The 72,089-nt window shown below is 43.1% G+C and overlaps 1 protein-coding gene across 1 annotated transcript; it reads right to left on the bottom strand.

Annotated features, from left to right (window-relative positions):
• Nucleotides 1-4,785: 4,785 nt before the first annotated feature.
• Nucleotides 4,786-38,766, bottom strand: BARX2 (BARX homeobox 2). The gene is made up of 4 exons (XM_014891113.2): nt 38,050-38,766; nt 9,256-9,553; nt 6,846-6,930; nt 4,786-6,076 (listed from the first exon to the last, which is right to left on the bottom strand). Exons 1-4 carry the CDS (start codon nt 38,255-38,257, stop codon nt 5,822-5,824), a joined length of 846 nt encoding a protein of 281 aa, XP_014746599.1. The 5' UTR covers nt 38,258-38,766; the 3' UTR covers nt 4,786-5,821.
• Nucleotides 38,767-72,089: the final 33,323 nt, after the last annotated feature.

Raw genomic sequence — 72,089 nt, forward strand, 5'->3', positions numbered from 1 at the left:
GTACCATCACTTCCTCTGCTTTGTTAGTGCTCAGCAGCCTCCACCACCTCCTTCCCCAGGAAATTTTGCCTCCTGAAATTTTACCTTGATAAATTTGTTCCTTGGTAATCTCGAGAGGAGAAGTCCCCACTCCCACCTGCAGCAGGCTGTCCATGAGTACTGAGTAACACTTTCTATTACTCTCAATGGTTTGACAAAACAAGAGTTCCAGTGTTCCCAGCAGTGCAGGGACCTGTCAGAGCAGCCTGGAAGGGTTCCCTGTCCATGGGTATCTGCCCACACTTCTCCCTCTGGGAGGGGACCATTTTATCCACGGATCCCAGCAGATCCAGAGGCTTCCTTTCGAGCAGTGACTTTAATTCCACTGCACTGGGACACTACATTCAAGGAGGTTTACAATACAGGAAGGGACTGGAATTAGTGGGGAAAGCCTAGAAACCCAAGGTGTCTGGTTTAAACAAAAACAACGACCAGACAATCTACTTCTGCCAGGGGAAAATATATTTAGATTTTAGGGTTCAAATCCCTGCATTGAAAATCACCCCCATGGACTTTAACTCCATGACTTCAAGATCTAAAGCTTGTATCCAGTTGTGAATTCCTAGACAGGACGCAAGGGACAAGTTGGGGAGGAGTTTTACCAACTTTTAGATAATAATTTAAACCAAATATCACTAAGGTAAGAGATTTAACTTGCAGCTACAATATAATAATGAAAGCTACTGTGCTCCAGAGACTGATCCCACAAACCACCTATTCTTCAGTTTACAATAAAACCTGATAAATCCTACCTGGCAGTACCAGACCTTGGGAAGAAAGAGGAGTGAGGTTCTCACAGGATATTCATGCCCAACATCTAGGATTCTACAGGATCTAGACTTCCTCAAACCTCTGCATTTGTTGAGATTTGGGCCTAAATCCTGTATCATAGCTTAAGTCTAATCCAAGATCTGTTCTTTATCCAGCTGTATTTTAATTTATAGTGCATAAAAGGAAACATGAAAAACCTGTCATTCACCATCCTTGCACATATAGCTAAGTCACAGAAAAATATCTATTTACAGACCTAGTCCTTCCTCTGCCCAAAAAAGGAGAGGTTGACTTTTTATCATGATTATTTTTCTTCCTAGTTTTATTTTTCATGTAGGTTGATACAGTTAAGCTCTTCCCCTTTGCTTTTTCTTTCAACTACTTCTTATTTTCTCTTTTTTTCAGTCCGTTCTTGTATACTGTCCTTTTCCATTTTGCTGCTGAGGAAAGATGTTTGAGGGAGAGAAAACTGAAAACCCTCTCAAACACCAAATTTCTTTGTACTGGCCTGAAGTCAAATGAGTAAAGATTTTTTTTCTTTCCTTATTCATCCTTGCTGAGACCTGGGGGAACCATCCTGCAGGATGAGCTCAGTGCTTTGCAAAATTATCTCAGGAGTGGGTACAATAAAAGGTGGGTCCCAGCCAGATCTCCGGATATGAGCACTTCCCATCCCTGTAGGGGAGTTGGGATTTTGACATCGGGGCTGGTTCCTTTCTGTCAGGACTGGAAGCCAAATATCCCTGAACATCACCAGGGCTCAATCCCAAAGGCTCTTGTCTCTGCTCAGATTTCTGGGATGAGCAACCAGCAGTCCTGGGGCAGCAGATCCTGAGAGCCAAGAGGTTTTTGAAGGAATGAAAACATCTCCAGGGCTGGCCCAAAGGCTCCCAGGCAGCCCTTGGCTGTCCCTGGGGGTGAGGATGGGATTGTGCAGATTCTCTCAGGGAACAGCTCTCTGTGTTTCTCCTCAGGTGCCTAAAATCAGGCTTGTGCTGTTTTTCCTGGGTTTGGGAGCACAAGGAAAACACAACTTTCTGCCCACAGCCCCTGTTAAAGGCTAAATCCCAGCCCAGACTTCAAACTCAACTCAGCTCAGCCCAAAGCCAGTGCAAGAGTCCCTCAATTATTGGCATTTCATTGACCAGACCAAACATAAACCCAAAGTAGAAAAAAAACTTAAAACAAGAGGAAAAGGAATAGTTGCCTCTCAGCAGCAGCAGGGATCCCTACGTTGAGTTCTACTAGAATTTGAAATTTTACTCCAGTTGCAGATGTGAATGGATTTCCCCATTTCTTCCATGCTATTTTCCCTCCATCCAAACACATTCTGAATGTGCTTTCCATGATCACTCAAGGGATCATCAGTGAAAGTCATTCATTGTGAGCAGCAGAGAGCGTTTCCAGAGCTAATTCTGCACTTAAATAATCACGTTGAAAAATAAGATGTTAAGATTGCTCCTCAGCCAAAAGAGGAACAAAAACATCTTTGGTGTCTTGTGGACTCATGAAAAACTAGCCCAGACAGCAAGAGAATTGCATTTTTACCCAGACTGACTCATAAATGATTAGAATGGGATTAACAAGGGAAAAAAATAATTTAAAAAATCACTGGAACTGTTCCCACTGTAAAGTGAGGCTGAGTCAGAAACAATTATTTTCATCTGGGAAGTGGGAAATGCCATGTTGTAAAACTTACTTTACCCTTTATTGGAAAACAGCCAACTTTGCTTTTCTTGGAACTTAGAAACCTATCACTAAAATTTTTGTAAATTTTGTATTCTCGTATTTATCAGTTTCATTGGACAGCAAAGAAACACCACACACTGCTTCCCATCTCAGGGCAAGAAAGTGATATTTTTTCCTGTTTCTACATTTATTTTCCCACCCTGTTGTGTAAATCTATCAGAATTCCTCAGATTAGACAAATCCACTGGGCACCAACCGCAAAGAAAACCCAGCAAACGGATCTGCATTATCCATTTTATGAAAAACCCTTTGGTTGAAGAAAATACTGATGTTTCCATATGCTGTGTTTACAGCACATCTCTGATTGTTTTTTTTTTAGTTAAAAATTTCCCAGGATGGTTTGGGTTGGACCTTATCCAGTCCCATCCCCTGCCATGAGCAGGGACATCTTCCACCACTCCAGGTTCCTCCAAGTCCAATGTGGCCTGGGAACACACTCATTACAAAATATTTCACTTTGACTCAGGCAAGTTGAAATATCTTTGATGCCTTCCCTGATAGTCAGCTTTTGTTTCTAGAATAATCTGTACACAAAATTTGATTTAATCAGCTGTTCAGGCTTACAGATCAACTGAGTAGGAAATCTTGCAGAGTTTTTTTGCAACTTGATGGTGAAACTAATTTTTAGACAAATTATTCCCACTCAGTTGCTCTCTCCACTCTCCCTGAGTACTGTGGCATTTCAGACTTGTGGAAACATTTTCTGTGGGGATAGGAGTGCTGCTGCCACTCTCCAAGAACAAAAGAGGCTGATTACAGATTTCATAGACCATCTAATCTAATTCCTGTATAAACAGGCCATAGGCCTTTTTAAATTAAATGTTATTTCTAGTCCAATAGATACGGTTGAACTACAGCACAAATCTGGAAAGAAGAGGGAAAAAAAGACATCCACAGATAAAGAATGTGCAACAACTCAGACATTGTATCATAGCTCCAGACAAGCAGCAAAATCCTGCCTCACCACCTTTGCCTCTCACTTGGGTTGTCACAAGCATGTCAAGGCTCTGTGGAAAGAAAAATGGTCAAAGACAACTAAATTTTGATGCATTTAATGGCAGAGGAAGCACTTTGCAATTCACAGCCTGTGTTTCCAACAGAACAGGCAAGAGGGAAATGTTTCATCCCATTTCCAGTTCACTATGACAAAGAAAAAAGGGAGCTGAAAGGTAACAAATACCAGTTATTTTCTAATATTGCCTAGTTCTGGTAAATTTGATTTAGGTTTAGGTGCAAACCTGTAGGTGCACTTAAACCAGTGGCTGCCTTTTCCAAGCTGATTTTTGTGTACTGGACACACAGGGAGTGGAGCATGTCCCACCCTGGCTTGGCTAAAGATGGAGTTTCACCACATGAAACTGTAATCTCTGTCTCACACACTGTAAATACACACAGTGAGTAGCACAGAGAGGATTACCTGGAAGGTATTTCTCTATTAAGCTTTTTCAAAAATCAGTCCCCAGGCAGGATTATAGAGATTAATTTCTTCAAGGAGTTACCCACATTTTACAACATTAGCACTGTTCTAAGACAGGATGTCCCACAAACATCACTGTTGCTTATACGACTTATTTATTTTTACCTTTCTGAAAGCCACTTTCAAGTTTTAAAGCATATCTTCAGTCACTGACTGGATGGAGAACAAACAACAGGGTTTGATGCATGACAACCATGGAAAAGTCTTGCCAAGCTGGGACACTCAACCATGAAAATAAACTGCACAAATCCTTTACCACATACCTATTTTATGTTACCTGATGCAACACAGAGCTAATGCGGAGCTGGGATCAGACACTTCCAAACACCACTGAGCAAGAAACTGGGAGGAAAAGAATCCCTTTCTCCCCACTCAACACTGCTTGGATAAGCTGAGATCTGTGTGTGAACCCTTGCCATCCCAAAAAAAGGGATATTCAGAAGTCACTTTTACAGGGCCACAAAGAGCTACTAAATGTGTGTCCAAAACTGGAGGAGGTGACAAAAAAATAGTGCCCTTCTTCTGACACATTCACCCAGTTGACAAGGTGGCGTTTACAACACCCTCACCTTCCTTAGCAAGCGCTACAAATAGTTTACACAGAGCTTGTTGTGCAGTGATGTTAAGGAAAATCTAATGATTTCCATTTCCCTCCAGATTTTGTTGGAATAGAAAAGCTTATTCCAGAAAAGCCCCTGCCTGATATTCTGAAATGAGAATCTCTGGAAAAGAAACAACAGCAACAACTGTTTGATTTATATATTTTATTTTTAATTAAAAAATAAAGGTTATCTTAATACATCTCTTGCAGCCTTTGGGCAAAATGCACCCATAACAAGACTCTATGAAACATGATGCACATATTTTCTTGGCACAAATCTTAAACAAATGCCAACTTCCTGGAGCAACTTTGGAAATCCATCATTTTCCCCAAACCCTGAAAACATTTAACAGTTCATTTAAAAAATCCTGACAAAAATTAGAAGTGGGCCCAAAGTAAAAGTCCCAGATCCAAGTACCCAAAAGCTTTTGGAGCAGACCTATATCCAAATGCTCATCTCATTCCAAGTTTTATCCCACATCACTGCAAATTCACAGACACAGCACCCAAACCACCCAAGGAGAGGCAATTGGAGCTGACCCAGGTATGGATCTCCCTTTGGAAGCTTTATCTAAACTGGGCCAAAGCAAACCTGGGGGTCTGAACCGTTTCCTAAAATTGTTTAAGTCGGGCCCATCCCTAACAGAATTAAGTGCTGGTTACAGGAGGAAACGGTGCTGTCAGAGCTCCCATTCCTCAGCTATCCCTGATCTGAGCCCAGGCCAAGCTTTGAGTCCACTGGCACCACACAAGGCAATGATAAAGCCAAGGGAACACACAAGGGAACACCTCCAACACAGCCACACACCTGCCCCCAGTGCCTGGGAGAGCCCTAGGCTTCTCAAGGAGCTGTCTTGGGGTTGTAGGAGTGGTTTTCCCTGGAAACATGTCCCAGGCTCTCTGCAGGAGGGCTCAGGCACCTGCCAGAGGAACAGTCTGGCACCACTCCCATGGGATGTCTTTGTTCCACCTGGCCCATGATGGCTGATTCCCAAAGGCACAAAGTGACCAATCTTTAGACTTATTCACAAGGTCTACATACATATATATATATTTATATATATATGTACACACACACCATTACATACATATTTAAATATATATATACATATATATATTTGGTTTTGGTTTTTCTCTTTTCTTTTTTTTTTTTTTCTCTTCTTTTCTGCTCCTTTCTCTCCCTTTTAACTTAATGGTGTAGTCTCCTCTGAGGAAGGCTCTGGTATATGTTCTGGACACTTCTCTGTCTCCAACTGGACTTCTTCTGGCTTCTCCTCTGTTAGTTTTGGCTCCTCAGAGGCTTGAGATCCCTCCTGTGCCTGACTCTGAGCCTGGCTGTTCATTTTCTCCTCTGCTTCAATCTCCTCTGAGGTGGGAATGGAGTTTTTCTTTGGACGGCCTTTGGGCTTCGTTGGAGCTTCCTGTCCACCCTTCAACACCTGGAGCAAACAGATGAACAGTCAGGGTTCTGAACTCTGCTGGGCTCAGACATCCTGTTCCTATGTCTCAATCCCTCTCTCTTCACACCATTCCTGCAGCAACAAGACACTCCAACCACGGATCTGTATCCAAGCTAATGCCAAATTTGTTAGAAGTGACAGCAGCTTCTGCAGGTGCCACACACATCCAAAGGAACAGCCTAGAACTGCATCTACTCTCCCAAATCAGAAAACATGGACACCTCCACTAGAAAATGTCACAGCATCTTGTTCCCACCAACATTTATTAGGTGGCCGTCCTTTATAAAAAAAGCATTTTAACTGGAAAAGGACCGTGAAGATGAGAATAAGTGAAAGGTGAAAGGAAGACATGAGAAGCAAAAATGAACGATAGCAGCTCTCAAAACTGCTGTTTCCATAGAGCAGCACAGTCTTTTTTGTCTATGCACAAAACCAATCCCAGAAGCACTGAGATCACACAAATGCCAAAAATGCAGAAGGAGATATTTTGCTTCTTCCCTCAGTTCTATTTTCATTTCTTTCACCCCTTTGCTTTGTTCTCCTCCTACTGCTTTTGGTCCCCTCTAGCCCACCACATATGCTGCAGTATGAACACTTTAAAAAAAGAGACCATCTCTGTGAAAAATTATCAGGAATAGAACAAATTTGGTATAAACAGACACAAGTCACTCCACTATGTTCAGCTTCCAAATCTGTTATTTGCAATCAGTTTTTAAGAGCCATGGAGAAATTACAAGGACCCACTCACCATTTTCTTCCACTTCATCCTACGGTTCTGGTACCACGTCTTCACCTGGAGCTGAGTCAGGCCCAAGGACTGGGCTAAGTCAAGCCTGGGAGACAAACCAGACAACAAAATGAGTTTACAGAAGTCAAGAGGAGCTCAGGTGCCAGGTCTAGGCAGTCCAACACTGTTAGAGCATTCTCTGATCAGTTTTCTCGAAAGCAGTCACACAAAAGTGGTAAAACCCATGAATTTAGAATGCAGACAGATGCTCCATGGAAGATGCAGGTGTTTGCAAGCTCTCATTTCTAGAAGGGGCAGGGTTTGTCTGCCCTCTTCAAAGCATGAACCTGCTGCACTCCAACTGCTGATGCTCCATGTTTTTCCATCGGGAGCTCCTGGTACATCACATCTGTGCAAAACAGGTCACTGGTGTCTGAAGCAAACACACAGGAACAGACACCCAACATCAGCTACTCTTTGTATTATATTCCTCTTTCACTGCCCTCAGAATGGGGATCATGGTACTTGCCCATTTCTCCTGGAGTAGTAGTGCATCTAAATCTATTAATTTCATATACGTTCTGCTATTTAGGCAATTTAGGCTTCTAAGTGAATTTATTTTTTTGTATGTTTAGCTGCAGGGTATATGTGGCAGAAAGCCCATAATCCTGATTCATCCTCCACAAATCTCCAACCCATAGAAGCTCATGTGAACCCATTCATTGTTTCTATATGAAAGCCCAGGATATGAAGCAAATGTGGCTCAGAGCAGCTCCTGATCCTTGCCCACAGGTGATAGCACCATGCACCTGGCAGTTCTGTAATGGAGTTGCATGAGGGATGGAGTTGGAAATCCTCAGCCATGCCAGGAAAGTGCCCCTCGGAGTCATCCAAGTCCTGCAGGTGGGACAGCTCCAACTCAGAGCCACATTCCACAGTATTCTGCATTCTGTGACTTTTTGGTATCTCCTTGCCTTTGGATGGGGAAACACATTTGTCAAAGCCAAAGTTTTCATAATAAAACCTTTGTTACAGCTGGGCTCCTTGGGCAACCAGATTTACATTTGTAAACACCCACATACTCCACACCAGCTCTTTGTGCTCCACCTCAAACTCAAGGATTCATGCTCTGGATTCACTCTGGACCTGCAGGCTTGTTCTGCCACTACATCTTATCTGAAGCCATTGATCTAAGACACCATTACATTAAGAGTAGAACATGTCAGAGTCATTTCCCTGATGTACTGCCCTCCTTCACTGTGGATAAACCAGGGGTTTCAGGTGCTATGCCAGGGCTACAACCTCCTATCCAGGCCAAAAGCTGCAGAAGTGAACACAGGCCACAATCCACTGCTTTGCCACGTTTCCAGCCATGAGCTGACAGAAAGAAGCTCAGCTTAGCCAACCCTTTGTGCCTTAGTGCACATGTCTGGTAACACCTGGATTACCTGCAACCAGCTTCCATCTCTTACCACATACCTCAGTGCAACCAGCACTGCCTGGAAACCCAAGGAAACAAACACAGGGGAAGTGGTACATGGGCAGGAATTGCTCATCAGCCTCAACGAAGCCAAGGAACAGCCATATGAGATTATTAATTACCAGCCTTGAGTGCTTCAGCTAAGTGTCAACCTTCTGGTGATGTGAAGCTGTTCCTGCAGGCACAAAACTCCATGAGACAGGTTGGCTATGGCCAGGAATTCTGGTCTTGCAGAAATTTGGTGACAGGCAGTAGGAGCAGAAAATGCCATCTTCAGAATCAATTTAAATATTGGGACACTGCTCTCTGTAGAGTGCAGGGACTGATACCTTTCAAACCTTCTCCAGGTTTGCAAACTTCCTAGGAATTGGATGGATTATTTCCCCACAATTTAAATTTGCAGAGTAGGATTCAAAGCCCTTAAAGAAAGCTAAAATCTCTCTTAGTTTGCTTTGCCCATGTAGTATCAAGTAGCACCAAGAACTTGCCTGTGCCTTTGCTAGGCAGCTTTTAACCCCAGGTTCTGTTTTCCAAGCTTATGGACAGGTCACCACCTTCCCACTGAATTACTGCCCAAGGTGCTGGATGAAAGCCACCTCAGGAGCAGCTGAAGATGCCATGAACACACAGCCATGAACTAGCAGATCCCAGGGGAAGACAGGCTCCATCTTTTTTCAAGTGTGCAGCAGGAGCAGGAAAGGCAGAGATCCGTTTTCTCCGAGGAGATCTCTGAGCCTGGAGACATTTCCACTGATATGATCTATTCATGTCACCTTTGATCCCAGGAAAAGTAGCCTTGACTTTGGATCAAGTTACTGGCACATGGCAGAGGCAACTCGGTGGATGCAGAGGCAGGACCCCCCGGGCAGGGAATGTTCGGTGTGGAACAGCTGAGCAGGGCTGGAGCATCCCTTTTGCACATCCCATTCCCGGTGTGAGAAACCCACCTACCTATCGGGGGTGGAGAGGTACTTCTGCTTCTGGAATTTCTTCTCCAGGCCCATGAGCTGGATCTCAGTGAAGATGGTCCTGCTCCGGCGCGGTTTCTTGGAGCGTGGTGGGGGCTGCTCTGCCTCGGATTCGCTGCTGCCCTGAGGCTCGCAGGGGGACCCCTCGGTGCCCGCAGCCCCCGGGCAGGGCTGGGCTGGCAGCAGCCGGGAGCTGCCCGCGGCTGGGAGAGGATGCGGGAGCACGGGCGGCTGCCGGGCGATGACGGACAGCAGGGGATACGCCCGCAGAGAGGGGGAGCCTGGCACGGAGGAAGCACAGGGGGATGAAGGTCAGTTCAGAGCTGATGTCTTTGAGTAATGGCAGTGCTGGGGAGAAGAGAGAAACAGGAACAGCCTTCCTAGCTCTGCCATTAACTTGTTAAAGGAACACAAGCAAGAATATTCCCCTCTTTGGACCTGTTCCTTCTCCCAGATTGCACAGCTATTCTTGGGCTGGGGAACCCTAGTTCTAACCCTAACCCTAACCCAAGACAGGGAAAGGAAGGACTGCCTTTCAACTCCTTTTTTAGGAGCTATCATAACCATTGAAATAATCTGTCTAATTACCGTGAGACATTAAACTCCAAGCAGAAAATGAAATATATCCCCATTCTGTTCCCAACTTTGTTTCCCTGGGAAAACTAGGACAGGGCTCACTTGAGACAGTCACCTCCCCTCCCCTTGCAGGTAACAGACAGCAGAGGCCAGTTCACAATTCGCTCCATCCCCTAATAGGCAACTGCATCAGAACCACTCTCATCCTCCATTGTCCACACTGATCCTGCCGACCATGCAGGAAGATCAGGATGAATAGATCCCAAGAGTTCTTCACTGACTGAACTGTGCAACTTACACCAACCAGTTGATAGCAGCCCTAGAAAAAAAACAGTTCTGCTCCAATCTTTTCAGGTCAGGGCTGTTCTGGGATGACAAATCCAAACATTCCCAAACACTAGAGGAAGTTCTGATCCATGTCAGGCCTTCTGATTTACAGCTATAGCAAATTCCTGATCAGCCTTAGCCCCAGGAAATCAAATGTTCCTTTAAAGTTTGGGCAGGGAAATTGAGCTACATATTGGAAATATAATCTCACAGTAAGATATACAACCTGCAAGAGTTTTGGGTAAGTCACTTTCTTGCTCTGTACCTCATTTTACCTCATTTGCAAGATGGAAAAAATCTTCCTTACCTACTGGTGGTAAAACATGGATTAAAGTTTAATGTACACAAAGTATTCGGAGATCTTTAGATAAATGGGACTGTGGAAAGGAACATATTACACCAGCAGGCCTGATTGTGAAACCCTTCACATGAATCACCACTAATGAAAATAATGATCTCTAGACCTCAATGAGTGATGTTGGGGTAAGTAACTCCACACAGTGAAAGAAAGGAGTTTCCAGCCTGGCCTGCTGATGACCTGTATTCCCCAGCCCTCTCCCAAGGTATAGGGTTGTGATCACAGGAACCAGGTCCTAGGTGAGTTGGGTACATCAGAGAACATCACATGTTGTTGATCATTGCTTCTCTCCTCAAGCACAGCAAGTTGTGCAAAACCTAGCCACTTACAAAGCAAGCTTGGGAAGCTATTGTCAAAACCCTAAATCCCAGCAGACTGGGATATGAGGATAGCTGTGACTACAGACCGGGGTTCAGGCAGACTGGGGTTTCAGTCTTATTTTGTCCTCCATACCTCTGCAACACTAAAATCAAAATATTTCCATTAAAAGTAATGCTTTCCACTTAAACCACCAAGGAAGCACTGGAGAGATGAGATCAGAATCGCCAAACCAACCTTTAGCTTGTGTCAGGCTTTATCTACCTTTTATTTCTGGGGATTTTTTCCAGCTGAAGACTGTACTGATTGACAGCATCACTGAGTAACCTGGTGGAAATTCTGCCTTGATTTACAATTTCAGTGGCTGTTCAAAGATCACAAATTAGGACAGAGTGTGCTGTCCCTTCCTTTACACCTCTGTCCTTTGCTTTACACACAAAATCTGTGCTGGAATTTATGCCCTCTCTGACACCACCCAGCTACACAGAAGGTAAAACAGATGCTGCTCCCATAGCCTATGTCCTCCTTGTCAACTCACCACTATTCATTTCTGACAATGTGGGATAACAAAAACTTGATGACCTGTTGGATCCCAGAAACCTGGGGTTTTTGAGCTTTCTGTGCTGTCAGGCACTGACCCCTGGAGAACACTGCTTTTGAGCTGAGGCCTTGAAGAAGGCTTCCAAATTTGAGTGATGGAGTTAAAATCACATTTGAGTAGTTAAATAGAAGTGTGTGATTTCACATGGTGAAGGGTTTTAAATTTGAGGTTTTATAGTATAATAATAGGTATGGGACAAGATGGAGGATTTTGGGTGGTGGCTCTTTGTTCATCTTCCTTCTGCTTCATGATTTCAGGCAGTAGTTTCTGGTTGGACAGTCAGTGCTGCACTGTGGGTCACAGGAGTTTGGTTATTGGGTTAAAAGTATAAATAATATAGGTGTTAATTCTCTATTGGACTGTGTAGCTTTAAGAGACCTTATAGCAGCTGCATCTGGCTCCATTTTCTCACTTCTGGCAGGTAGCTGCAAGTGCTGCTGAATGCTCTGTACTTTCTGATAAGATTTAGTAAACAACCAAGCCTGAATATGAGAAAATCTGTTTCCTTCGTGTATTTTTTAATCCTGGCTCTGAGTGAATGCAGAAGAGAATGAGACAAACCACTCATTAAGTGGTGCAAAAATCCCACCACTATTATACTGACCTGTAGAACAGATGATTTCTTCCCTTTCAGCCAAATTTTCCCAAAAATCATCCCCTCTTGCCTCCTCAAAGGGTCTCTCTATTTCTAGAGTCCTATGCAGGAACACTGAGGCCACCTCCACCATAAGAGAGGTGTTCCTGGGTGTGCCGTGAGATTCCTGAGGACATCATGTGTTGATGTCTTCATTTACAGCAGTCCCGGGACTCAGCCCCAGCACACAACTGCTCTTGGTCACTCAGGCTCCAAGAGGCTTCTCAGATCCCAGTTCTACCCTGTTCTGCATAGGGAGACTTAAGCTTAAGCTTACTCCAGAAAGGAGTGGGTCCAGTCTTATTACATCCTCTTATTCACTACTATGGGATTCTGGTTCATCCCTGCCCATCACAGAGCTCCTTTACAGGTCTATCCTCCAAACCTTATCCCATAGCCCATTCCCTCCATTCCTTATCCCACAGCTCACTCATGGGTAGCTTTTGGCACTGGATCACTGATTAATCAATACTTTTGTACCTCCACATATTTCCAGCAGGGCTCTCCGTAAAGCACAAAATTACTCATGAATAATAAATCACCAGAGCTCAGAAACCCCTGCAAGGCTCCAAGCGACTGATACCTCTGGATGAAAGGATTTTTACAAGGAACTCTCTTCAAGGGAGGTCGGCAAAGTTATTTGATATCAGAGCAACCAGGGATATTTGCTTTCCTGTATGGCATGGCAGCAGCATATGGAAGTGCTTGAAGGTAGGGGAGAAGCATCCCCAGAGCTTAAGATCTGTCTTCATCAAACAGAGAAAAGTCTCTTCAGGTTATTTTCTAATAGTTGGGTAAGACTAGGATTAAAGGAACTGCTTTTCAAGATCAGCAGCAAGGCCTTGGCTATTTTTGCAGGGTACAGCAGTGGTTACTAGAGAAGCACATAACACCGGAGTTGTTTGAGTCTGGCTTTTCAAGTGCTAAGCACCTGAATGAGGGGATACATTTTCCAAAATGCTCAGCAGCCAGCAGCTGTGCGCTGGTCAAACAGTTAAAAAAGCTCAGCACATGCTTATTTTTGGTGCCCACGTCAGGACACAAATTTATTTATGTCCCTTTTGAAAGTGCGGTGCTGCTTCTGCGCAAGTCTTGGTTCACAACTGCCAAGCTGATTCGAGTTCCAGGTGCTGAGCAGATCTGTGAGGCTGTTGACACTAAGTGTTGTGTATTTGTTTACCATTTGTGCTTCTCAGAGTAACCTTTGCTTATGGTTGGACTCAAACAGTTGCTTTCTGAAACCATCAAAAAATAACGACAACATAATAATCAGCCCAGCTTATACAAGACTGCTCAGCTTTGTGCCCTCAGCCTGGTGAGGGCACAGGATGGTTGTGGCATGGAGTAAGGAATAAGGATGGCATCTAGAAAAGACATGGGGGTCAAGGCTGCAGATATTTTTTGGGGGAAAGCTACAGGTCAGAAAGGGGGCAATGCTTTAGCAGGCACGTAGAGCAAACCAGAAATAACTGACCTCTACATTGCCCGAGCCAGCTCTCAGTTCCCAGAGAAAAAAGTCCAAGTTCAGTGTCCTGCTCTGGATCTAGTTATCCCAAAGTTCAAAGCAGCTGAAGCTGAGCCAGTCCATAGTCTCTATGTGCACTGTTAACATGACTCCCCTTAAAGCATCTGTGCAGTTCTCACCCTGATAAAGCCTTGCCTTCCAAACACCACGAAATCTGAGGCGAGATCTAAACTTCACATCTCCCAGAGTTCAAAGGTACTTCTAGACTGACATGGTATTGTAAGAATGGAATAATTTCCTAATCTTCGACAAATTAAATGCTGGCAAGCAGCTCTTGTCTGCTCAGCACTGTTGTGACATGCTCTGTCTCCTGAAGTGGGATGAATGGCAGTGAAGAGCCCTTTCTTTCCATGCCTGCCTTTCACAATGGTTCCACTGAACACGTTCTCACCTGCACTGTTGTGTGAGCACTTCTCACCCACTGCTCTTTTGTACACGAAAACCCCAAAGCTGCCCATATAAACAAGAAAATAAGGAATTTGCTACCCTAGAAACACACCTAAAACATTTTACTATTTCCATCTAAAATTCTCAAGAGGCCCCACACTCCAGTGGTGAAACTGCCAGTGGTTTAGGACTCAGGAGGTCTCTGCTGTTCACAGGGACAATGGTCTCTTACCATGTGTTTCCTACAGAAAAGTCCCAGTTTTATCTACTAGAATAATCTTAATCACTCCAAAGCCTAGGGTATTCTCAGGCTCACTCTGCTGCTGAATACTTCTCAAGTACTTGGGAAGAATAAATATAATCCATACTTCATACCATGCACAACTGAAGAAGAGCTGCCTAAACAACAGATATTTTCCTGGGGTTTTTTGTTTTGTTTTTTTCTTTAAGGATTTGATTAATCTCAGTTTCAAGCAACAAGAAAGCTCTTATTTCTGTCCACCCCACAAAGCAAACATCTGGCCACTCTTGCCAAAACTAATCAAGGGCTAAAAATAAAATAGACATTGGATCTGCAGAGCATTTTCTATTATCTGAAAACATTTTGCTTTGCTATTTAAATCTGCATTGGCAGCCACTGTACAGTGAATAACAGATCTGCAGTAAGCACTACCCACATCACCCTGGCATGAATTGGCTTACTCAAGCCACACAGGTCTAGGAGAACCCTGGATTCCTGTTTGCTAATTATATGTCAGATATCTCTGCAAAAAGTTGTATCATGGTTTGATGTATTCAAAGATTTTTTCTGTCATTTGTTTTTCTTTTCAGCAGCAACAAGGAGATGTTACATCAAGAAGACCAACCTGAAGCCATCTCCACTCATCTTCTGGGATGTTTCTAATAAACTTCTTTTAAACTTCTTCTGACCACCAGCTAAGACACAGTGGATACACCACCACTGCACCAGATCACCTTGCAGAAGTTATAATTAAAAATGAATACTTGAAACAAATATTTTCCCCTTCTTTACTCCCTCTCCCCATCCTCCCTGGCTTAATTTCAACCCCAGCAGACACAGAATAGAAGGAAGAGAAAAGGGAAAGCACTAATTAGTTGCACAGTTTGACTGCCGGCAATGGAAGAACAGTTTTCCTCCCAGGCAAACTCAGTTTCCAAATGTTGTTTTGGAAAGCAAGAAAGAAAAAGGAAGGAAAGATTTATGGATCAGCTCCTCTTGGCAGGTGAGCCCTGCTCGGAGGCAGAATGAATCTCACTCAGAATGAGCGAAAGGTAAATAATAAGAGAAAATGAATTTACAACTCAGGAAGGTCTATAAATCTCTCATCTCCTGAGTGTCAAAACAAAGGGAACCAAGAAGGAGTAGAGTTCATTTGGGAAAGAGCTGGATTGTGCTGAAGGAGCAGGCAGTCTCCTGACAGGAATAAGCAAATCCTGAGTGAAGCAAGGAAAACAAAAGAAGCACGGAAATGTTGAGAATTAGCTGAACCACACACAGTTTCTTTAGTGAGGAGGGCATTACATCAATTTTTTCCAAGATCCCAAAAAAGCAGAGATTTTCCAACCATACCAATTCCACAGATCTCAGCTAGACTTTACCACAGCATCCAGAGCTGAGCAGGAACCTGGTCCAACCCAGGAACTCAATGTGGCCCAGGAGCCAAGTGCTTAAAGACACCAGCCAGGTACCCAGTGTATGCTGAAGGACGCACGACATCCCCTCAGGCAGGGTGGGACTTTGCCTTGTGGTTGCCAGACCTGCCAAAAGCTGAGCAGAGACAAAACCTTGCCCTTGTACAAGGGTTCTGTTCCTCTGCTGAGCTTCCTCACGCAGCACATGGACCTGCAGCAACTGCAGGAGCCCCACTGAGGGCAGGAAAGCAATTCTTGCACTCAGGTTAGATCTTAACTATTTTTGGTGACATCAGATTTGAACCTTTTCTGCTCCATCTGTACTAGGCTTAGGCACTGAGAAGTTCCCCAGACATGGGAGACACTTTCTTATTAACTATTAGAAGGCATCAGGTTCTTCCCAAGGCCAGCACTACGCTCCACCAAGCACCCTGATACAGACATAAAGGCAAGAGGAAAGGGAAGAACAGCAACAGGCTGTGCATATACCAGAAAAATTCACATCCTCTCAGGAGCAAGTGCTTAGAGAGGGAATTTCCAGGTCTCTCAGACTTCCTTGATCCAGCCCTTTCCACTGAGCACTTGAATCTTAAGTTTAAAAAATTACCTCGTTGATGTTTCTGCTGTGCAGCACGGTGGGAACAGATCCCTCTGCTATCTCCAGAATGGGAAGCAGCAGAGCCATGCCAGGGGATGGCTGCACCTGAGCCAGTTATGGCCTGGGCAGAGGTGGGCTAATGAGGTTGTGATCACTGTGCTGACAGCCTGGCACTTCCCAGCTGTGAGTCCATGAACTTGCACGGAGCAGCCCTTGGAACACACTGGCACAGATGGAAGACCAGGCACAGCAACAAAGCCTCCCTCAGCTGTCCTTGAGCAAGGCAATTGAGCTAAGAGGTGGTACCTAAGAATGGAATTAGATGTTTTTAGCACCCCTCTCAAACAAAGCTTGGCCAGAAAGGTAGAGACAGGTAATTTGTCAGAAACCCTTTGTATCAACCAGATCAGGCATTGATTCTCTTCTCATCCTTTTCAGTCTTTCTGTGGGACAACCCTCAGAGACTCTTTTACATTTCCTATGCCGCTTATAGTATTGGAAGAGCTGGAAAACCTGCAGTTAATCCTCTGAGTCCTTGCAAGTGCCATAGCTCAACTCTATAGGCAGACTTTTCTGTGGCTATTACATATTAAATATGAATCCTGGAACCAGAAGTGTTTGAAAATGTTCTTTGTTGCCATTCTTCCTCTCCAGCACCTCAAAGTTCAGTGACAGTTAGCCTTGTTTTGGCAGAGGAGAATTGTCTGTGGTTTGGTTTCTTTTTCTACTTGCTCTCTTTCTTTGGATACATGTGGAAATCAACTATAGCTAAGCTAGAGCTAAAGTCTCTGCACAAGAGCAGAGGTGAAGGGCACTTCTGGGATATTTTGAGAGCTTCCAAAAATAGTCTCAAGACTCAGCCCAAATGCAGAGACAAAATTTCCATAGGAATTGTGTCATGGAAGCTACAGAAAAGCAGAGCAATGGACCCTGAAATCTTAAGTGCAGAGCTGGAACACGAACAGACACTGCTGGTGCTCTAAAATAGCACCAGTGAGGTTCCTTGGAGTAAAGTTTAACTGCTCCTCAACCAAAGACTGCAGGTACATTCACACTAGTTCCTTTTGCCACTTCAATGAACCCTATTAATCTGACAAGGACCACGAATCTTGCAGACATTAAATACAACTCAGCAACACAGCAAAAAGTGTAGCAAATGCCTTCTCTTCATTGTGGAAAAATCCAGACCCAACTGATGTCCATAGCAAGATGTCCATGAGCTTCAGTGGAGCCAGGATTTCACCTGCATGTGCCCACAGAAAGAAAACAGAAGACAAAACAAAAATAAAAGGAAATTACTGCAGCTAATTTTAGCACAGCTAAAATGATCTGATCCTTTTTTTAGGCATTCTGACTGAAAGCCAGCTCTTCAGGAGTCTACACCTCTGTATGAACCAAGTGGGAACAGGAGAAAAAATTGGCATCTGATCAAATGGCAATTTTTGACCTTGGATTTTCAGGTGGGAGAAAACCTGGGCTCATCCTGGAGTCATGTTTAACCTTCCCTAAGAGAACAGTCTCTTTTCTCTTCAATCACTTTTCTGGGGGGAAACAGGTTTTCAGCTAAATCTGTTGCAAACAAAACCACTGATGTTGGTGGAGGTTGACTTAAAAGATGTTCCTCCCCAAAGCATCTCCCACTCTCCAATTTCTGTTCCCTGTGGTCTGGGACACTTGGAGCTGTGGCTCAGTTCAGCCCAATTTCAAAGCCACAGGGGAAATTTTCTCAGCTCTTGGAGCTGTAGGATCCAGATTTTCCATTATAAATCTGTCCCCATTAGCAATTTATTGCTGTATAACTTCTCAATAATAACAGCAATTAATAAGTTTGAATGATGCAAGTTGTGCATGCTGCAGGCCTCCACAAAAACCAACAGAAAAAAAATTAATCCTTACTTATTGATGAGATTTGATATTCATATTGTGCTTTTTTTGTGTGTTTAAAGCCCTGCACACAGTAAGTAACTGGCCTTGAACAGCTGAGAAGTCTGAGAGCCTCCCTGAACAAGACTTGTCTCACTCCGTGCTGTCACAGGCAGATGTGGAACACCTTGCTTCTATCAGGGCTGGATATTGGGAAATTATCCAATTTAAAAACACATTCCAAAACTCACCTAGAGCAGCAGTGTCTCCAGGGATGCCAGATCCCTGAAGGGTGGCACCAGGGATCCTGTGGCAGGGCCTTCTGACACATTCTGTTCAGGGCCATGGTTGGGGAGGAGATGGAAATGCACCTTGGAGCTGGAGGAAAGGGCTGGCTGTGCTGTCCTGGGGTGATCACTGGGATATCCTGGGATAGCAATGCTCAGCCACCAAGTTCATTCCCAACTGCTGAAAAGACACAAGCCAGCACGGCCTGGTGCTAAAGGCTGCTGTCCCTGCACAGAACAGCGTTTCTTCCAGGCTGTCAGTCAAACAGAGGAGTGTGCCAGGACCTTGTCAGATCCTCAGTGAAGAGGAAAATTTATATATAAAGAAGATTTATTTTGTTTTAAAGAAGCATTTAAAGAATCTATTTGGCCAGCACTCAAGAAATCCTTTGTGACAAATGTAATGGCACTGTGGCTTCATCAGCAGAGAATGAATCAGAACAGAAACCACTTCTGTACTTTGAATTATTCTGCTTCATGTTCTCAGATGACAACCTGCCTTTTTGATGGGGGCCCCCCTTGAGTCAAACCTGCCCCCTCCAGCCAAACTGAGCACGGGTCAGAGAGGTCCTGCTCATTGCCTCAGGCTACACAAAAGGGACTCTATCTGGGATTCCTCATCTTTAGCTGGTGATTCCTTTAAATCCTACTCAGTGGGAAAGGAGATGCTCTGAACACAAGCAGATCTGCCTTAATATTTATTGGATACATGGGCCCAAGGCCATTGTGGCTTTAAACAGCTCCCAAGGGAAGGCAGGTTTGGAAGGGAGCCTCCATTCCAGACCCTTACTGCTTGGACTCAGAGGGAGTTCTAAACCCAGGCCACATCAATCCCAGAGAAATAAACACCAGCACATCTCCATAGACAACATTCAGGCAGTGCAGGGAAGTTCTGGGATACAATCCTCCAGCTCCCTGCCCAGATCTGCACCAAGGGACACTTTGAGTCCACTAAGCCAACTGCAGCTAGAAACTCTTTCTTTTTAACTCAGTTAAATACTGAATTACTAAATACTAAATCATGTTAAATACTTCAGCCAAGAGCTCCCTCCATCACTGAGGAGAAGGCTCAGCACTAGAGCTCATCACCCACCAGACCCAGACTTCACATGTGGAGCAGCCAAAGGATGAGAGAATGGAACAGCTCTAAGGGGTGGATTTACAGGAAGTTTCTGGTCTTGGCTATTGGGGATGGAGGGGGAGCACAGCACTAAGATGCCAGAACTCTCAGGGTGTCTCAGTTTAAGTTGCAACAGTCTACCAAAGACAGACATGACCAGACATCATGGGACACTGGGAGAGGCCAGATCAATTCCTCTGTCAAGGAGCAAGATTTGGACTTTGATAGAGAAGCGTCCAGCTGGGTGGAGCTCGTCCTAGCTGAGAGGGTGGAGTTTGATACAAGGGTAAGTCCTGTCCTGTGCTCTGTTCTGCTCTCTGAGCATCTCTCCCTGGCCACTGCCCAAGCCTTGAGTCTATATGAACCTTGGACCAACACATTATGGCCATTCTTATATCCTCACAGATCTGACAAATGATTCTTCCTTTTCTCAGGCAGTTTCACAGTTTCTAGCCAAGTTCAAACACACAATGCTATGGATGCATAAATCAATCAGTCCCTCACTTCCTGCTCTGTTAATTATTATCACAGCATCCATAAGCAAACAGCAGCCTTGGCCAGCTGACTAGCCATGCACACAAAAGCACTCTTCAGGTTTCTCAAGCCCACCCTTGTGTGAGCTCCAGCAGAAAGCTGGCCATAAATATCACTACCTCTTCCTGCCCCAAGGCTCTAAAACACACTACTGAGTGACACATGGGAAGAAAGAGAGTGCTATTGTTTCTCAACACCAGACTGTGTAAATTTTGCCTGATGGATCTTTTGGAAAACACTTTTTCCTTCTCAGGAGAATAGTGGATCAGTGTTTAAAATACACAGACATCTCGCTCTTTTCCTCCCTGCTGAAATGAAAGGGGGACTTCAGCAAGTGCCAGTGTTAATCTGAAATGGACCTGTCACATCTTGGCAAAGCCTCTGCCTCTTATAGCTGTGGCTTATAATCTCAAGGGTTGCTTTATTCATAATTTTGCCCCCATCAGGACACATTTAGCAGAGAGTTTGGTCTCTCTGAGTGACATTTATGATTCTTTGATTTTACATCTGCCCTAACACAGAGAAAACCCATCTCTATTTCCTCTATGGACAAAAATAAACTCTGTGGACAATTTGGCTGAACAGCTGCACAAACAATGCAATTTAGAAGCATGTAAATGATACACGAGCAGGTTTTGTTCACAGCCTGCCTGTCCTTTGTGGTTGCCAATTAGATCAGTGGTCTTAACCCAGCTCTGGTGGCTGGGTAAGGAGGAGAGACACGCACAGGGAACAAAGCTGAGCATAATGGACATCCCAGTGTTATTCCAGGAAGCTGAAACCCTGTTAACAGAATCCAGAGCACCCTGGAAGAGGATTTCCTCCAAACCTGATCTTTTTGTTTGAATAAGCTATGTCACAGCTTCCATAAGCACAGGACATGGCTATTTTTATCCTCTTCACATCAAATAACAGCACACCCATGTCACCTCATAGATCCAATCTTAACCAAAAGAGAATGAATTGAGGACAACTAAGCTTTCACTTTTTGGAGGGGGAAAAATACACAGCTGGATTTCCAGGTTACAGAATCTTTTCACTGCCAACCATTCTACAACAGAAAAATCAGTCCTGGCAACTTCATTCCTGAAGCAGCTTCCTTGACTAAAGGACTCTGTTACATAAAGTCAGTCATGAGCTGAAGACGTTGCAAGAACCATCAGTCATCCATTCATCATCCATCCATCCATCCATCCATCCATCCATCCATCCATCCATCTCCACCTCTACCTGCAGCCATGTGCATCCCATATGGACACAGGGAGGTGGATGCTCCCACCAGTTATAGCCCAGTCTCCCAGCAAACTGACAGATGGGAGCCAAAACCCAGCAGGTTCATTCCAGGCTCAGTGGAGTATTGGGGTTTTTCAGCTGAAACACAAAGTGAATTTCACTCTTACAGAAATTCATCTAATCCCAAAAAATAAGCTGAAAAACAGATGGGCAGTCCCCAAATGGACACGCTAGATTAAACAGTTCCATGAGAAAAATGTCAGCCTCAGAGATGCAAAGTGCTTTGGAGGCATGAAACCAGGTATGTGCCAGAAAAGTGATGACAAGGTTTCCCCGGATACCAGGCTGTCCATACCACACCCCTGACAGAAGGATGAGCCAGACATTCCAGCTGGAGAACTCCAGCTGTCCTGACCTCCTCCAGCTCAGAGGAGCTGAGGCTGCCCCTTCCCTGGAAGTGTCCAGAGCCAGGTTGGATGGGATTTGGAGCAACCTGGGATAGTGTAAATTGTCCCTGCCCATGGCTGAAACTGGATGAGATTACAACCCAAACCATTCTGGAATTCCATGATTCTGTGATCTCCAAATGCAAGCCCTCACTCATGTCCAACATTAATCTGTGTGATTTTTTCTGTTCTGATAGGAAGTCAGCCAAGGAAACACTGTTTACACATCTTCAGACAAATTTAGATTAGACTTTGGGTGGAGATAAGGCCCTAATTAATCATAATGGATGGAATTAGGTTTCTACAGTGCTCAAATTCAACCTTAATTGTGAATTAATGCCCTTATGGGCAGAAGTTTTAGAAGGACAACTGTTGCAAACAGCTCCAATCCAGAACTACAAATGTGCCCCTGGAAATGCTCTCATTTAGGGATCAAGGTGGGAAATCTAGGGATCCAGATGGAAAACCCTCCCTCAATCTAAGATTTGAAGTCAAAGCTTTGGTTAACACCCCCCTCTGGTTTCATCACTCATGAATTCTCCTCCGAGTTCCCCACAGCTCCTGTCACTGGGAATGTGGCGCTGTGTGTTCCACAGGGATGTCGGGGCTTCATAATCTCATTCCAATGCCAGTTATAAAATAGGCAAAAAACAACACAGCCCATTCTTCCCTTCAATTGTAGGTGGGTATATCATTCCCACCAGCATAAGAAATAGCTCCAGGCTGATGGGAATATTGTCATATTCCCAGTGACTTTACTCTGTCCCATAAAAGCACCAAAAGAACAAAGTTCTGTTCACTTTGGTGTAGATTTTGGGGGAAGAGGACCTCAGGCACAGTATTTCCATGCCTTAATGTTCAATCTCAGCCAACTCCCTGCATCCCACTGGACTTCTGTTTTCCCTACATGCAAAATGAGGGTGATATCACCAACCACAGCAGTGATATGGTCTGGAAAGGACCCAGCAGCAGCCACGAGGGAAGGCAGATGTGCTGCTATCTCCCAACTCACTGCAGACATTGCCCATTAATGCATTGCATGAGCACTGTGTTGAGAACTCTCTTTTGTGTCACATGATTATGAAATTCCTTAATGTGCCACTATTATATATGTTAATTTGAAGCAATGCATGTGTCCTGTTCTTGTGCAAGCAGCAATATTTCCATGGGAACTCCTCCAATAACAGGCACAGATGCAGTATGTGGCTTTTACAACAAAAATAGTTTTTTAAGCTCAATTTTAAAAAAGTTCTCCTCACCCAACAAAGACCTTCTGCCCAAGATCAGCCGTCCCTGCCAATTTTAACATGATGCTGATCTAAATAATTCTGCAGGGAAGATTTTCTATATCTTCCAAATCTCACCACTACCAGACTGATTTGGCACTGCTGGGATAAAACACATCTTAGATTTGGCATTTCCACATGCAAGCAGACAAAATCTTTACATTGACAGAGTTTTCATTAAGGTCTGAAACTGGGGCTGTATCCCACCTGGAATGTTACTAAGCTGTCCAGATATTTTAGGCAATTATTGGCATTTACTGCTCTCTGATAAAAACACCCAACACTGCTGACCAATCACAGGAATTGGGTTGCTCTGCTCACCACTGGTGTGATAGTTCTGAGGGAGCTTTTAAATTCTGAGACCCAAAAGAGCCTTTAATTCACATTTGGTGAATCACATATGAAAAACTGTTTAAACTTTATTTTTTTTAAAACATCCTACTCATCTTTTCCTTCTGTTGAAAGTATTGATGCCATGCCCATAGCTGTCCCTATTCCCATCCCTGATGATCCAAGGACTTTCAGTTTTTGTGGAGCTTGTGAAAGATTTGCTTGGATGCTGCATTCCATTTCACTGCTTTGAAATAGATTTTCTCCAATTAATTAAAAAGTGCTTTTAAAAGCTTTTCTTCCTTACTTTAAGCCATCCTACAGAAGTTAAAGCCTTGACATTAGATGGATACAATGTTGAGTCCATATGCATATAAATATATTGTTGGTTAATAAAAAGGTGAGCTCTGTATATCTTCTGTGTATTCCAACCACCACAAACACTCTACCACCACATCCTTTACACATACAAAATGAAAAAGTGGAGGGAAAAGTGCAATTGAACCTGTAGCAAAATCAGAAACTTATAATCTGATACAAAAATTGGCTCAAGTACCTAAAGATTTCAAATTATTTTAGTCCTTTATTAAAAATAAATTAAGAAAACAAAGTTTAAGGCATTTGAATAGCTTGCCCCTTCCGCATACATAGAGTTTCAGAATGACAACACATTCCTACTTGTTTCCAATTTGGAGTGAAGAAAGTAAGAATCTTGAAAGGAAAAGAAAAATCTCATATTATAAAATAGTTTTATGAGTTGTCTTCTCACACATTAAAAGGAGGCAAGGAAAAGGCAAATTTAAATTATTTTCTCTTCTCTGTGGGTCACCTTTCATTAAATTGCTAAGAATGAAACACACGCCCACCAGGACGTTAATGTCTCATTTTCAGTGCTGCTGGGCTGAGGAGCCTGAATAAAAAGAAATGGCTTCTCCAGTGAGACACATCATCCATCGTCAGCATGTAAAACACAGTCGTTAATCACAGCGCAACCTGCTTATTATGGGCATTCAAGCACTGGCAATACAAATGCTTATAAAACAGGGGCTCCTTTCACAATTCTCTGCCCTTGTCTCTCAATAGTTTAGAGGATTAACCCTTTTGCAGTGAGGGATGGGCAAACTGGTTTTGCCTAATTCCAAACCAACCTGACATCATGGGTTCAAAAGTTCAACTTGAACTCGAACATTCTCAGGTGCAGTTTGTGCTGAGGGAACAAAGAACTCAAGGGGAGATAAGGGAAGTAAGATAGCAAAAGAGCAAATTGAAGAACCCTACAGGGCATGGACTGAGTGTAAAAATCCAGTAAGAGACAAAGGATGGACAAAAAAATGGTGATGAAAGAGTTGAAACTCTTGCAAAGTAATAAACACGATTTTGTCTTAACACCTATCTTAAAAATGATTTGTGGGGAAGTCTCTGCCCTCATACAGAATTCCCTCTGCTGGGAAAAAACAATAGGATTTTACTTGTACTTAATTAATACTCATGAAGAGCACAGTAACACATACGCAGTTAAACATACACTGACTCTACAACTTTGGGCTTCCCTTGCATTTCTTAGCAAAGAATTTTAAAATACTTGATGCTAACGTGTAATGAACCACCATTTTTCTTTAAAAATTGGGAAGGATGAGGAATTCAGCTGGTTCCATGTGATATATGAATTCAAGGACAAAGCCAAGTAGGGATGGCCCAAGCACATCTCTCAGCTCTTCCCTGGGCTCTGCAAAGCCCAGCTGCACTGAGTTATCCCTGCTCCCAACACAGCATGTCCCAAGCTGCCAGATAAATGAATGCTCAGCAGAAAATGGTCACTTATTTGCAGTCTGATGCAATTCCTTTTCTTTTTCTACACACCCAAAGCTTCTATTGACTTCAAGGAGAAAATAAGTGAGGACAGGAGGAAAATCAAGAGGTACTGAGAAAAGCAGTGTTTGGACATTTATGCAGCACACAAAAAAAACCCAAGCCTCACTATTTACTGATAGTTGTAACAAGTGAAACACTTGAATGAAGAAAATTCTTGTGGAGAAAAACTAGATGAGGTGTGTATTTGAATTTTCTCTTGAGGTGTAAACTGGTCCCAGGTTAACCAGAGCTGATAATTTATCAAACACTTAAGTTTGTCATCAACTGGACAAGCATTTCCAATGTTGGTATCAATTACTGGAGGTAAATGACCCGTGACTGGCTTTGGGGAAAACAAACATTTTGAGAAGACAAATTAATAGTCCACCACATTTTAAATTACACTAAAGCTACACACCAGATACTGGAAATGAACACTAAACTTTCTTCTGGGTAGCTTTTACGAGTTAATTAACATTGCTGCAATGGGTGGTGGCAGCAATTCCATTATAATTTACTCCACATATAAGAAATACTCAGTGAATGCTTCATAGGCATCACTGGTTCAGAGTAGAGTGGGGTACATCCCAACGAATCATCAGCAAGGAGTTAAAATCAAAAATATCTTGAGTTAAAAGAGACTCACAAGGATCATCAAATTTAACTCCCAGCCTGCACAGAGCAAAATCACACTCGAGGTACTCAGAAATTCAGCATTGGCTCTACTTCCCAGAAACAGAAGAACTATCAGGAGTTTTCTCGAGGTATTTCTTCTAAAGGCAAGGGTTTTTTCAACCAAAGTCACTGTCAAGACACTGTGAATGAAAGGCTTCTCAGTATCCTTCACTGCCAAAAGAATTTTCTATCCTGTAATTTACTACAGGAAAGCACCAATTTTATCTTCTGGATGGAAGCTCAGATAAAAACCACCAGCAGGTGAGAGCTTTACTGATGGGTTTGCTTTTTCAAAGGCACCCCCAAAGCTGAGCTCAGTGGTGAGCCAAGGCTGTGCTGAGCAGTGTCTGTGAGGAAGGAACAGCAATGCTCAGATTTTAAAAAGATGCCAACTAATTCTAATGCGTTTTTACAAGCTCTATCATGACTAATTGTGCTAATATTGAAAAGGGAGAAATAAGGCCTGAATCACAGAAATCAGCTTTTTCAAACATATTACAGCTACAGAATCACCAGTTGCCATCAAAGTGTTTCATTGCTCTCATGGCAGTAGTTTTGCTCAGTGACAGGGAAGAATCCATGGTTGAGCACGTGCCACAGAAGTCCTGTACTCATGTTTATCACAGTTCTGTCCCTTTTTCCTGATTAAAGCTGCTGGATGAGTATAATTTTTCCCCTTCTCCAATGACCAAATTTCTATTTCATAGTTGCCAGCTCTATAGAATGTGACAGTGGAAGCTATTAATTGATCCTGCTATTAATAGAAAACAAGGAAAACAGGCCAAAACAATTACAAAAGCTGTGACAGCACAAAAGAAAAGGAAATGATTTGCCAAACTGAGTTTTCCAGAACTAAAGCCCAGTCCATGGAGCCAAGTACACAGCAATAGAACACTCCAGCACTCCCATGCCAGCTGGGCATGCAGTCAAATCCATCTTTTCCATTTCCACACGGGTCCAGCACCTCCATCCTCCACAAAGAACCTCTCACAGAGCCAGAATGATGTCATACCTTTAAAACCAGGATGAGGCCCTATCTTTCATTTTAGCACAACTGCTACAAAGACAGAAACCAAACCAGACTGATCCCACACCTGCAGAAGTACTTTCAGCGCTTGGCATGGACTAGGAGATCGTCTGTGCAGAGATAAATTTAGTTCACCCAGAGATGGGGATGATCCCAGTGAACAGACATTCCTGGCTGTCTGCACAGCCTGCCATAACCCAAGGATTTGATGGGATGGCACTTGGGATGGGGAGCTCTGACCTCCCAAGAGAGTCAGACAAAGGCACATCAGGAAACCCTACATCTGCAATCAGAGCTGCTCCCTGGCTCTGCTGGAAAATGGACAGGAGGAAAAATTCTGAGGATAGAATGAAAAGAATCAATCCAGAATGTATTAAAAAGACATAAATTGTCTTAAAGGAAATCTGTGAATCACAATTTAAAAGATAATAATGATTTAAAAGATTATCTGCCCAATTTTGTGAAAACATCGCCATACTTGAACTTATTTATAAATCCACCATTTTATCATGTAGATGATTTCTTTTTAAATAATATTTTGGGTGCTGTACTTTGTTCAGCTGAGTAACAGATGAATACCCACAACCATTCCAGCTTTGGGATTAGCTCATGTGAAAGTTTCATTAATTTATGAGCTGATACTTACAAAAGTAAGCTCTCTAAATCTTGACAATTAGATGAAACAGCAGCAGGATTTATACAATCTCCTTTCAGTCATCTTTGCTGCCTCTTCTGATGCAATCACTTCAGCAGCAAGTCTGTGATGGACAAATCCATCCTCAGTATCAATGGCTGTGACATCTTTTCACAACAGAAAGGTGCTCTGGGGATTAAGCATGCCAAAGAGGCCTCTGTCACAGCCACAAGAAAAAGGCTTTTAATAGGGCTGCACAAATCAAATCAAATCATTGGAATTTCATAAATGCTTTAATTTTAATGTAATTTAAGTGCTGAACTACCTTACAGTAATGCGTTTTAAAATGTTTATAGTTAAGGCATAATTGGATTTGACTCATTCTGGCCCTGATCCAGCTACGATTTAATTGACTTCAGTGGGAGTTGGCCTGGGCTCTAAGTAATTTTAACTAAAGTAATCCATCAATTGTTCCTCACCCACTTCATCAAACTCCTTCCTATCATTTATGATTGCTCTGTAATTTATTGCAACAAGGTGAAACCAAGCCTTTTAACTCCTGGCATGGCTTCCTGACCCTTGGTAGAGAATTTCACCATATGCAGCCACCTAAACCAGACCTGCTCAAGAAAAGCCAAGAGCATAACTCAACTGAGCCCCAAACCTCCTGGTACTATCCACAGAAACCTCCAAATATCAGCTCCTCCACAGCTTAGTCACCACAGGAGCAAAATGAGCTGTTAGAAAAGCTGTCAAGAGGAGGCTTGGAACGAAACAGGCAGAAGGGTGAAGGAAAATGCATTCACAAACACGCACAATTTTTTTTGGCCAAAAAAACCCATGTGCTTCAGACTTGTCACTGTTTTATTCTATCAACGATTACATTACTGGTTTCTATTTCAGGGGGCCTTTTCATATTTTTCCTCTTTGAGCCACAGGATTAAACACCATGCAGAGCATTAGGCATTCCATAAGGCATATCATGCTTTGTGCAACATGCAAGGAGACGTTTTCCAGAAAAAAGTACCACTACTGCTAATTTTATTTCAAAGATGACAGATTAATCTGTCATAGAATACCCTGTTTAAGAAACCACAAACATATCACACACATTTCTCTGTATTCTAAAAAAAAAAAGGAAATGTTTTTATTAAACCTTCAACTCTTCTGTGCTTACACAACAGAGCTCTGTTTTTTAATGGATCAATGTAGGCAGCTCTACACTGGACGTGGCAATAGGCACCTGCACACTCAAAGGTACAGGAACTTATTGCTTCGACATTAGTTCTCAAGATGTCTATTAAAATTTAATTCAGATGAGATTCAATTCCTGAAAGGTGAAATAAATACCAGTTTAAAAAAAAAATTCACTGGCAGGAAAAGTAGCCATTAACTGCTCTGTGACTTGCAAAATAATCATTAAAAGAAATATCCAAAGGCAAATGGTGCCAAGTGTTTAAAGATGACTTAGTGATTACGTGGAAAACTCTCTTATTCTGATGGAAATCCAAAAAATGAGTAGTAAGATTATCCAAAATACAGGGCAAATATAAATACTTCCAATTCAACCCCTTCTCTGCATGAGTTATCCTGTTGGAGTCAGACAATGAATTACACGAATAGAAACCACTGGCAGGTCAAAAAATTTACAAGATAAGACCTGAACATACACATCCAAACACATTAAGGTCACTGAAAAGTTGTTGCTTGCATATTTGCAAGTTTTTTGTTATCACATCTCCAAAGGGAATTATAATTTTGTTGTACGGGAAGTTCTGGAAAACTATTTTTTTTCCTTCCATTCAAAAAAAAAAAAAAAAAAAAAAAAAGAGAGAGAAATGAAAACAAAGCAGATTTGTCTGCTAAGGTTCTTTCAGGTTGTGTGTTTTAAGCATTCTGGATGTGCTATTTGCAGTCCAAAGATTTTGAATATGAGCGCAGGGGTCCATGTTCAGGAAGATGGGGGTTTTTTTGAAAGACTTCTTCACCCTTCTCTTGAGTTACTTAAATATATCTCAGCTGTTCCCAAACACCTGAAATACCTGCAGATGGTATATGGGTATTGTTCTGAGCTGTGTTCTGGCCAAGAATGGGTCAAAATGTAAAGGTGCATGAGTGGAAAAGGGAAAAGACTGGAAAATGGAAAGTATTAAGTATTACTGTCTTAGCCAGGTCCTAACACCAAATCTCTATATTTTTAAAGATGTCATTAAAATGTAGCTTTGGGAATTCTGGGCTAGAAATCTCTCAGCTAAATTCTCCCACAGTCCTGGGAACCCAAGAAATAATGGATAACATCAGATTTCTCAGCTCCCATTAGCTTGTCCTTGTGATCCTATTCTATTACAGACTTTACACAAATACAACTGAGATCACAAAATAGGACAAAAATTTTCCAAGGAACTGTTATTTCCGAGCAAGTGATCCAGCATGTTCTGGGCTCTACAATCAAACTGGAGCAATTTTTACATGGAAATGACTGAAAATATTTGGTTGTAACTTTCTCTCCTTGAAAAAGAAAAACAAATAAAATTTTGCAATACTGAAAGTAGCTATTTGCTTTGCCAAATGTCTCAAAAAGGAAAGTGCTATAAAGTTTTGCTTCAGCCTTTAGAAGATAAATTTTCAGTATTTTATTCCCGATTATTTTCTCTGATCTGATTGTACACATACACACACATTTTTAAACGTCTCCCTTGTCAAGCTAAATTTATAACATTTTGCTTTGCTCTGAACTGAAAAGGACACATAATGATTATTTCTTCAATCTACCAACAATCCAAAACACCAATTTTTCTCACTTCTCCTATTTTCACTTGGATGAGATTTTGTACAAATGCAAACCCAGGTTTCCAGTGGCTCCAAACAGCGCCACAGTCACTTCTAACACCAGACAAGTTATCGTGGGCTGAGCAGAAGAAACAAATCAGCAGAATCAAGCAATTAAATCAACCAGAGCAGAGCCTTTCTCCAGCCCAGCAGTGGATTCAGAAAAAACTCAACTCACTTTACTGAGCCAGTGCTCCAGAGCTCAGTTCCTGACACGATGATCAATCCCTGCTCTGCCATCCATTGTGTGCAAACCTGCAAATCTGCAAACCTGAAAATCTGCAACCCTTCAACCCTTCAACCCTGCAAACCTGCAAATCTGCAAACCTGCAACCCTGCAACCCTGCAAACCTGCAAATCTGCAAACCTGCAAACCTGCAACCCTGCCTTCCCCCAGGCCTGCACCGAGGCCACGGAGGTGACTTTGAGCTGGAAAGGCAGATTTTGTTCCATCACCCAAACCTGCTCACCATACTCATATGAGCAGAAAATCCATGCTGAAGATGGATCAGTGCCCCGACCCATACATTGCCAGAGCTGTGATCCAGGGAGCTGATGGGAAAGGAATATACTGCTCAACACAACAGAAATAAAAATACAAAGTCTCCTTAGTAAGTGCCCTGCTCTGCTCCCCGAGCCTGGTGGGGTGATAGGAGCTCCATACATCAGCTCTAAACACTCAATTACTTTTCCTCACCTTCCCCAGCAAGGACTTTTGCCCTTGTTCATGCCCAACTTGTCCTGAAGGCAGCAATGCTGGGGATCGTTGATTCTACAGGATGAAATGGTCTTTTCCTGCATTCTACAAGCAAGTTAAATAAAAGTTCTCAAAATAATAATGGCACTCAGTCTGCACTGCACAGCCTCCATGAGCAGTGCACAAATTGAGGACACTTTTAATGGAAGTGTTGCATTTAAACCCAACTTACTGTTAGACTTCAACTGTGCTTCAGTGCCAGCTGTGAGGCTTTAGAAAATGAGGCATAGGTGTCAATTTTCCCAGTGGAATCCCAGTTTCATTAATGCCTCCTATTATAGCATTCCTCCACAACGCTTATTCATGCCCAACCACAACCACAATGCTGATTACTTGCCACAGTAGGTTTTATTGCAATCACTGGGGTGTGATCTTCTGGTTTGTTCACTGTAGTTTGCCATTCATTAATTCCTCTTATTCACTACTAACAGTACTGAGATAAGACACCAGAAGTCAGTCTTTATTACAGATATTTTAATATCTAACTCTGACATTTCTTCAGAGACAGATTTCTCTGCTCAGTCCTGAGATCTGCTTTCAAATCTAGATTAGAATCTGGGTTTCCTTCTGAAATGCCACATCTAGTACTGCATATAATCCGATAGAGAAAATTAACAGGCACTTCTCCAAGTACCTATTTATCATCACCTACCCATTATTATTCCACATATACCACTTTTGGGCATTTCTGAACTGGATTTTCTGCTAAAAATATCAAAACACTTAAAACCCAAGATGGCCACCCTGAAAAACACTACGCTTTTTAAAAATAGCTGTTGTTAATCTACAATCTACAGCAATTACAGAGGAAACCACTTTCAGTCCATAGGTTCGTTTCATTTACCTCAGTTGTTAAAGTGCTCGTCATCCACAGAAAGGCTTTCCCTTGTAGGGCTGAAATAGACAGGGAGTTATGGACAGTTTGAAAAAACTCAGATTTCCCCAATGTTGCAGCTGAATAAATCCCACTACAGGAGCAGGGACACAGTCCTGACAGGAAATCCTGACTTTTCTGGGTTTTCAGAGGAATGCTCAGTGTAACTGCGATTTCACATTCTGCCATTTCTAGGCAGAAATGTCATCTCTGAGCTATCTTATATCTATTAAAAATACTGCATAGCTCCACTAATACTGGATCAAAGACATCTACAGAGGAAGCACTTTGTATTTCTCAGGATTAATAGAATTCCTTTCTAATTTTGCCTTTACTTTTTGCTACTCAACTAAGGAATTTTACTGATCTTTGCAAGCTAAACCAAATAAATACAAGCAGTTTCCAAAGTATCTTTTTTTTTTCTTCATATGTTTGCACAAATAATCAGTAAAAATCCCAAACATCCTTGCAGCAATGCAAATTTCCACACGGAGACATTTTCAGCTTTGCAATTTAGGTTGGCACCTATTGTCTAAACACAGATTCATTTTGGCCTGCTTCCCTCAACATTTTGGGACACAGGTTTTTCATGAAGTCAGGAGTTGTTTAAGACATGTAGATGTACTGAGCACTCCCTTCACACAGCACAGGAGCAAAACTCTCTCCAAGGCCACTGCATTTGCAGCAGTGTCCCAGGGGCTGACAATCCAAGCCCAGCTGCAGATGCCAGCCTCGGGGAATGTGGGACACACTCAAGTCCAAGTGAGCCTGGCAGAAGGTGCCCCCACTACTCCACATCAGCTTTATTCAATGGGATTTATCCAGCTGTCATGTTCCAGACTGAAACATGATGAATGGCTGGCATCTCATTTTTCCCCGTGCTGGAACACACGCACTACATGGATTCCCTTTTCCTTTCCCAAGCGTTCTGCCTTCCCCCAGGAATTCCATAACAAAATCTGTTCAATTTAAAGGAAAAGATTCAGCAAGTATTTGAACAAAAGAAATGGGATCCACCCCAATTTTAAGTAAGGTCCCACAGCAAAATCAAGCCTTGCCCACATCAAGCCCTTTTGGAAGATAATCAGAAGGAATTTTGCTGTGAGGTAGCACATACAAACTGAGCTATTTTAAGTCACAATAAATCTACTTTCTCACCATGGTTTCCTAAAAAGGCTGAGGAGACTGGGTGAGGACCAGAACGACCAAACCTCATACTTTATCTCCCAAGCAGTGATTCCCCAAAGGCCCCAGCAGGTACCTCTAAGTTAAAACCAGAAAATATCATTTATATGAGGAAAATGACAGTTCAAAAGACCCCTTTGGAATAACCAGCTCCCAATTTCATCCTAAGATAAAACAACTGAAGACAGACATGTAACTGGAAAAGAAGAATTCAAGATTTGAACAATTCTGTACTAGACACCTGACTACATTAAAATCCCAACCACACAAATCCTGAACGTCTTGAACTCATAAAATCCCCCTAACAAACCCAAACAAACTAAAAAATCCAATCACCAAACTAAAAATTTCAATAATAATTTCAAGAGAGCAAATAATAATAATTATTAATGTTCTTTAAAGGAAACTTTTTGCACAGACCAGCAAGCAGAGTAGTAAATTTTCAACAAAGAAAAAAAACAAGTGGAGAAACTTAAGATTGCATTCCCTTCCCAAAGTTGTGGTGCTTTTAAATGTACATAGAGCAGTAGAATCCTCTTTAGCACAACTCACCTAAAACATGGGTAAATTTTTTTATATTTTAGCAGACAATTCTCTCAGAAAATAAGCAAGGTATATTTTTGCTTTGCAAGGTGTCGTTCTGGTATAGAAATTAAAGAGAAATCAGCACAGCCCTACCTGAGATATAGACTAGTAAAAAACCTTGGCATAGACATCAATTACTCTGCTGCTCATTAGGATTTAAATTATAAACCACTAAGATACATTCAAATTTGAGGGATTTTTTATGAGCTCTGGAATAGGGCCTGGTACAAATGAATACACAGCACAGACAATTAAAAATTTGTATTACCAACTTTGCTGAAATAACTGAACTCTGCGGTTGAAGGCAACACAATTCTTTTTAATCCAGACATCTCAGTTCATGTGGAGAGTTTAAAAAGGCCATCCAAGAGCAATATTACTAACACACAATGTCACAAATTCCACTAAGAGCAGGGATCACACACAACTCCCCTCCACACCCTAGCCTAGTTTTCATTTTCAAACTATTTTAGCTCCTTTGATAAATACGGAGCTTTTCTAATTTGACCTTGTAACAGCGTCCTTTGATTTTTTATCATGACCAAAACTACCAATAAATCAAATGGATTTTAAATCTATCACTAAACCAAGACAATAAAAAATAGGGGAAACTAACTAGAATTGAAGTGGGCTTGCCTACAAATATTTTTAATTGAAAAACTAAATCAAGGCAATTTGAAATGTGATTCCTATAGGACTCTGCTCAGTCAAAAAGCAACCGTCAGCAATCACTGTAACAAACCAAGCATATGAACAGTGTATCATTACTTATACAAAATTAATTAATGGTGATATAATATGGAAAGCCAATAAAAACATAAGTATCATGAAACAAGATAAATAGAATTTTCACACAGCCATCACAGCCCAAAAATTCATAAATCAAAGTGGCATTAATGACCATCTGAAAATATTTCTAGTCTTTAAACTTTTAATAATAATGGCTCTGAACCCAGAACTAGCATTTTGTTACAGATTTGGTATTGGTTCAGCCTTGTTTTTTTGGCTCAATGAACACCACAACACATGTTCATATACCAATTTTTAAACTAATAAAAAACCACCAAAACTGGGTTAGGGCTTATTCCAAGCTCTCTTCAATGGGAATCTCCCCAGTGACATCGGTGAGCTTTGCATTAGACCTCACAACTAAAATGTCAATCTCAAGATGTGCCAGAAAAGTCCCAAATGCTTCTTCCACCTCGTTCTGCCTTTACTTGACAAATCTGTTTTGCTCAAATTCAGATGCACTCCGTTAAGTATTCAGCAATTCATGACAGCCAGAAGAAGAACTCTTTTCTGCTGGGCTAGCAAGGTTTTCTGATCCCTCTTCACTTAACCAGGGGTGTTGTTGAACACACACACACTGCACACGTACAACATCTTATGTCTTTCAGCTCCAAAAAAATTATAAAGGCATAGCAGCCTTCTCTCACTTCACGCAAGATGAAAGAAATATTAACTCTAGCCCATGAAAACGTCTACAAACCCTGACTCCTGCCTTGAGAAAAAGCCACGGAGGAAATGTTCAGCTGGAGTAATTTGTTACTCATCAAACGCTCCCAAGTCCCAGTTATGACAGTACAGTAACAAATCTCTGTGGGTTAGGTTAAGACTCATTTTCTTAGATCATGAAGAGACTAAGTGCTCACTCCTTCCTGATTAACTCTGGAGGCAAAGGAAACTCAGGCAGTAAGTTAAATGCCGTACAGTATTTAGTGCTGTATTTCTGCAGCCTTTAGCCCCCTAGTAGTTTGGGAGGGGATTTTATTTTATTTTCACTCTGTGTGTGTGTCTTTGTGGGTTTGTTATTTATTTTAGTTTAGTTTAGTTACAGATTTATAGTGGGTATTTTTCAAATTCTTTCACATTTAAATATCTTTTGCGGTATTGTCCATTTCTTAGCCCATAGTTTCCTTTTATTAAAAAAACATTCCAACTGCCTAATACACATAAAACTTGAATTGTGCCTATACGCCTTAGAATCTGACAGTTTGGAAGTGTGGACTCTGGTAGCAGTTTCCGCTATGATTTAAATTCCACAAGCAAATCTCTTTCTGTACTTCACAAGTGCTGCAATTCCATACAGCTTAGTCCATTAGAAGCAGATATTCACAACCCAGCCTGACATAGGGACAGGCCAGAGCTTGGGCTAGAAACACAACCTTGAGGACAAACTCATTAAAGATCCCAGGCACAAAGAGAAATAAGGTTTTAATTGAAGAGTAACCACAAGAGACTCACTAGCATCACTCTCAATCCACTGCTGAATTATATGAGGATATTAATGTTTATTTACTGAATATACATAATTCTTGCAAAGACAATGCTTGCTATACTTGACTCAGAACTATGTATTTTTAAAATTTCTCTCTTTTTTTCCATGGGGGGTGGTGAGAGTCAAACCCGTTGCTAAGAAGCACCTCACCCGTCCAAAATCCCGAGGATATTTTAGGTGACATTCAGACCATATTTTTTTATGCCACGGTAGTTGTACATGCTTCTGGACACTGATAATATCCAGGCTAATATTCCTTTTGGGTGCTAGAGGGATTTTCTTTTCTAATTCCTCCTCTTTCCGTACAGAAAGAGAGAAAAGTCTCTGTCCTTGTCCGGGTGGGTTGAGGTCTGCAGGCAGAGTCGGGCACTCTGTGCGTCACTGCCACACACTGAAGCCCTTCGGGACGTTTTGGCCAAGCTCTGAATTTCACTGCACAGTAGTGAGGGATCAGCTCTCAAAAATTCCCTTGTCAGCAATATCTTGATTAATAACTACTTCTTCTATAAAATATGTCAGCGATTAGTTAGGGAAGGCAAGGGACGTCACGCACAAATCGGTTGGAAGAAATAAATGTTGATGGAGGATCACATTGTTCATGCAACTTCTTCCCAAAAGCTGGCCAGCATGGGTCTTAATTCTGATCTAGCCTCCTAATCCCTCCTGGATCTTTAATAACTAGTATTTACAAAATAAATATGGAGGTTGAAGGAAGATTTATGCTTGGATTTACTTTGCTTGTCAGACTCTTAGGATACCCTAACAGCAAGTTTTCTATCAGCACAGCTCTGCTAAAAGCTGAAAAGATCCTTCTTATGTATATTCAGCAATAAAAAAAAATCACAAACTAAACCAGCAAACCTAAGCCAAAGTACAGGCCTTGAGGTTTTAAACACAACCTAATACAAGGGCAAAATAAACATTTTCCAGCAAAGAGAAAGAGGAAAAACAGAATTCTATGACCTTGAAATAGGCGTTATTTTTATTGGTAATTAGTCCTTCACAAATATTTTTCAATATATAAGATTTTTTGAAGAATACATTTTTAAGTTGCAGATTCATCATCGCGTTTCTCTTGACACATTATGTGTCACCATTGGAAGTATGGCCTTATGGGAAGAACAGAAATCTGGAAAAACGCCTGCTTCACCAGAAAGAGGGATTTTAAAAAAATATTTTAAAAAATCTGGAATGCATTCTAAGAATACTATTTTTACTTTTAATGTGGATTTTTTAAACGCCTACATTAGACCAGTCTGCTTGTGAAATTTCATAATGCCCATGGTCAAGACCCGATTGCTCATCATGTTGCCTGTGTGGGGCAGAGCCGCTTGTGCGTATTTATTTGTGGTGTCTGCAAAACCTTTTCAAGTATTTTCCCATCTTTGCTATTAGAAATAACCTACTTCAAATAACCTTTCCTTCAAAGAATAAGAGAATTTAGGGTATAAAAACTGTGCCTCTATAGATTTTTTACTCCTCGTCTCAATATTTCTGTTAATTTCTTTGTACTCACACTGACATAATGAAAAAAACACCGGGAATTTCAATGAGCATGAGACGAAGGACGATTTCTAGGGGAACTGGGCTCCTGTAGAGCTCCTTAACTCATTATCATTAGCACTGGTTATATATTGGCTCCAGTGCACACCCTGACATCGATTAGACTGAACCCCACCACTACACACTGATAGTAACTAAAACCTGATAGTAACTAACTGATAGCTGCTAGTTACTGATAGTGACTAACAACAATGCCTGCGCTGGCAAACCCAAGGAGCGGGGATGGAGAGTGAAAGCTGGCTTCGTTCAGGGAGGGTTTGGGGGGGATGAAGAGTGAAAGCTGGCTTCGTTCAGGAAGGGTTTGGGGGGGGATGGAAAGTGAAAGCTGGCTTCGTTCAGGCAAGGTTCGGGGAGGATGCAGCGGTGGATGCAGCAGCCGCTCGCCCGAAAGCCCCGAGCCCGCGCCCGCCGCATCCTCGGGCACCGCTGGGGGTGTCGCTTACCGGCGCAGGAGTGCAGCGGCTTGGGCCGGACCAGGAGCGACGGGCACACGGAGTACAGCGAAAGTTTCTCGAAGTAGTCGCAGGTCTCCTTGGAGAGGATCTCGTCGATCATGAAGGTCTTGTAGCGCCTCCTGCCTGCCTTGGGCCGGCCGGGTGCGGGCGGCCGCGGGGGCTGCGGGCCGGGCTGAGGCTGGGGGAGGCCGTGCATGGCGGGACCCCTGCGGGGCGGCCAGAGCCGCGCCCGGCTCGCATGGGCTCGGGGCTGGCCGGGCGTGTCCCCGCTGTGCCCGCGCTGTGCCCGCGCTGTCCCCGCCGCTGTGGCCGCTTCGGCCGCTCCGCGCCGGCTCCCCGCTATATAAAGGCGGCGATAAGCATCTCTCCCATCGCTCCGCGGCCTTTTTAGGAGGCTGAGGCTGTCAATCAGGGCGCCCGCTGCTCCTCGCCAGCCCCATTGTTACCCTGCGCCGGGCTGGGAGGATCCGCCGCTCCTCTCCCCTCCCTGCTCTCTATTTTAAGATACTGGGGTGTGTGTAGCCCTTTTTAAATTTTTTTAATTTTTTTTTTCTCCTTTTCTCTCCTTTCTTCTCCCCCTCCTCCTCTTCTCTAGACTGTAATTATCTAAAAAAAGTTAAAATGCGGGCTGCCGGAGGAGAGTGCCGCATCCCCGGCCCCGACAGCTTTCCCCGACTGGCATCAAACCTGTTCCCGAACCGCAAAGTGCAGGAGAGTGGCAGAGGGGGAAAAAAATCCTGTTTAGAGATGCCTTGCAGGAGCACTGTGGAGAAGTTATTTTTCTCCGGAACAGCGTTACTTGGACCCCAAGTCTGAGATTATTTTCTGGCGGACCCCTGCTTAGTTCAGCGGGATTTTGCAAAGCTGAGCTTTCGGCCCCTTCTGCTCTCACTGGAAGTTTTCCTAACAGGCTGTGCGCTGAGTTTTATTTCTCATCTCTGTGGCCTCCGACAGGAATCACCAGGATACTCTACTCAGGGAAAGGTGTATCAGGAGGAATCCTCTGGATTAAGTGGTTGCTTCAGGTTTTCCAGAACCCATAGCCAGCTCACTAAGTTTAAATGGGCAGAGAGGCTCATTATGGAGATTTATCACCCCCCCAAAATATAATTTGCAGGTTTCACACAAGGATTTAAATGTAATCTCCAAAAAGTTATCAGCCATCTTTTGGTTCTTTGGCTACATTTTGTCAATCCAAATTGCAGCGAGCTCTTATTTTAGTAACAGAAAACTCAATCTGTTTTTGCAAAAGGTAACAACCATTTCAAACTCTAATCAACAATTTGAACATCTTTTTTTTTTTTAACTGTATTTTTTAAAAGCCTTCAAAACATTCTAAACAATCTTTAACCTCCTTTGTAAAAGCACTACGTCTTTTTTCAATTCAAAGTTTGATTTAAATTCAGTGATACAGTTGCTCATTTACAGAAACTCGAAATCAAAATAAGACACCTGCATTGTCCACACACTGTCAAAACTAGAAGGCAGACGCAAGAATATACCAGACTTTCGATATATCCACTGATTTTTTTTCTTAAAACCTCATTACATTTTTTTTAAGACATAGCACAACAAATTATATTAAAACAAAAGTAAAGCACAGTGTTTTCCTCATTTTAAACCACTGGAATGACATTCTTATTTAAGATAAATTGGTTGGAAATGGTTTTATTTCTTTTTATTTTGAGAAACTAAAGCGATCTTACCACGAGGAATTTAACTGGAATGGGAACAGTTAAGGAGTTCAAGAACTTCTCTCCTCCACAACGTTATAACTCTTTTTAAATTACTTAAAGTGCTGCTTTAATTGCTAAACAGACTACGGATATTTAAGCAGATGAACTGAGTTTGTTATGAATGTAGTTTTATGAGTACTCACCTCTTCATTCAGATATAAACCATTTCGGGAGCACATTTTCTTCGTCTTTTTCAGACACTTTCCCCCTCTTTTTTTAGGAAACAAAGTAATTACCAGCAACATTAACTTCAGTAATTAGTACTTGCTCGTAATTATTGCAAAGAATATTTCGGAAGCAGCAGTGAGCAAGCCACTTGTTTAAGCCCCAAAGCAGCAGCAAATGGATATTACTGCTCTGTGTCTCCTCGGGGTCCGGCCCGGAGCTGCAGCCTCCCTACCCCCACTTCAAATTTATCCTGCTTTTCCTGCCTTTGCAAAACCTGACACAACACAGCAGAGGAATGCTTCCTGAAGAGTATTCCAGGAGCTTGACTAGATCCAGCCCAGAAATCAAGGGTGGAAGCAAACCGTGGGCTCGCTGAGCTCACACACAGTGACAGCGGAACGAGAGACTCTGCCTGTTTTTAAATGTTTGTGTCCCACATCCGAAGGGCTCAGTGTCCAGAGGTGTGTGGCTGGCACCTCTGCCCATACTCTGGAAATGTGATGCCCTCACCTGCGCCCAAGCAGATGAACTGGCAGGTGGGATCAGCCCACACTGACACATCTCTAGAAACTTTATTTATTTTTATAATTGGCATTTAAAAGTTAAGTGGCCAGAGCAATAGGGTGGTTTATGTCGTATGGAAACACACACTGGCTGTCAGTCAAAAAGGGGGTGCTTTGGTCAGGAATAATCAGGGGTTTTGTTTCCAAAATTAATGAAGTGGCTGGAATAGCGAACATCTGCCAAGGGGACTCAAACCCCAAGCAGCTGTTGGAGCCCTAGCACTCTTCCCATGTAGGACAGCCTTGCTGATAAGTGCTGCTCCCTGAGGTTTCTCTCGTGGCTGAGAGCTGTGACTGGACAGGAGGCTGGGAAGTGAAAGGCACATTCGGGAAGGTTTGGAGGACAGAGATTTGACGCAGTCTCTGTGTGCCAGGCTGGCACCTGCGTGCCACAAATGGCAGCCAGGAGCAGGGACCAGGATTTCTGCCCTTTTCCAAGAGGGAATTAATCTAAGGGGCACAATCCTCCATTTCACTGACTAAAGCATTTTTTCAATCAGAATTGAGGAGGAAAATAGCACTGCTGCCAACCTGTCAGTCAGTAATAAGTCATTTCTAAGGAAAAGCAGGGAGGTCAGCCCAGCACCAGAGAGCTGGAAATAGATTGTCCAGGAGGGCAGTGGTGTTCAATCAGGAGAGATATGGCAACAGGGTTTTCTGGAGATAACTAGTTTTCATTTGGAGTCAATTTTGGCTACCAGGCCTTTTGTCTGCAGTGCCAGAACCCCACAGGCATGGTGCACCTTGGGAAAATGATTAAGCACCTTCGAGATGACTTGTTTAGTCTCAGCACGAACATTACCATGAGAGACAGTGATTAAGGCAAGGGGAATTAAGTGGCTGCTGTATTACTAAATTTGTGATTTAGGTAGTACCCAAGTGGCTCTGCTTAGGGCAGAGTCAGCGGGTTGTGATCACTTGCTGCTGTATTTGTACATTGTTGAGCACAATGGGATTGTTTGCCTAAAGAGAAGAATTCTGTCTGTTGGGTTTTCAGCTCACCAGTTTCCACAAGAATTTAAAATGCAAACCTATTTTGATAGAATGAGCAGGATGAACTAAAGTGCCAAAGTCTCTGAAAGTGCATTGGCTCTCAGTCTGAATTCCTGTTTCCATATCAGAATGGCAAAGATACCTTTCGCTGACATTACCATTTTTAATCACTAGAGAAGTCCCTTTTCCAGTGAAATGCAACCACCTTTGAAAACGGATCTGTACAGACAAAATCCTGCTAAACACGGACACTCTGATCTCAAGTGCATACTTTTTTCAGCATGATATTTGGCTTGATACTTGATCCAGTATAGAAAAATCAAATCTGTGGCTAGAAAGAGGAAGGCACAATTTGGACCAGTGCTTCGCTTCAGGGAATCCAGAGGCTTTGTCCTCTCAGCGTGAAAGGTCTCAGTGCATAAAAATCCCTTTGAGTAAAAAATCTCAGCGTCTGCCTCACATAAAGAGAGTTTCTAATATCTGCCCCAAGCCAGAAAAAACCGGCATTGCCCAGGAAGATTTTTTTAAAAGCTAGGGAGAGTCTAAAACATCCCACACATGCACACAGGAGGAAAACCCACCTGATGGGTGGGTAAGTGAGCCCCTCAGTCCTGTGCATTCCCCTGACAGAAATGCTCGGTGAGAGAAAGCCACCTCTGAGCAGGGTCTCCTCCCCATGTCCTGGAAAGCCTTGTAAAGGCAGAAGATGGAAAAGAAGCTGTTTGTTGACCCTGAACTTTACCTTGGCCCTTTTGCAGATGATAAGATGATACCTCTGAGCAACCAAGGAAACAGAAATTGCAGAGCATCAACTGCACAAGCTCACACACCCCATCACCTTCAGAGGGGGCTCTTTGCTCCCAGCTTATCTTTACAACCAAATTTCACTCCTGGCCTAAGTAACCGTGGAATATCACTGCTCCAAGTCCAGCAGTTTCATTGGATTTTTTTTTCAGTCCCCAAAGCCACGGAGCCTATCTCAAATCCTCAATTACATTATTCCCCCCTGTCACCTTAAATCTACCTGCAACTTCTTTGAGTGTCACCAGACCACACTCTGAGTCCAGCTGATTCCCCTCCTACTTCCTATCCCCCCACTGTGATGCTGCAGCATTTGTGTGGTTCCAAACCATTCCTGGCTCCAGTTTTGTCCCTTAATGGACAGCCCTGGGCTTAGGACAGCAGCTACAAAGGTGTCCTTGACATGCTCAAAATAAACCAAAGCTTAAGTTACTTTCTTCAATAAAATTTTATATTGAAAGCTGAACTATTAATTGGAACACCTTTGTTTTATTTCCTGCTCTGCCTCGAGCCCTAAATCTAATCTCCCTTGCTTAGAGCCAACTTTGAATCGTCTAGAAATAGAGTATAAGGGTATTCATCATATGACTGGAGCCACTGGCCAGTCCCCAAATTAGTTAAGATGCTCTGATTTAAAGCAATAGTACAGCTAATAACCATTTTTATCAGTGCTGATAGCAGGCTCAGAACACAGAAGCCATAAAGTTCATGGCATAGTTGCAAAATCCCTTAAAAAGAAGTCCTAAATGTGGCCTCAGATCTACATGCAGAGAAACTGAGGCAAAGTTTCCCTCTATTAATGCTCTGGACAGAAGCCAGATCTCACTCACCATCATATCCTCTCCAGGCAGACCAGAATCTAAATCCCAGAATTTTTCTCTGTGACCTCATTTTTTCCCCCACAGCACACTTTGAGACTTTGTGTTCATTTTTTTCCAGTTACCTCTTTGCAGGACACACAACACCTGAGCAGCCTCTCCTTCCCTAGGCTCTGTCACTACCAAAACCCAAGCAGACTCTGGCACTAGAGTTGGAGTATTTTCCTGAGGTCCCAGGGCATTGCTGTGCCACTACCCAGGGCACCAAGGAACCAAACCAGGAGTAGGTCACTATGAATCCTGAGACAGACCCACTGGCAGAACTGAAGGCATTTAGAGAGATATTTATGGGGTGGCTCTGATTTTCTGGGAGTTGCACAGACACCACGAACACCAGAGGCTATGCCAAGGAACAGAGCACATCTTTCAGCAAGTGGGATTTGTTTTTCCAGGCTATAGCTAAGAGGCTGCATTCTGGACTTACAAACTAGGGCTAAGGAGTTCGGGAATAGCAACCAGAAATGCAAAGGAGCATTCTATGCCACCTGAGGGTACAGTTTGGGCAAGACAGAAGCACTTGGTCCCCTACTAGTCATCCCAAATATTCATGGGACAATAGACAGTGTTTTTCCCCTTTCTCCAGTGAATCACCTAGTGCTGTGACAACCCACCCTTAAAGGTAAGGAAGCACCCAACCATCACCGTCCTCCTACCCACATTGCTGTTCTCTCCAGGATGCCAGTGTAAACAGAGACAACTATTTTAATATGGCCAAGGTAACAATCATCTCATTTAACTCACTTTCCTAGAGGGACTGGAGCCAATTGTGAGGGGAAGTATCTAATCTCACGAGAATGAGCGCATTTGGAATTGGAACATCTTTCAAAAAACACCCCCAATTTTGGCAGAGAAGGCTTCCCAAATTTAACACTGCTTCACTCTTTAAGCCATGCTCCAGCCTCATTTGGATGAGGATCCACATGTGAATGCTTCATCCAGCTTTGCCTAAGGCAAATTATTTTTTGCACAAGTCTTGCTAAATCTCTGCCAAGCTGGTAGTGTTTTAAAAAGGAAAAATCAAAATATTTGCAACTCCTTCTATAAAACAGCCAGGATGTTTTGGTGTTCTGTGACTGATGCTTTATTCATTATTCAGAGGATTATCTCTGCTTTTTTTTTTCTACAAGACAATTTACCTGAAAGCAGCAAAGAAAAGATTCCCAACCAATAGGCCAGAAGAATGTGTCCAGTCTCCATAGAGACACGAGGAAAACACCAGGATCATGTGAGTTGTACACAAGAAACCTATTCATACTGAAATGGGTGGTGTTCCAGGACGTTAAGTAATTTTGACAATCTGCCACTATCTCAGCCTGCAAGAAGCCCAAAGGGAGTTATTGAAGCCATCGAGTTCTGATCTTTATTAATGGTTTCTAGACAGCCTTCACCGTTCTGGGCTCTGCAGGACCCCAATCCAAACCTGCAGATGGATCTTTGTACAGTCATCCAAGAGAAACCAGGACCCCCATTCCCAGAGAGGCCAGGGGCTGAGTGTCCTACAGGAACTGCTCAAGCTTCCCTTCCTGCCAGGCTGCAGAGTCAGGAGCTGCCAGCCGGAAGCCCAGTTATCCCAGTATGCTGGAACAGCCCAGCACTTGCTCTTCACTTACCAGGTGCTGTGTGCTGCAATTCACTGCTGTAGATAAACTTAATTAATACAAGGACAAACAAGGAGACACGGGCTCTGGGACTCAATAAATAACAGAGCACACCAAAATTACTGTAGCAATCCTGCATCCACAGGTAAAGCCAGGACTTTCATTGCCTAATACTAAGGGAAGGATGGAGATGAAGAGCCTGATCATGCCTATAAATAGATTAATTCCTTCTAAACAAGGAAAGAGCGAAACCTCAGCTACAGTGAGAAGTCCTTTCCAGAGGTCCTGGCCAAATTCACCCTCCTGAGGAGCAGGCAGAGGACTGGCTGTGTGCATGGAAGCCAGCCAAGGCAGGCTTTGGGGCTTGAAACACAGAGGAGTCTCCCTCCTGTAAAATTGCCTAGTTTGGTTTCCATGATGCCCTGTGTCATTCCTTGACCTTCCACATAGTCATAGAATCCTTACCTGTGTACCAGCTCAGGAATAAATTTCATCACCAGAGCTGGAGAACTGTGCCTTTCCCAGAAGGATTTGTTGCCTGGGTTGCAGCAGTTGGGTATTTCAACATCAGCTGGGAGCCAGCACCCAGCTCCAGGGATTTGGGAATGCTGCAGAGGACACGGCACTGACAGTGGGGCTGCCTGCAGAACACTCAGCTCCTTCAGCCTCAGCTCAGTCAGAACTGCTCAGAGCACTGAAACCCTCAGAGCAACCCTGGACTAAAAGGTTTGACCCTTTGCCCGGCTGCACCAGTGCCACTCTGAAGCAAATCTGTCACACTCTAGGCTGCTGAACAGCACTGAGGCACCTGCAGGAATCTGCAATCCATCAGGTTGTGCCACTGCTCAGCTCCAGGCTCTGCCTCTCTTCCCTTCCCTGCAACATAGACATCGATTTTTGGGTAATCCCAGCTCCAGGCAGAGACAGGCCCTGATCCCAGCCTCAGGATCAGACAAACCAGCCAGTGAGGAACAGGGAGGAATCAGCTCTAATTCCATTGCCATGCCCTGTGATTAGGATGTTCAAACACATATAGCTGTTAAGACCCTGGTGCCAATAGTTAAGCCCCAGAGCTTTCACTGTGTTATCAGTGCAAGTGGGGAATAGGACATCAGACAACTGGAATATGTGTCCAGTGAGCCCAATCCCCTTATTTAAGGAGCACCCCCAAGTCCCTTAACTCAGTTGTTCCATTTTTCTGCATATAGTCTCAGTTTTATGCTTGATCCTGAGCTGTTTTTCTTCTCACCATCACCTATTTCCTTGCCTGCTCTCCCCTGTCCTTTTCCAATGGCATTCTGAAAGACTTTAATCCCTATTGCCATGGATCTTACAGCTGCTGGGAGCCTCAGGGCTGTCTCAGCTGGTAACTGAGCAGTGTCTTTCAGCCAGGGCTTAACCCAGACTGCACAGATCCTCATCGTGTCTGTTTGCAAGAAATGTTTGCAGAATTGTTCTCATTTGCCTTCCACCCATTTCAAAGATTTCCCAGGGTAGATAAAGTTCCACTTTCCTGCTGGAGGAAACAACAACAGCAACTGCAGAGTATCCTTAACACAGAAAAGAAAGGTCTCTAGACTCAGCCTGAGAGCTTGTCCTTGCTCCCTGTCTGCCACCAATCTGCCATTAACAGTTCTTCATATTCCAGAGATGCTCTTACTTAACTGCACTACTATTTTACATTTAAATTCTTCATGGCTTAGCTCCATTTTATGCTCTCATTTTGGGGCAACACCTTCCTTCTTCAGTCAGGATTTCATGTTTTGTTGTGAAAGTCTTCCTTCTATAAGGACGAGAAGAAAAAAAGAGAAATAAACAGAAGGAAAGCTCTTCCCCCTTTCATAACATGTCCAAGTCCTTGCACTTCCACCTGCAAGCAGTAACTAGAGGTCATTGTGCTAAGTGCCTTCTGCACTGTAAGAAGGGGACAGGACAGTCTAAGAGAGCTGTAATAGTTATAGTAGCTGTTTATAATGTGTTAATAGCTGAATGTTAATCTCAGCAATTGAAAACAGTGTTTTAACTGTTAAAATAGACAAGGCTAATGTAAAATGAGCATATATAGGTTATAATTGCACAATGTTGGCCTAGAGGGATGTCATGAAGAAAAGACAGGTCTGAGCTCTTACAGTAAGGGCATATTGTTATAGATTATTCTTTATTATACAGACCTCTTTTTTCTCAATCCTAAATTTTTCATTAATGTATTTTTAAGAGCTGAAAAAAGAAAGTGCTAAGACTTAGTTTCTGAAGTCTTTCTAACTCACATGAATTTTTACTTTCATCAGCTATGGGTCCCTGGTGTAGGCAGGAAATCTCCTTATAAGCTATAGGGGTCGGGGAGCACTTGGAGACTCCTTAGTCTTAATTCTTCTCTGTGTCCTATTCTGTGCTTTGTGTGTTAAAGGAAATCATGGTTTACCACAGCTGTAGCTCTAAGTCTAGAAGAATATTAATATAGAAGCATTAAAGTAAGTATGTACTTTAACACTTGGAAGAAGGGTCAAGGCTTAGGAAAAGTCTTCTATTAAGAGAGCAGAAAGAAAGGATTCAGCTGCAGCTAGAGAATACATCAAAATACACCATTTTTCAGAGTAAACCATGTTTATTTTCAACTTATTACTACTCCTTCATAACCTGATAGTGATTAATAGCAATTAAGTAATTGCAGTGAGATATTTCTGCAGACCTGAGTGTGAAAACCCCCATTCTTCCAGAACATTGGGATTGTGAACAGGATCCAGTTTAAGAGATGATTGCTGTTCCATTGCCTGCAATGAGATTTTACTGATAGAGGATTAAGATCTGTCTGGTGATACAGATAAGGCAAAGCTTGAGAATAATTACCAGCTAATTAGGTCTCCATAGTCCAACTATTTTCTTGGTTGAATAAGTAACTGGTTAACAATAAAGACCTGCATCCTTGAGAAAAGCTGTTCCTTTTAACTTAATGTGATTTTAAATTATTTTTTAATATATCTGCTAAAGGCAGTAGCAATGACATCTTCATTCAGGCAAAGGATGGTGGCTGGGGTTGTGCTGGTAAGCCACAACTGATTGCTGGGAAGGCAAAGAGCAGATTAAAGGGTTTTCTGTCCCTAATTGTTCTCAGCAGAACAGGTATGGCCACATTTCTCCAAGATGCTCCAGTGTGTAGGAGAACAAACAACTCTGCCATGTCCCAGAGGGCTCTCTGGGTCTAAGGCACCACTTCAGGCAGACAGCCTTTGCTCCCCTCTTGCCCAGCTGTCACCCTGCACACACAGGTAACAGGAGATGTGCTGCCTGGCCCGTGTCTGGGATAAATGGGGCTGGTTCTGTTTGGTTCCACAGGGCTTGGCCAGCTGCTCTTGGGAGCTATAGCTCTCCTGGCAGAGGCTCATGTGAGCAGCTTCTGCTTTCTGACCCCTCTGCAGGGATTTCTGAGGGTGATGTGCATCCGAGCAGGAGCAGAGTGAGTGTTCCTGGGCTGGTGGCGGTTGTGAATGTTACCCTTTGTGTGTCACAAACAAACACTTTCAGCTCTAAAATGAGCATGCAAATAGAAGAGGATGACAATCACAGACTCACAGAATGGTTTGGGTTGGAAGGGACCTTAAAGCTCACCTTTTTCCACTCCTGCCTGTTCTATTGGCATAGAACCTTCCAGTCTTACCAAAAACCAGACTGAATTAGGAGCCCTGGACTCTCTGTGACCTTTTCACATCACACTGCAAAGGTGGAAAACAGCTTTAGGTCAGAGTGACAGTAATCCATCTTCCCTAACAGACTGCAGTGGGATCTCCAGAGCCTTGCTCCCCACTATGGCTATGGAGTCACTGCATTAGTAGAGGAAGGTGAGTAGAGCTTCATTAGTTTATCAATACAATTATCAATCCTCCATTTCAGGAGTGTGCTCCCACAGGGAGTGGGTGCTGACAGCCTGTCTGAGGCACTAATGACCTGGTCATTAAGTGCTGAGTTTGAGAAGCCTGTTTGTCCAACTCAGGGCCATATGTGACAGCACATAGACAGCAGCATAGGAGCCCAGATGGCTGGAGAGGCAAGGAAACAAATGCACCTTTGGTGTGCTTCAGAGGCCATCCAAGCCATGTTCAAACACACAGATGGGGCTGCCATGCTCTCAGAACCACTGACCCTCCCTTTGCAAGTGTTAGGTCACACACACGTGGGTTATTCATGTTAAAAGACAGGCAACACAACTCTTCCATAAAAGTCCACCAGACAGACACTTTAACCCCTGTAATCCCTTCCTGTGGTGTATATGACGCCACATAGATTTATTAATTAAACCCTGTTATCTGGTGGCCACTGTCAATTAAGTGTTTCCTTGTAACGTGCATAAGGAGGGCTCATTCATTAGCAAATGTTTCCATTACATTTAAGGCTGTAAGTCTCTCTGAGCAGTTCTCTTCCCCAAAAAGAGGTACAGAATTGGCTGTGGTTTGAGATTCTGGGTGAAGGGAGAGGAGAGAGAAGTAAAAAACAGGAGAGACAGATAATGGATCTGTTGCTAAACGGAACAATTAATAAATTTAATTGCAGTGCCCTGGGAAGGCACAGTGCTGTCTGCAAACAACTCTGTTTCAGGGGGTGGATGCAATTCTTGCTGTGCCACTTGCCAGCACTGTGACCCCAGGAAAGCTGCAGCACACCTTTTTTCTTGCTGTTCTCTGCTTTGACAGCTCTCTGGGGAACTCTATATACAGCTGAAAAGGAACAACCTCACATGCAGGGGCTGCACCTTGAATAATGCCTTTGGAATAGGCTGAATAATGTGACCCAATAATTCATTGCAAAATGTGCTGACACTCTGCTAAAAGTACCAGCTCCCTGAGTCCTGTTACTAGAAATAGTCACATTTCTGCCTGATAAGCTCTAACTTCTAAGAAACTAAAGTACCAAAAGACTGAATAAAAAAAAAAATTATTTCAGGCAGTATCTGTAATAATAAAATCTTCATGATTTTAAATGAGTACTAAAAGTCCCTTCAGACCTGATATGGTGTTTAGATCATTGAATTTCGATAAAACAGATCTAACAGAATAATTAATCCACTTGGAATGTTACACAGAGTTCTTTCCAGCAGCTGCTTCTAGAGAAAGAGGGACTAACTGAATCCAAGGCTTTTAAGTGCATTCCTGTCAGTTGTGCTGGAGCAGCTGCTTGGAGATGGAGCTTCAGTTCCACCTTCTGGCAAAATTTGCAGTTGCAAGCCTTTTTTAAAAACAGGATTTAAATTAAAATATATATATTTTCAATTAATCCAAGGCTGAGTTAGGGCTTGTTCTGAATAAAGCTCAAAGGTAAGTATGTCAGACAAATCACAAAATATGCACGTCAAGGAAAAAAGTAATCAAAGCATATAGGGAGATAATGATAAATAATCAAAGAAATTATACTCAGAAATTATACTTGTTGGCTGCTTTAGCCCTCAGAACGACATTATTAGTGCTGCAGTGTTGTTAGGTCTTTGCACAGTGATCTCAAGGCTGTACATTTATCACACTGGCAAAAGGAAGGAAAACCTCTTGTAAAGATTCATTAGCTGCCAGAGAGCCTGGAAAAAGATGGGAGTGGAAATTTGGCTGTCAGGCTGAGAAGGTCTGGGTGGTGTCCCTGTGCTGCAGCATGGGGCTGGATGCCAGCACTGGGGAGTGGGGTCGGCAGCAAATGCTGAGAGAATCCCAATGCAAAGACTGGAGTCAGATGTTCCCCTTCTCCCAGGTCCTTTGCAGCCAGACTGGGGAGCTGTTACTGTGGAGCACATGGAACAGGCAACCTTATCGAATCAAAATCACTGGGAAAAAGAGACCATGCCATCTGGCTCCCCCGGAGAGAGCTGGAGACCACGCTGGCACTACCTCAGGCAGGCTGTGCTCTCATCCTTCCCCACACATTCCTGGGACATTTCTAATCATAACTGTGAATGGCATCCCGCAGGGCCTTTCTGGGATCAGGTTCCCCTCTACAAGTGTCCAATCCTGTGTTTGGAGGCAGCAGAGCTCCCACTAACACCCACTGAAACATAGCCTGCCTTGCTGCCATCAGAGCTGCTATTTCATGGAGGGCCCATTTATAAAGTTTTTAATAGAACATAATTTAGACTTTCAGAACATCATCATATCCATTCAAAGCTGCAATTTTTTAGAAAGTCAGCAAAAGACAGGCAAGAATGAAATGACATATTCCTTGTACTATCTTCTGGATTATTCTAGAGTAAAGAGTAATGTGTGTATATAATCAATTATGGAGAGCAAAAAATAGCATTATTTTTAAGAAGCCCACTTTACTTTTCTGCCTTTTTAGTGTTGGTGTGTTCACACAATTCAGTCTTCATTGAAGTGATAACGAGTAACTCAGCACATGGCCCTGTCTGCTCAGTTTATTATCCTGCATTCCTATCTGACTATCTAATCTAAGATGCTTTTAAAAGACCCATCACCAAAATATTTAAGTGCTGCCACAGGATTGAATTACTAATGTTCAGGAAGAAACACTGGCTTTGCTATAGATTTGGAACAAACCCCCCTTAAATCTTTCTGGAGATTGAAAATCAAATGAGTATAAAACATAAAACTGCCTTTCCTTGTGCATGTCTGGGAACAGTGGATGCAGGGTGCCACATAAAACTATTGTTCTATCAGAAACCGAGGTGTTGTTTCACACTGCACGAGACCATGAGTCATTAAAATTGAGCTGTACCACGGCCAAGGAATGGTTTACATTGGCCTGTGTTCTTCATCACTCTCTTTATTGATTGGCTTTTCTTTGAGCTTGTTTCCACAGCATTTGAGTGCCCTGCAAGTAGTTGTGGATTCATTCTCCCAGCACCCACAGACCAGGCAACATTATCCTTTTTGTTTTCTTTTTTCATGTGTGGGGAATTGGAGGCAAAGGTGAAGGATGAGATTTGTCTAGGGAAATAAGAGTGATTTTCACGGCAGCATTCCAAGTGTAACCAGATGTCTTGTGTCATAGTCCTTCCCTGCAGGAGCTCTGCTCATCTAAATAGAGCATTTTCCCTTGTCTGCTGAAAAGCCGAGGACAGGTTCACCAGCTAAACCAAATAAAATCACAGCCAAAGTCTGCAGCCTTCTGCTCAAAGGAGTTATGAAAATACTTAAGGTGCAACAGGCTCACAGTAACAGTGTTGGATAGAGACCTACCACAGAAAATTGGGGATTAGAAGACTAAGGAATGGGCTTGGGATGAGCATTTTACACTTGTTATAGAAACCATCTCATACTTGTTATGGAAACCTAAATCTAGGTCATTCCTTCCTTCTGTTCCTAAGTCACTACCAGCCTTATCCTCAGTTCCTGCCCATCAGGAATATCAGGACTATCCTGCACATCCATATTTCTGGATAGTTTTTCATCACCGACAGGAACAGCCTCATGAATCACATTCTCGTGTCTCAGAAAGCGGGGGAGACACTAATGATCTTCCCTCCAAGTTAGTCCACACAGGGTTCAGCTCTGTTTGATTTCCATCAGTCAAAGTAGGATTTTCCTAAAAGTACTGGAAAACATTGGATGGGCATAGGCTGATTTAGGGTTTGGGAGGACAGGTCAGTTTGAGCTGAAAATGAAACCATTAGAGCCAATTCCATTGTAACTGACCCGGCAGGGTTACAGCTGGTGTAACTGTGTTTCTAAACAAAAGCCCACAGACATAGCTCCCCAGGCTCATGGAACAACCACCAGCCACCTCCTTCCATGGACAGAGCACACACCATGTGTTCTGAGCCTTCTCATTCCTTTTTTCCAGTCACTCTCTATCAAGCAATGGCAGCACATTCATGGAGTCAAGGCACATACCATGAGGTTAACCAGGGGCTCAGTGCAGATGTCCTTGGACTGCTCTAGTTGGTGATTCTGGGGTGAAACAGCATCCAAAAAGCCTTCATGTGATGGCACCTGTAACAGGGAATTCACATGTCTGCTGAGATGTGCCACTGCAACATCAAAGTTTTATATCTAATTTGAATGCATTCAACTCTACCATCTAAGTGCTGATTTAATAAGATTGTTTGGAATTTTATTTGTAATGTGCCAACTTCTACTTATTATTTTGCTTTTTAGTGCATTTAGTTGTTTTTTGAGAAATGCTTTTACTAGGCTGGCACCCAGTTGGGATGAACATCCTTTGCACAGGATATTGAATCCCTGTGCAATAAAAATGGTCCCTTTCACCAAGATTTTACACTCTAATGTTATTCCTTTTCTCTGGAGCACCCTCACAGATGATGAACCCCTTTCATCCCCTGAAGTCAGACAGAATACTGCTACCCTGCACACGCCTTGGGAAAGCTGCCTGCCTGCTTCATACTGGGAGGTATGCATGGTGCAGTGAAGGGGCTGGAATGAGCACCAGTAACACTCCTCTTCCTCCCTGTATTCTGCCATGATTAGAGCACTCATTACATTTGTTATTTTAAAACCACTGAAATATAAACCAGCCTCAGATTAGAAGTGTTCATGCTGGGAAAGACAAAAGAAGTTCAATGACACCGGCATTGAGCGCATAAACTATCTTAAAAAAAAAAAAAAAAAAAAAAAAAAAAAGAAAAAAGAAAAGAAAGAAAGAAAGAAAGAAAGAAAGAAAGAAAGAAAGAAAGAAAGAAAGAAAGAAAGAAAGAAAGAAAGAAAGAAAGATGAAAAAATCAGCCACGCAAAGCTTAAGAAATCACTTAAAGCCAGCTCTAAGAGGGAGATGGGGTGCTGTCCTAAAGGTGGGGAAACAGAGAAGTGCCTGCAGTACCAGAGTGGCTTCTGAGTTTGGGGCTCCCAGAGCTGAACCTCTCTGATTTCTGAGTCCTTCCCCACTCAGAGCTTGTTCAGAACACCAAGCCCACGATTCCCCTTTACAGGCACTCCTGCTCCTTGAGCCTCACCCAGTGCCCCGCCTCTGCTCTCCGGCCACTCCAGCGACCTCGGCTCCGGAGTTACCAGAATCACCAGCAGGAGTGAAATAGAGCTGGGATGGGGCTGGATGCAGAGTGCCAAAAAGACAGGAAACAGCAGGGGGAGTTATCAGGCCACGAAAACCAAGGATATGTGGATAACCAGGAGAAATTCCTGCCTTGTGCTGCTAGACAAGAGAATCACTAAGGTCGCTTTGGTCTGTATGTCTTCAGTATGGGACACAGTGGGCCCTAAAGGTAATTGTGCATAAGAAAAAAGGTTTACAGATGACAGGCAGAGACAACTCTTTGTACCCTGCTCAACTGCACAGCTGTGCACATCTGTGAGCTCTTGGAACGACAGAGGCACTGCAGGGACAGGGAAATGTTTTGCCCTGTGGCTGTACTTCTAAGTGCTGCTGACCTCTCATGTCTAAGGGAGAAAGGCAAGGATGCCACGTGCACCTCGGGAGGAGGATGTGCTCTTACCCTCCCCAAGACATGGGTGCTCTCAACAACCAGAGGTTCCAAAGAACACATCTGGAATCACTTTCAGCAGCATCTGGAAGCTGTCATGAGCTGCAGTGAGACACAGTTGTTTAATTATTCCATATCCTTTGCCACTGTGAAGTTGTCAGTGGCCATTCAGCCTCCTCGGCACATATCCCAGAACAGCAGGTCTGGGTGCTCCTAGTCACATGGAACACTTGTGATGGCACAGGAGCATCAGCTTCACCTTCAGCCCTGCCCTGATGGTGTCCAGCACAAGGAAACAACCATGGCAAGTTCACTGTTACAGCAAGAGGAATGAAATGAAAAGAAAAAACTCTTCCATAGTGAAAGAGAACAACACTCTAACAGAATCGTAGAATATGAGCTGGAAAGGACCCATAAGGATAATTAAATCCAACTCTTAGCCCTGCACAGGACATCCCTAAGAAACAGAGAATTAATATGTGAGAGGAAAGGTTCAGTCATAATTTATCTCACCACCATACACAAATGAAGATTTCATTCCTAGCATCAATCCATTCTTTCATGAGAAATCCATCAAGAAATCCATTTCCAGCAGCTGTATGTCTAACATTCTCTTGTGAGAAATGCTGGGAGAGGAAAGGAGTATGAAAGTTTCCAGGACAGACTTCTATTTCATCATTATACCCTCAGTATCTCATGTTCTCTTACCAATACAGAACAGATGCATTTTTCATGCAAGATGCTCCTTTTTGTTTCCCTGTCTCTTTACCAACACCTTTGCTGCTGGCAGCGGCAGAGTTAAGCAGACTGCACTGTGCATTTTACTCATAGCACAAAGGGAGAGGGCTAAGGGGTCTGGCTGATTATCCCAGTGCTGAACTTTAAAAGCTTTTAAAGCCGAACTTCCTCTCTAATCGTTTGCACCTTCCCTTTCCGCCTCCAGCAATCCCTCTGAGGTCAGTGTCTTGACCCAGGGTGGATGGGATTAGAGCACGAGGGAGGCTGATGCCTACCCTCAGTTGACTGTTTCAGAGTGGGATGGTGCTCCCTGTGCTAACAGGAAGTAGAGAAACGTGAGGAAAAAATGGAATAAAAATAATAGAAACCAAACAAGAATGTTGAGAAGTTCTGGGGCAAAGAGGAAACGTGAAAGTACGTGGGATACAAAAGGACAGAGTGCACTCACACAGCAGTGGCTCCGGGGGCATGAATGAGACATATGGAAAATGCAAAGGAATGACAGAGAAATCACTAAACCAGGACCAAATTCCGAAGGATACATCTAAGAGTTCAGCTCCTGCTGCAATAAACAGCCAGATGGCTGCGTATCCCAGAGAGACGCTGCTGGGAAAGGAAATGGAGAGGGAAAGAGGGGGCGAGCAGGGTCAACTACACAGGACTCTTCCATTCCCAGGGAAAGAGGAAAAGGAAATGTAGATTAAGAGGTGTCTTCATGGCCCCAGCACTGGCTGAGCCAGCACAGGAGGCAGAAGAAGCCAAAGAATGTCTTTGAACCTCTTGTACTCACATATTTTTCTTGCCCTCTTCCTTCTCATTCTCCCCCACCATTCCAGCTCCCTCTTCCCTGTACACCAGGCATTCCTCCATTCATGACAGTCCCTCTGCAATTTTTCAGAGGCCCAGAGCAAGGGCTGGTTTCTGGCACCCTAAGCTGTGTGTCAGTGAGACAAGGAAGCAGTGAGACAAGGCTTTATTCTTACAGAAAGTGCTCTCTGCCATCCCCAAAGATCCACAGGATCTCCCAGACTCATCTTCACCATAAAACCAGGAAAAAACAGCTCTTCTATTAGTACAGCAATGCAGGATGGAATTTCCACACCAGGACAGTTATGGAAAACAATGGGAATTTCAGATTGCATCAATTAGCTTAAAAGCAGGGCTTCTTGTAGCTGTCTGAGTGATCACTGTGTGATCTTGCATATGTCATCCACTCAGCCTGTGTCTCAGTTTCCTCAGCTCTGGAAGAATGCTGATCTTGCTTTGTACAGGACGCCAAGGTTTTGTATTGAAAACAAGAAAACAGTTTAAAGAAGCATTATTGGATGAATCAGGTGCTATTACTGCCTTCTCTAAACAAGATTTTAAAAGCTTTGCTCCTTCAAGCAGTTGTGAAGGTAAGAAACATCAGTGAATTTCAAAGAAGGTGTGTGTTGTGTTTGGGTTTTTGCTGGGCTCCTTTCTGGGCTTGGGATGTACTGTTCCACAGTGAATATGGACTATTTTATCCTATTCAGCTAGGATGCATCAAAGACAAACTCCCACTGAAAGCAGAGAGATAAGAGAGTGTTCTTGATGCATCATTTAGTGGTTCACAGACAGCCCTGGTCCACAGGGTGAAGGGCAGCAGCAGGAAAGGAAAAACCTGGTGCCTCAGACAACTGGCAAAACAAAAGCAAATAAAACAGAAAAACCCCACAATATTGTTCTGTTCTGCTTTGATAAAGTTCCTTTTCATTCAATATTATGTACTCAATTGTACCTACCTGTACAACTATATAATTTATATAATTATATAACTTATATAAGTCTTTAATTGAAATTAAATTACTCTGGGAAACGGGGGAACTGAGTTACACAGAAAGAGCCTTTCTAAAAGGCAGAGAAAGTTTGGACATTAAATCAACGTTAACCAGGTTCTTTTACTTCTCTCTGCAGCTGTAAAGAGTCTCATGTGGAATAAATCCAGAAAGCTGAGTGTCTCACATACAAGTACAGATGCTAAGCACTCCTGGGAAGACAGCTCAGGATGTGCAGCCTTAGATTTCCTCTCTGCTCCACCACTGAGTTGCCAGACTGCCCTGAGCCCAGGCTAAGGGGACTGCAGCAGCTCAAGGAATGGAAAATTGCAGAAGTATGGTATTATCACTGGGAATGCCAGTGGGATTCCTGGAGAAAACAGTACCAGAAGCCATTCCTCAAGACCTATTCCCACTCCAGCTGTAAAGGGCTGACAGTTTGTTCTGCCCAGGAATACAAAACTGTGAGAGATGTGACCTGTGAGCAAAGACTCTTGAGTGGAGTGAGACACAAAAACCAGGTTGCAGGTTGCACTCTGTCCACCACTCTGGAAAGTTAATACACCAGGCTCATTTATCCAAGCTTTAAAAAAAGCAATATATTCAGAAAAGGGAAAACTAGATTGGTTTTGCTTTTTTCCTCTTTCTTCTGTATGCTAACTACTTCAGGTTGAATAAGGAATTATTTCTTCTAAGCTTTTAATTCTAGCATCACTGTAAATTATTTTCCCTTTAACATGTTTGCTTTTAGAAGGAGCTTAAAGCCTGCTGTGAGGAAGATGTTGGTAGTACTTCTGTTCCTGGGTGCCTGACTGACAGGGTGAAGCACTTTGAGAAGTCAGCATTTTTAGTGCTTTCATCTGTTTTAGAACCTGCTGACCAAGCAGGGGAATAAAGAGATTGGGGTGGAGGGGCTGGCTCAAGCAGGAGGGAGACAACAGACTTCCACACCACCTTGCTAAAGGATCCCTTTCACACTAAGACTGCTAATAATGCTGCAGATGCTTTTCCCACCCCTTGACCCCATGAGCAAGAGCTGAATACGAAAAGAATGGTTTCATGAATAAAATAGTAAACCAGATCCTGCAAATTTAATAGATCATCTTTAGTAAGGCACTGTGTGCTAACTCATCCCTAGAAAACCAGTTTGTTTTTCTCCCTTGTGTTTCTTGTTTCACGTGATCCACCCAGCATCTCCCCATGGGGATTTCTGTGTCTCTGAACACCCCTACAGTGGGAAAATCAATGGCTAAATCCTGGGTCATAAGCCTTGGCCACCACTCTCATTTCCCCTCAGATCGTTCCTGGCATCTTGAGGAGCAGGAGGTCTTTTCTCTGAGTGGCTCAGATTCCAGAGCCTGAAGCAATAGAAATTGAAACACACTGTCTAGAAAGATTTAATAAAATAGTCTTTCAGCCACAAAGATGGGCACCAAGCCATTCCCCTTTGCCTCTGCCTAGCAGCATTCCTTGGCTGGCAGGCAATCTGAGTCCAGAAGAGCCAGAACACAGGAAAGAGAACAATTCTCCAGAGCCAAAACAATTGCAGCATAGAAAGCATTTGCATTTCTGGGCTGTTGCAGTACCTGAGACAAATGCCCATCTCTACTTGCCACAGCATCTGCAATACCTCATACTACAGAAGAGCCCAAGGTAAGCAGGAATTCAATGGAATTTGCCCTAAGTTCTTCCCCACTCCTGCTTTTGAAGCCAGAAATCCCTACCTGCACCATCAGAATAAAGATTTAACTGTATCTTTGGTGGAGTTTTCCTTGACTCACTTAATGATGTGTGGGGTATTTTTATTATCATCATCAGTGTTGCACGAGTATCTCAGATCCCAGTCCTAGCCCAGCAGAACCAGCTGTGGTACAGAAAAACAGCAACAGGCTTCAAGCCAAGAAGTTTCTCTGATCAGACTTGCTGAATCCTTCCACACAGCTAATTCCTACATGTGGAAAGGAATTTACACTCACAGACATCTCCACTCTCTGGAAGTAAAGCCATTTCATAAATCATAAAATAATAAAATAATAAATGAAACCAAAGTAACAAAGCCAGATCATGCAAAATTAAGGTCCCCAAAACCATCAAGCTGGAAATCTGACCCAGATATTTCCTCATTGAAAACAGAAAGAGTTCAAGGTCTATTAAAACTGGTGAAAACTTCCTAGAGACTAATGCCAACCAGTTGAGAGGAACCTTTTAGACAGCCTTGCACACTTCTTAAAAATTGTCTCAGATAACACCATTCAGGCCTAAACTGGACACTGCACAGCACAGTGGTGGAAAAAACAACAAAAAAACCCCAATAAACCGCCCCCCAAATAAATCCCCCCAAAGCTGTGCTTTCATCTAGGTATCATCTCAGATACATGTGATTTTTTTTGTTGTTGTTGCTGTTGTTTTTCCTTCCAGGAGATTTTATCCAAGCTGAAGACCACACACACTTTTCTGGGTTTCTGGGTATTCTGCAGTAGTTCTCACCAGGCAGCTCTGCCTGCAGGACTCCTGAACATATCCATTGGGTATGTAAAGCTCATTCCTACAGCACCTGCAGAGCCAGATGAAGGCTTGCAGGATCTTAGGAGGCATTAAGCATGCAGCTCACAGCCCATCCATGCAAAGTGACTCATAGTGGTCAGAATGTGCTGCACCGAATACCTGAGCAGAAAAATGGCAGTTCTGCATCATGCTGGCAAGGCAAACACTGTCCTTGTGACAGGGACTTGGGAAAGACTGTAAATCACAAACCTAAGGTGCACAGGAGTGGGAGACGCTCTATTGTAGGGCTCCAGCTCTATCCAGAGGTTGGTTTAGACAGTTTAAGAATTTAGAAATATGCTGCAGGGATCCATTCCACCCTTTGGCAACTCCTTTGCTTCTCTCCTACCTAGATCCGTGTTTGAGCAGCGCCTCCAGTGAATTCAGCAGGAGCTGTGGGCACCAACCCCCCACAGATCACACCCTTGCCAGCCCCACTGCCCAGATTCCCGGGCTCAGGGGATGTTTTAAGGCACCTGTATTCACACCTTGCCCAATCCTGCCCTCTGTGATGGGTCAGCACTCTGAAGAGCTGCTGCTTATCCATGTCCATGACAATTTCCTAGAGACAGACTTTAATTTTAATGATGCCAGTCGTTTTTCTTGGCACAGGATTCACAGAGTTAATTTTGTTTTCCTCCCTCCTCTCTGAGGCACTGCAGAACCTTCACGCAAACGCCCCCAGTCAGTGGGCTCGTCTCTGGGATGGAGACAAGAACTGAACTTCCAGGTATGGGAACAAGCCTTAAAAGGCACTTTGTGCTCCTTCATGGGAAGCAACTTGAGGACAAAAGTCTGTCTCTTCCTCCTCTCTCATCAGTAAATAAGTTTATTCCACAATATAAGAAAGAATAAGTATGGCAAGAAGGAGTAAAGGGAAGAGAGATCTCTGAAATGAGTAAAGGAATTACAGTAATTGAAGAGCTCATATTTTGACACACTGAGTTATTAAATTTTGAGAACCAATGAAATATCTCTCTAGATATAGCAGTGCAGCCGAAGTGCCAGGATAAATACCAGAGCTTAGGCAGCCTGATTTTCCAAACAGATACACTGTCCATGGGCTCAGGCAAGCCTACAGTTGCTGCTGGTGGAGAAAATTTTTAGGAAAAAGCCTCAAAAGGAGAAGGGGGCTCTGAAGGAAATGGATGGTGTTCAATAACCGTGCCTAAATTGTTCAGTTAGAGCCTGCACCTCAATATTCCTGCAAACTCTTCCATTACCTACTGATTTTACTGAAAGCTTAGGAACCTCCTCCCACACCATCCCCTCTTTCAGTTTCTGCAACCTGCTGCATTTCCAGCTCTTTTCTGTTCCAACAAGAACTGATGGGAACCACTCCCACAAGGCAAATTTGGCACAGTGCATCACTACCTAAGTATATACTTGGCTTTTCACTTGCAACCTGAAATGTGCCATGGATCTGACTGGACTGCGAATTTAATATTTCACAATGAAACCAAATTATTTTTACCTTCCAAATACCTGGGAGCATTGCTGTTAAGAAGTAATAATCATCCCTTGCACATACGTAGCATTTCTCATTCAAAGGTCTCAAAGCACTTAATAAGCAACAATTAATTAACCCTGTAACATCTCACTGCTGTAATTAAATCATCTGTATAAGGAATAATTGCACCACTGTTGATTCCGGTTCCAGTAATTTCATCAAAATGCAGCAGATATGTCACAGCTGTTGTAGTGCAATGCAACAAATGGTGGCAGCCTGAGAAAGAGCCTAAAAAGTTCTGTATGAGGCCCTGGAGAGGGATTAAGGAAAGGAGAATGTATATAGGTAACTCATAGCATTACAGGGCAACTTGGTTTAATACTTCTCTTTCATAGATCCATTAATCACCAGTATAATTCTGTTCATCATGTTCACATTAGGTTAAAAGTACCCCGAAGAATGCCCACAGGATTCCTGGTCTCCAATCCCCACAGAAACAGTCAAGTCAAAGCTTCCAGCCTCTGAAGCAAAGTTTATGGATCAGTTGGACAAGATTGCCTGAAAAAGGCAAACGAGTTTGTGTGTCCAGCTGATGCTCAAAACACTTTTGAGACTTACAGGCTAAAAAAGGAAGAGCAGTAAGTGCTAATATCTCAGACTCTAGGGTATTACATTTGCATTCAGGGAACAACAGCCATTGTCTCACAGCCCCTTAATGTCTAAATACTTATGGCATACTCTCAAAAGGCCAGTTTGGGAATAATTTATGTTTCACTATCAGATTGGATGAAGCTGTCTCCCATCTCTTCTTTTTCTAGTGCTGCATTCGGTTCTTTCCTACCCTTTTGTACCTCCTTTTCAGTAGTAGCTGTTCTATCTTCATGTACAATTACGGTATTTTAGTCCAAAACAAAGGAAAATAGAATTTGTTCCTTTAGAGAGCTCTCCTCTGCACACAGTGCGTTAGGGCATCTGTCTAGATTTATGTAATCAGACAGCTTAAAGACAGAACAATACTACTAATAATAATGGCAAGACTTGCCCTTTTCTTCCAGCAGCTCTCAAAGCAATGCAGTGTTCTTCATCATTAATTAAGTCTTACACCATTGCCAGTGTTTTTGTAAATGGGAAATCTCAAGCACATAGTGTTTAAAAGCACTTATGGGTGTCACAGGAGTTAGTAACACATTTAGGAACAGAGTTCAAATATCCAGAACATTGCGGCAAGGCCTAATTTCTCTTTATTCCTCTCGACTTTGTAATTAAAGTGTGTTTCTAGTGTGCTGATTTATAAGAAGCAGAAGCATGTACTTCATGCCCTGCTGCTCTCCTTTTCCTTCCAAGCCCACAGACCATCAGACTGGATCAATCCCCAACACTGCATGTCAAAGCAATGCTTAAAATGTGAAACCTTGCAATGTCACGCCTGAGGTTTCACAGGGTGCTGGACCAGAGACTGCTGAGACTGAGTTACCTGCTACTGTCAGGCAAAAATCACACAGCAATAAGGGACTAAAATCTTACCAGGTGTCATTTACCAGCATTTTATTGAAGACACAAACTCTGGACCAACTTAATCCAGTCAAAGCTGTGGTAGCAATAGACTCGAAGGAAGCCTTCAGCTTGCATAAAACCATCAAGATCTAGAGTTTCATCAAGACAAAAAGAGAAATATCTTGCTTAAACATTCATGCCAAACTTTGAAAGAGACCCAAAACAAGACTGGGGTGAGATTTCCCTCACACACTCACTTTATTGCCTTAAACAAAGGAGAACCAGGTTATTTCCATCAAAGCTCAGTCTTCTGCTGTACAAAGAGCAGAGTTCTGGCAGTGCTTGGACCTGAAAGGCAACACTGTCACAGTGACATTGTGGCAGCCAGTCAGAAATAAAAGTATTGACTAAAGACTAGGCTTGTATTGCCCCAAATTGCTGCAAAAGCACCAGGAAAGAATTGACTTCCCATCTCAGCAGGCTAAGGATACCCTAGCTGTAACTTCAGCTGTAGAGGCAACTACCCCTTGAAACTTTCAGATTGTTTCATACCCAATTCCTCCTGAACAGGAAACTAATGAGTGGCATAAAAGGTGCTGTTAATTAAGGGCTTCTATGATGCCAAACCTTCTCCATGCTTGGACTCAAGTCAGCAGTTCTGCAGGGTTTGGTCCAGGCTGCACACCAGCCCACAGCCCCTGGCAGCAGCAGTCAGATATTTGGGAAGACATTCAGCCAGTATTTAACCCACTGTTAAGAGAAGTCCATGTCTTGGTTAAATTTCTCAGGCTGCTTGCTCCTGTTAAAAAACATTTGACATGACAGAGCCCTGTCAAACAGCTCAGAGGTTGTGTTTTTTTTGTCTAGAGGACTCAAGCCAGAGTTAAAAACATGCAATGAGCACTCCAGCTTGGTGAAATCAAAGAAAATGTAGTTATTCTACCTCACCAAAGGTAGTGCTGTGCAGAAACAGGCCCCAGATTCTCAGGTTCCAACAGAATTCCTACCACAAAGGGCCTGTCTTACAAAAGGCTGTGGGTCTCTTGCAAATTAAGAGGCACTGCCTATGTTTGACATTATGGCCTTGACATTATGTTTGGTACATTAGAAAACCCAACATGCTGGAGGAGCAGAATCTTCTGTTTCACAGAGCTAAAGCCTTCAGTATTAATTTCTGCCTTGGTACAAATGAGGCAAGCAAATCCCATCCAAATCAAAACCTACTTCCTTGCTGTTATGGTACATGGGACACATAAGCTCATCAAAACTAGGAAAAAAAAGGGAGAAAAGGAGGAAAGGAGACCAAGTCACATCATTGGTCACATCTCCCAGGCTCCTAGTTGCCGAAAAATTAAGCAACAGAATCTACTTCTTATTGCCAAGTTTCTAATATCCTCAGATGAAATAACTTCACCCTTTCAAATTACCTTTTATATAAAACCTACAAGCTGAGCATCTCCTTATTTCATGTAAAGCACCTGATGCTGCAGCAGTGACTGAGAGCTGTCAGCAAGCACTGCCATTACCCTGGCTGCATCCTTCACCTACACACCTAACTGGGAATTGCATTTTAAAAAATGAGAAATCTAAAAGAACTCGGGCAAGGAAGGTGGGTAACTGTTCTGCAGTGTTTGTTCTCATGAAAATTAAAAAATGTTTCTTCAGTACTCCATGGCTGGCTGGAGAGAAGACCAGATATAAATTAGACACACAGCGTGGGACATCCTCCTCTCATTTCGCTCCAGTCTGTGAACAGTATGGAGAACTTGCTTTGCAAGGAATGGTCTTGTTTGAATGGCTTGATAAATTGGATTCCTTTGATGCTGTTTGCTCTGGCCTTCCCTAATCTCTCCTAATCATAATGATTTTTTTTTTTTTGCCTGCAATGCATCTGACCTACTTCCATATTCCCCCCCACCCTTCTGTTCTTTTCTATCCATATTCTCTGTGAAGTATCTGTATTTTTCTGCCTTAAAAAAAAAAATTATTCAAAAAAATTAGGATCCTTGGGCAAGTGAGAAGAGGTTTTGGTTCTCACCAGCCAGTGAACTCTGGAAACCACATGCTGAGATTTTTCCCCTTTAACCAGTCCAGGCATCAACATTTATCAGTCCCAAGATACCAGGAGTCTACATGGAATTTGTTGAACTATTTGAACAGGACTCTGACAGAGACCTACAAAATGCAAGCAGATGCAATTCTTAATCACTCCAGCAAAAAATGAATTTGGCAATTAAAGAAGCAACTTTGACACAGAGACAGAAGGAAAATAACTGGCTTTAAACAGTGGCAGGTGTATCACTTCAGATAAATTATACACTATCCATCCCAAATGCTGCCTGAAGCAGAAGGATAGCCCAAGGATTAGGGTTTTAATAGAGAATTTAGAATTAGAGATTAGAGTCCCTGCTCTACCCCAGCCGACCTCCACAGCTTTGGCCATTTACAAAACAGAGTTAACAATTTTCCTCCTCTTTCAGCAATATTAGGAGACCAGAAATGCCAAGTATTTTCAAGCTGTTAAGGCTAAATGTAACTTAAAGTAAATAATTTTTTGATGGAATCTGCTCTGTAGTTTGCGCAGACCTAAAGAGGCCCTAACCTGAGCAAGGTAACATTTCAACTTGTGTAAATCCAGGAGATAAGAGCAAAGCCTGTTCACAGCCCCATTTCAGCAGTCAGATTAGTTTCTGCTGGATCCCAGAATGGTTTGGGTTGGAAAGGACCTTGAAGCTCACTCAGTTCCACCCCCTGCCATGGGCAGGGACACCTTCCACTAGAGCAGGTGTTCCAAGCTCCATCCGACCTGGCCTTGAGAGTGATCTTTCTTTGTGTGTGTCTTTTTGTATTTGTTTGTGGTTTGGGTTTTTTTGGGGGTTTTGGTTTTTGTTTGTTTGGAGTGAGGTTTTCTTAATTTTTGTTTGTTTGTTTGTTTGTTTTTGTTTGGCTTTTTTGGTTGTTGTCTGAGACTGAGATAGTGGCGCAACATCTGCCATAAAGCCAAGGAAAGAGCAGCTGGGTGAATGCAAACCACTTCCAGGACAGGTAGGTGCTCATGAGGACCAAAGTGACACATTTAGCATTTTAGCCCAAATATATTTGTGAAGTTGTCCCTTTTTGACACAGAATACAGCAATAAAAAAATAAAAATTCAGACTGAGGGACTCAGTCTGAATAAAGCTGTGACAATATAACACCAAAGACTTTGGGACAGTTATTTTTGTTCAGACCTTAATTATTTTCCATTTTTTGCCACTTTCACTCTTCCCTGAAGATCAGGAGAGGTAATATAAAAGCAGCTTTTACACCAAGAAAATAACTTCTTCTTTCTGGCAAACTCTACTAGGAAACCATTTGCAGAGCCAGCCCTGCTGCAGACTCTGCACCCTTCTGTACCAGTGATGCCCCCATCTCCACTCCATGTTTTGAGTGTCTTGTGACCAAGTAAGTGAGGTTTCTATCTGGCCTGGGGTCATGGCTATCTGGACATACCTGTCTTTTGGGATATCCATCCAGCTAAGTTCAGCAGGAGCCAGGTAGCTCCACTGGTGGTGTGGCTTGTGCAGCGACTACAAGGCAGTGAATCAGGCAACTGGAAATATAATGTGTGCTATCACCACTCAAAGTGTAGTCACTCAGTCCCGGACTAATACTGGAAGATTTGGGAAAAGCAGTACAGAATCCTTGATAAAACTTGGGAAAAAATTAACGGTCAAGAGTCCTAATTCCCCTTGTGTGTGTCAATGCTTCTTAACTAATTGCTTCAGAAGCAGTGTTTGGTTTGCTGCAGCATGGGAGAGTGGAGAACCTGGGCCCGTGTTCAGGGAACAAAATGTTTAGAGCCAAGTGAGCAAAAACAAAAGGACAACAGGAATAAAAGGGGTTGTATGTGATCCAAGGACATGAGGCAGTTGGAAAACTGCCTCTGAAGTAAATTGCAAGAAATAGCAGGTACCATTGTAGCCAGAGAGCTGAGAAACAAGGATATTTCCTGAGCAATCAACCAAGTAGCATTATATAAAAGAAGGACTTAATTGAAAGGGACAACCATCCCAACTCCAGCCTTCCACCACCCTCAACATTTTGTGACAAACCAACAAGACACCCTAATACTGCAGCATCCAAGGGGCTCACATTTTACCACAGAATCTATGAAGTGCCAAAGCACAGTGAGGATACGTGACCACATTCATGCAATTTGTCTCTGGCTCCCCCCCAGCTGAATCTGGACCTCCCACAGTTCAGGCTCTCACTGCTGGACTCCCTTTCAACACATCACCCCCTCAACACATGCACACCTACAAAAAGGGGCTCACTTTATTTTTGTTACTAGAAAGCCATTGAATCAGCTCTCGCTGAGAAACTGCAGAATCGAGCACATGTGATTGCTCAAAATTCAGGGCAATAGGGAAAGACATAATTTTCCCTCCTGTCCTCAATATCTTACATTAAATGAATTTGCAGAGTGTAAACCCCACTATATCACAGACTCCACCACTCTGACTAACAGTGTTTGTCCTCTTGTCAGACACCTGACAGAGCCAGAAGAGTTTCTTCATCCAAGAGCCTTCTGCTCTCACTGAGTATTCAATACATTAATTACAGGTCTCATTTCCACGGGCTATCTTGCACTTGTCAGAGGAACTGTGCAAAACTCCCCTATAAATGAGAAAAGAGTCTCCTAGATTAAGCAGGCTTAAAAAAATTAAAAAGCAGCTCTTGAATGGAGTATATATGTCTAATAGCTAATTATGCTGCTAAGTCATGGAATCTGATGATTAAAAAAAAAAAAAAAAAAAAGCTATCCCCAGAAGACACACAATCTAATAAGTGTTCATTGCAAATTTAGCTCCTAAATCTGCTGCCCACTGAGCTAATGAGGAACGATTCAGTCAGCCCCAGACATGTTTTTAATTTCACTCAGTGTTGTGTGAGGCTGCTACGGAGAGCACAACTGGGGAGGACAGTCAGCACAAACCAGTCAGCCAAGAGGAGCTCCCGGGCCAATGCCTTCAGGGCTGGAAGATGAGGGAAAAAATAGGGCCATGACGAAGGCTTGAGGGTAACTATTGCCAGTAGGATTTAGGCTTATTTTTGGGTTTGATATAACTGTGGAGAAGCATTTTGGTTTATGTTTGGCTGATTTATAGAACAGAGAGAGAGAGATTCTGAAGACCTTGCTGCTTGTTAGCAAATCTTCTCTCAGGGCACTCCTCATCCTTATTCCCTGGTAGGTACTTTTATTTATTAATGCCACTGAATCATAGAATCCCAGAATGGTTTGGGTGGGAAAGGACCTTAAAGCCCATCTCATTCCACCCCCTGCCACAGACAGGGACACCTTCCACTAGCCTAGGGTGCTCCAAGCCCTGTCCAACCTGCTTGGACTCTTTCAGGGATGAGGCAGCCACAGCTTCTGTGGGCAACTTGCGCCAGGGCTTCAGCAACCTCATAAGGAAGAATTTCTTCCTAATTCCTTATCTAACCCTGCCTTCCTCCAGCTTAAGGCCATTACCCTGAGTTCTATCCCTATATTACCTGCAGCTGCCCTTTGGGAATACCTGATGACCTTCCTTAATCTCTGAGCTAAGAACAAAGCAATTACCATACTACTTTCAAAAACTGATCAGCAGCTCTAGTAATAGAGCACTAGTCAACAAAACTGCCATCTACTAAATAAATTGGGATATGCTTTCTGTTTTCTGACCTACATATTTAATCAACACGTATTTCCAAGGGGCTGGTAGCACATGGCTCTGCTCCAAGGACAGCCGGGGAGTTTCCACATCACAAGAGTTCCAAAAAAGTGCCACAACTGATGATGAAGCATTTTAAAACAAAATTGCAATACAGGGACATGGGTGCTCTTCCTATTCACCTCCTAAGAGTGGAGCCCAGGGGGAAAAAAGACTCACAACTCCTGAACGGGCATGTAAAGGATATATTGGGGAACTGTCCTTGGGAGGGACATTTCTTACGCTTTTCTTGTTTGCTGCCCCCAGGCCCAAGTGCCTGGCCCAGCTGTCATTCGGGGATGCTCAGAGTGACAGCAACCACATAAAAACACTGCAGACGTGACCTAAGGCCAGTTTCTCTCGAGCATAAGTTCAACCAATCAGCCAAGGAACCTTTTAGCAAAATTCCCTGCTTACTTCTCATACTTCCTCTGTTCTACCCATTGCCGAAAGCCACCCTCAAATTCTCCCTTCATTCCAGTGTTTTCTTCCCTCAGGTTGTCCCTTCTGCCCCAGAAACTCTCTGGCTCTCAGTGATGTTTCCTCCCCTCATCTGGGATTCTTGACCAGTGCCCAAGGGACAGAAGAGCCTCTGTTGGCTGCACATAAATCTGGAACTCTTCATCTGCTGGTTCCAGCTCAATTCCTGCCAAAGTCTTCTGCAGGGGGACTTTACTCACCTTGGAATTGCAGTGCCCTGTCGGGACAGAAAGCTGAACGTGTCACCTTTTCTGTTGCATTTTCCACATCTCTTGTGCTTGGTTCTTATCACCTTTTCTACTAACTCACAGTTTAGTCCAGGTTTGTGCTCGGAACTTTTCCCTCTCCCATTCCTGACGTTCAGGGTGGCTAATACCAATACACAGAAGTCTGACACACACCAGCAATAATAACCTTTTCCCCCCAGCTGTAGTCATGCTATCTGCCAAGCTCTCCAGCTCAATATCAACCTGAAATCACAGAGCTGTTAAATTCAGTGTTCATATCTTAAGCTTTCTATCTACTCTCTTCTAGTCCATTCATTCAGGTTAAACTTTGCAGCCTTAACCTTTTTTTAATCTACAGATTAATGTTTTTATATAGCACTATAAGTGAAATAATGTCCATACAAGTCTAAAAGAATTATGTGTTGAGGTCCAGCCTGCCCTTAAAAATAAGTGTGATTTCTGGTTTTTACTGCAGCAATATTACAAATTGAGTCTCAGCAAAAGGCAGGGTGAAATTTTAGATCATTACTAAGTAATTCAGTAGGTTTTCGCTATAAATTTTGTGAAGGTAAGCACTGAGTTTTGAGCTGTTCTAAAAGCTTCAGCTTTATAGCTCTGTGTTAACTTTTGTGAGGCCTAGAGCCAAGTACAGAGTGCCTGTGAGGACTAAGAGTAAGTGATACTCACTTTAAAAGACTCTTATATTTAGTTGTAAGATTATTAAGTTCCTACAGTATCATTTACTTGCTTAAACAAATCACCACCTGGTATTTTGGGTTAACAAATGTAGTTTTTCTAAAAAAAGAAAAAATAAATTAAAAAACGTAAATAACCATTGGTTGAGTGTTAGATTAATTATTTTTGTTAAAGAATGTGCCCTAAAACATCAGCAGCCTTCCAGAGCTTTTCCGTCATTGTGTAAAGGTCACACAATGTGGGCAAGTTGCCACAAATATTTACACTTGTGAAATAAGTTTTGTGAAAGATGAGATGAATAGTTGAGCTGAAATGAGTGCCCTGCCCATGAAAGCTGCCCTGGAGCAGCAAAACTTGTGGTGAAAAATTACCCAGCAACTCATTTACAAGAGGAGGTTTCCCTTCCATCAGTTGATATCTGGGACACCCAAGCACTAGAAGATTTAAATACTTCTTCTAATAATAACTGAGTATATTTATAGATATTTGTAGATATTTTCATCTTCTGGATAAATATGCAACACTGATTCCTGTTTAACACCAGTATCTTATGGCAGTAAGTGCTGCTGATTGTAATTATACAGTTGTCAGAAGTCAGGATCAACTTGGGCTTCCCCCAGCTCTGAGCTGAGTGTAGGAAAACAAAACTCCTGCTCTTAGTTGTAAGTCTATAAAGACAGGAATTCTCAGTTTGTGCATTTGATGTAAATAACCACCCTGAGCTTTTGGAAAGTTCACAGCCAAATAAAAGAACTTGGTTCAGTCCTGGCTTTTCTTGCTTTGAGTGCTGGGAAGTTTTACCCACACCTGAACTTCACAGTAAATTTGTTAATAAGAAAAAAAACCTAACAAAAGCTTGCAAAATAATCATCCCTCTTTCCTTAGACGTGGGATCAGTTCCCTGAAACAACAACAGAACAGCAAAAGAGCTGCCTCAGCACTTGAGTTCTAAGGTAGATGAAGATTTCACTGAAGATTTCACCAAAAGTTTCACTGATTTCCCCATGCTGATTAACCAACCCAAACACCACAGTGCAGGGGTGAGCTCGTCACATCAGGCTTACATGATCAGATGAAGTGTTCCAGTTCAGGAAAGGAATAAATGGAAGACAAATATGGGACACAGCAAAATAATGAGGTCTGGCTCTGTTCTGCCTGCTCATGAGTCCCCTTGACAGTACAGCTTTTTCCTTTGTTATGCATTTCTCTAGTTCCTCCCCGCAGAAAACTCTCTTGGATCTGGCTGTGTCTAAAGTGTATGTGAGGGGAAAAACCATCCACAAGTTTCCATAAGGCAGAGCCCACCAAGCATCTGCACCGTGTGTGACACGTTCCCACTTGACAGCTCTGTCAGGCTCTCCTGGAGGCTCCTCACATACCACATGTCCATCCCAGCTCCAGAGAGCAGCTCTGCTTCTGCCAGCAGCAACCAGAGGCCATTTCTGGCACCTACTCTGTGCAGCCCCTCACTTCCTCTCCTTCCACTTGCCCTTCTTGCAGGAATGTAACTCAGTGGGTGTGACTGGGAAGGCAGAGTTCAGATCTCATCCCAGTTCCAACCCTGACAGCCATCACTTTAAGCTCTCCCCATCTCAGAAGTTCACTTTCAGATTCCTTCCCATGATGTTTTCAGGCTCCCATCTAAGTCATCCTGCAATGTCTTATAATTTTTCTGAACGAAAGAGCCTCTAGACTTCATCCCACTTGCTCAGGGTTACAGCAGTCCAACTCGAAGCCAAGCTAAGTCCAACATTATAAGGAAATGCCACAATTATTTCCATTTCAACAACTGGGTGTTACAGCTCTTGCATCATCAGGGGTTAAGCCACTCTCTATTAGAGATGGAGAAAATCTAAGGTCAAAAAGACAAGATTCAGTGCACTTCTCACAGGATACTTGTCCAGCTTGTGTAGCTAAACCTCAGGCCTGCTCCAATCTGCCACATTCACTTACTCCAGGCAATTCCAGGAGAGACAGGAATAGGAATAGACAGCTCTGGTCACACACAGTCATAAATATACAAATTACTACACAACAGAATTTGCATGAAATATGGTGGGGAGCAGCAGCACTGAATCAGTCTTTGTGAGGACAAGGCAGGGCCTGGTCTACCCTGCACATCTGATCTCCATCCCACAGTACCTTGGATATCCTTTTCCAGATGTATTCCAGGGCCTTGCTGGATTTCCCTCCACCCAATATCTTTACTTATCACACGATGCTTTACATTCGTGTTCTTTCTCAGTGCTTTCCTCACAGCGTGTAGCACCAGTGTGTCCTGATTCACACCTACTTCCCAACCCCTGGGTCATCTCTCCACAGAAAAAATACCCCAGCGTCAAGTTACTAAACAGAGGTTCTGAGCACACTTTTATCAAGTCACAGAGGTGCAGGAGTGCTAAGTCTTGCAAGGCCCTGCTTCCTTAACTCTTCTCAATTTCTGCTCTCATTACCAGAGCAAGCTGTGCCAGTTCTCCACCCACGCCAGTGCCTGCAACTGCCTGGAAAACTGGTGGTGCAAACCCATCCCACAGCAGGGAAGCCTGTCCCAGGTTGTACCAACAGAAGTGCAAGGCTCCAACCTCCAAGCAAATGCAGCACAAGTGGCTCAAAGAGAGAGACTGTGTGAACAAGTTGTAACACATTCCCACTTCCCTGTGCACCAAGGTCACCAGCTGGAATGTGCCTGAATGCCTGAAGTTTGCTCTGGGAGAAAGAGCCTGTGATTGACTCAGCGATTCAC

The sequence above is a fragment of the Sturnus vulgaris genome, chromosome 23, assembly GCF_052056855.1.
Source record: "Sturnus vulgaris isolate bStuVul1 chromosome 23, bStuVul1.hap1, whole genome shotgun sequence".
NCBI classification, from domain to species: Eukaryota; Metazoa; Chordata; class Aves; order Passeriformes; family Sturnidae; genus Sturnus; species Sturnus vulgaris.

Coding starts and splice junctions, on each gene's coding strand:
- BARX2 (XM_014891113.2), bottom strand. CDS start 38,257: ATGCACGGCCTCCCCCAGCCTCAGCCCGGCCCGCAGCCCCCGCGGCCG. Junction 9,554..38,049: donor GCCGCTGCACTCCTGCGCCG/GTAAGCGACACC, acceptor CCTCCGTGCCAG/GCTCCCCCTCTCTGCGGGCG. Junction 6,931..9,255: donor TACCTCTCCACCCCCGATAG/GTAGGTGGGTTT, acceptor TTTGTCTCCCAG/GCTTGACTTAGCCCAGTCCT.